At 45.9% G+C, this 72,089-nt stretch overlaps 2 protein-coding genes and 1 long non-coding RNA gene across 14 annotated transcripts in view; 2 read left to right on the forward strand and 1 right to left on the reverse strand.

The window, feature by feature from the left end:
• Positions 1–1,729, reverse strand: part of LOC109749474 (uncharacterized) — a 5,849-nt gene extending 4,120 nt beyond the window's left edge. For 4 of the 12 annotated variants that reach the window (XR_012187866.1, XR_012187862.1, XR_012187861.1 and 1 more), the window contains exons 1-3: positions 907–1,728; positions 453–634; positions 1–22 (exon numbers count right to left, since the gene is read on the reverse strand). The exon at positions 1–22 is cut by the window's left edge. This is a non-coding gene — a long non-coding RNA (uncharacterized lncRNA). Of the gene's footprint in view, positions 35–452; positions 635–906 lie in introns of all 12 variants that reach the window. The other 8 variants (XR_012187865.1, XR_012187864.1, XR_012187863.1 and 5 more) reach the window with 7 other exon arrangements.
• An 8,287-nt stretch (positions 1,730–10,016) lies between these two features.
• Positions 10,017–16,158, forward strand: LOC109749477 (wax ester synthase/diacylglycerol acyltransferase 11). The gene is made up of 7 exons (XM_040391034.3): positions 10,017–10,396; positions 14,115–14,696; positions 14,799–14,865; positions 15,017–15,108; positions 15,237–15,452; positions 15,593–15,730; positions 15,828–16,158. Exons 1-7 carry the CDS (start codon positions 10,046–10,048, stop codon positions 15,975–15,977), a joined length of 1,596 nt encoding a protein of 531 aa, XP_040246968.1. The 5' UTR covers positions 10,017–10,045; the 3' UTR covers positions 15,978–16,158.
• Positions 16,159–35,712: 19,554 nt separating this feature from the next.
• LOC109749473 (cytochrome b561 and DOMON domain-containing protein At3g61750) lies at positions 35,713–37,955 on the forward strand. The gene is made up of 4 exons (XM_020308434.4): positions 35,713–36,094; positions 36,493–36,892; positions 37,129–37,415; positions 37,512–37,955. The coding sequence occupies exons 1-4, from the start codon at positions 35,924–35,926 to the stop codon at positions 37,770–37,772; spliced, it is 1,119 nt and encodes a 372-aa protein (XP_020164023.1). The 5' UTR covers positions 35,713–35,923; the 3' UTR covers positions 37,773–37,955.
• Positions 37,956–72,089: the final 34,134 nt, after the last annotated feature.

A 72,089-nucleotide genomic window follows, 5' to 3' on the forward strand; every position in this document is an offset into this window, starting at 1 on the left:
GTTTCTTGTACTCCCTCCGTTCCTAAATAGAAGTCTTTATATAGATTTCAATATGGACTACTTACGAAGCAAAATGAGTGAATCTACTTACGCCTCATTTTTCACCATGAATGTTATTTCGTGGTGAAAAATTTGCAAGATGCTAAAACTTTTGATCTAATTTCATGTCTCAAAATTTCATATTTTTTTATTCTGTTTTTCATTTTCTTTTGAATTTACTGTTCATGGATGGTGTAGGTGCATCTGGGAGTAGAAAATCCACTCTGTTATATTTTTATATTGCATGGTTTGTTTCATGTCTTGTAAGCTGGTCCTACAGCACCATGTACCTTGTATCGTGTTTCTTTTGCCTTTTCTATTTTTCAGGGTGTCATTAATTTAATGTCGGGTCTATGCCTTCTTTCTAAAAAAATCAAGATGTTCATGTAAGCAATGTAGGAGCGATAACCCACCTCTCTTTGCTTCTCTTCTTTTCTCTTGTCCTGCTGCGCATTGAAAATATTCTCTGACTTCTTCGGAGTGACATCCGTCCATTCCCAAATTCATGCGCAGACTCATGGCGAAGCTCCACACGGCTTGTTCAGATTTGACTATGCCATGACTTCTCAATTTTCTGACAAGGATTGGTGCAGATCTAAATAGGAAAGGTAACAAAAAATAATCATCAGAGTCATGTTGCACCAAAATCAAACAATTTCTCTATATCTCCGCCACTCAGTCAAAATGTGTATGCACTAAATTAGAGAGCACATGAGAAACTGTTTAAGCAGCATAAATGGATGATTACTGCGGTTGTGAGCTCTAATTAAGCTAGGTGTTCAGGCATACAGTAATCGAAACAAATGGCACAACCGAACTAACGATGAGCAATATGATGCACATAGATTACAGGTGCCTGAATCTAACCTAGAGATAGAAGCTTGGTGATGCCTTCGGCAAGTTCAACGACCTCGCCGGCCCGCAGCACAGGGTCAACGGTGCCATGACAACAAAGGACCCTAGCTGAGGCAATCGTCCACGACGTGATCTTCCTCGTCTGCATTGTCGAAGTCTTCTCACCCCAGCCCCCGGTCGAGTTGCCGTCGATCGGGAGTTCCGAGGATTGAGTGGCTGTGCAGATCAAATCGGCGGGCATCATGACCTGCAGCGCTCAGCAAGGAGCTATGCGGGGCGGCACCATGGGAGCCACACGAGCGACATGGCGAGGTTGGGGCGCTCCTTGGCCGCGGGAGGCGAGAAGGGAGAGACAGAAGAGCGGCGGCGTGGTGGCGTGCTTCAATGACGGCGAGGTCGATGGTGGGAAGGCGTGACCAGATCGACCTGTCGCGCAGCCGGCCGCCACCGCTCGCAGACAGAGAGAGAGATGTGAGAGGGGAGGGACTTCCATGGGAGAGAAGAGAGGATGCGTTGACCTGTGGAGCTCGCCGTCGGATGCGGCATGTGTGCCGCCGCCGCCGCAAGGGAGATAGGTCATGGAGGAGACCGCGCGGGCGCGAGCGCCGTTGCGATGCGCGAGTTGTGGGAGATGACCGGAGCGATGCAGGCGTGGCGGCGCGGGATCCGGCAGGTGGTCGGACGAGTGTGGCTGGAGGTGGGGGAAGGGAAGGGAAGGAGGAGGCCGAGCCGAGCGGTGGCGGCGCAACCTCTACGAACCCTAGGCGTGAGAGGGGATCGAGCGCATAGGAGAGGGAGGAGAGGAGCGTCTCGTGGGTGCGGGCTGAATGATAAAAAAAATCGGTCGGAGACAGAGAGGCGAGACGGAAAATAACTCGACGAAAAATAACCAACGAAATTAAACCCGACGAAAAAAACCGGACGAAAGTGGTGGGACGAAAATAAACCCGGAACGGAGACTACCAACTGAGACATTAGGAGTAGAGATAAAGTCTGAACTGGTTTCTGGCGTGTTACCGCGGATGTGTTAGCTAAATATTCTTTTGATAGAAGATCCTCTGAATTCTGGGAAAGTTCCATCCCTGATTTTATTTCTCATGTTATTGTAAGTGATACTATCCATTATTTGAGGAATAAAATCTTTTGGCTGTGAAAAAAAAAGTCTGAACTGATTTTTTTTATATTGGTATAAAATCTGAACTGATACAACAACAGAGACGCGTAACCTGGCGACCGGCAACACCTGGCCCATCACGAGCCCTCGGTATTTTTGGTGCTGGCCAGCTCGGGTTTAAGGCATTTACTATACTAATACCAGAATTGAAAATTCTCTTTCTAGAAGAACAAATAATAAAGGTAAAAGACCATCCAACAGACTACCGAGGATCTCTGCCGCAAAAGGAAATTGATGCGTGGAAAATCGATCCCATCGACAGGCACAAGCCACACAACCCTAACGCGCTCCTCGTAGCCACCAGGCGCCGCCGCGATGCTGCGGTCGCTTCTCCTCCTACCCCGCCTCAGCCGCCACGGTTCTCAGCTGTGTCGCCGCGCATACCAGATCACGTCGCGCGGCTACTACACGTCGTCGGAGGACGAAACAGACTTCGAGGACATTGATCACCCGGATGCCAAGCCCGCTGACCACTACCAGTACGGCTGCGCGTGGCCGAGCGACGCGAGAAGGCACTTGTACCTGGTGCTGGATGACTGGAAGAAGGGCTTCAGCATATACAAGCTGGATCTGGACAGCGACGGCAACGACGGGCGCCGCGACCTGACCCTGCCGGCCCCGGTTCACCGCCAAGAAAACAGGCACGTTACTGGTCGTCCCTGGAACTTCGCCACCCTGGGCAGCAAGATCGTGGCCGCTGGCGCGCAAGACTCAGACTCTACACACAGCTTCGACTCTGAGGACGATGCAATCACCCTCATCTACGACACCGAGACGGCGGGAGTATCTGTCGTGCTAGTCTCCCGCAGGTGTTGCGTGGCTCCTGGACGTTAGCCGCGGCAGCCGGAAATGGCCTCAACGTGTTCGCGGTTGGCAAAAAAATGCACCGCCTAGATGAGCCGGTATATGGAGTCAGACCACACTGGACTTGGGACACCATCCCGTCACCGCTGCCCTTCCGTGTCAGCCACATCGAGTCTAGCGCAGTGCACCCGGAGGGAGCAGGGCGCATGCTGTTCGTGTCTGTGGGCCACTCGGGCTGGAAAAAAGATAGTACTTCCTCCGTAAAGAAATATAAGAGCGTTTAGATCACTAAAATAGTGATCTAAATGCTCTTATATTTGTTTACAGAGGGAGTATTATATCAAATGATTCAAAGGACGAGTACCCCTCAGACAGCAGCGACACTATTGGCCTGACGAGATCATACGAGGGCTCCTCCGGTACCCGTACCCCTGAAACATTCTCCTACATGGGGGGCGGCAAATGGAGGCGCCACGGCGAGTGGGACCTGCCATTTCATGGCTAGGGCCACTACGATGACGAGCTGGAGGCATGGGTGGGACTCCACAAGATATTTCATCATCCCCAGCAGCTGACGGATGGCTACCTCTCCTCGTGCGATGTCGCGTCTCTGGATGGGTGCCCCGCGCAACTGGCCTGGAATCTTTGCACCGAGAGGTTGTTCGACCCCGACGATGATTGGCACATCGGTGCTAGTCTTGTGTATATGGGTGACAACATCTACTGCCTCGTCGAGCTCGTGGCGCACGAGAGATTCAAGAAAAGGCGTCGTCTATGCGTCGGCCACAAGTGTGCAGTCCGTCTGACCATTTTCCGTCTCAGGTATGGCAAGAATGGCGAGCTCACAATCACCGCACGCCGACCCGATCACACATACCTCTTCCCTAGATTTGGTAACAACACCGGGGTGAGGGCATTCTGGATGTGATTGAGGTGTATGTATGCTTCCACGTGTTAATTAAGTAGCTAGCTATTCGGGGCGAAAATAAAGTTGAACATTTGCCGTAATTTCCAAGGTCGGATGGTACTTGTTAAATATTTATGTTTATTTTTCAGGGCACCACATCTCTCCTAATAGATAGATATGATTGAGTTTCAAATGTTCAATTTTTGAAAAATCAATCTTGAGGTTTATGACATCCATAAACGCTAAGGAGTTTGTGGTGTTCTATAAAATGTGGAATTTTTGTGGTGCAATCAGCAAACACAAGTAGTCTTGAGCAAAATAAGAAAACACTATGATGTTTTTCTTCTCTGCGCAACGTTATGCAACAATCTAAGTATCAATAGAAAATGATCTGTGCTTATACTAGCTAGATTGATAATTATTTTTTCACAGAAAATCTACATTGGGAATGTGTGATGTTTGATGAGTACAACGGTTTTGAAAAACCACTCACCTGAAAGAGGAGTTGTGGACTTTTTGTAATGGCTAGATTGAGGTTTAATTGTAATAGAAAATCTACACTAGGATTTTGTGGCATTTCATGACTACACCGGTTTTGAAAAAACACTCATGCGAGAGAGGTTTCGTGGCTTTTTTGCGATGGCTAGATTGAGGATTAATTATAAATAGAAAATATACATTGGGAATGTGTGGTGTTTCGTGAGCACATCGGTTTTGGAAAAGCACTCACGTGAAAGAGATGTTGTGGATTTTCTTTTGTAATGCCTAGATTGAGGTTTAATTGTAAATAGAAAATGTACATTGGGAATGTGAGGTGTTTGGTGAGCACATCGGTTTTGAAAAAACACTCATGCGAGAGAGGTTTTGTGGCTTTTTTGCGATGGCTAGATTGAGGTTTAATTGTAAATAGAAAATATACATTCAGAATGTGTGGTGCTTGGTGAGTACGTCAGTTTTGGAAAAGCACTCACGTGAAAGAGGTGTTGTGGAATTATTTTTGTACTGCGTAGATTGAGGTTTACTTGTAAATAGAAAATGTACATTGGGAATTTGTGTTGTTCATGAGTACGCCAGGTTTTGAAAAAATATCATGTGAAAGAGGTGTGGCTGTTATGATAAACTTCAAAAAAAACATGACCGTAGTACAAGCCTCATATATACAATGTTATACAAAAAAAAAGTGTTGGAAAATATGTACCATATAAATTCATAGTTTTGTCTTCTTCCGAACAGCACCACACCCTCGAGGTATAATTAGTAATGCAATGTCTAGAATTATTCTCATAATTTTTGGTATATTAAATAATCTGGAGTTATGTAGATTGTAGGTACAGTCGAGCTTGAAAAAAGAACACTCTTATATGAGAGATATTTGTATGCCGTGTTGTATTACCTTAGGGTATAAAATTTTCTTATATTTTGATACGGAGGTAGTAGTTACCAAACACAGGTAGTTTTACACACAGTGCTTCTCTATCTGCATGTGTCCCCATCATCTCTCTCGACACTCCTTCTCCCCGCTCTGCTGGAAGGAGAGGAGATATGAGCTCATCCACCGTCCTTTCTAATTTCTTTTTAGACCCATCTTGCATAGTGTAGGTCTTTTTGTCTACAGTTTTCCTTCGCCAATAACAAAAGAAAGAAAAATATCAAAAACTAAATTTAGGCATTTGAGGCCGTAAAAACACATAATTAAAATACCATAGCCAGTTGGATTCCAGTGGAACAAAAATACATATGAATTATTAGAAGAATTTTTTTATGTTGCAGATGAAAGTACATGGATTTTGATATTAGATGTTACTCCCTTCGTCCCATAATGTAAGACATTTTTTTGTAGTTTCAAAAACGTCTTACATTATGGGACGGAGGGAGTACTTGATTAGAGAGATAGAACCGAGAGAAAAATACATGTATCGAGTTTTTTCCATGAGTTTGGAGCTCATATTTAGGCTTCTCCAAACTTTGTTGGAAAAGTGAATATCATGTCTTATGAAGAAAAAAAAACCGTTGGTGCAATTCTATGATTAAAATAATAGGAATATATTTTTCTTCAAAGGGATTACACTCATATGTTTTCCCTCGAAAAATATTTTATCCCAAGGACCATGAATTGATAAAAAAATCTCAATTAATGTCAAGAATTGGTTCTTGTCCTTAATTAAGTGATGAGCAATAAAAATCGTACATCCCCACGGTGATTGAGATTTTCTAAATTCTTTTTTTATTGGAAGATATAGAACTTTATCAAGTAAGCAACCCCAGTTAGGAATGAAATGTCCACAAAACTATAGGCAATGAGATATCCATATGAGGAGGTTGTAGGAGCGAGATCTACACGCCCAACATATAGGCGAGGTAGGGATGTCGTCACTAGTGCTGACAGTACTGGTACATGCAAGCAAACAACCTTCCACATGTTGACATGCCAGTTATGTGTACTCATCGGCAGTTGAGAAACAAGGGAAACGGGGGATGATGAACGAGCATTGATCAGGTCACATGGCATCAAAACATTGTTCTTTGTATGTCGCTCCTTCGATTTTAGGGTTTGCCAAAAAACATGAAACATAGCACAGGGAATAAAAACCACACATTATTTCCTTTTTGGAGAGAGAAGCCAACATTCTTCAAAATAAAAATAGGAACTCTAGTTTGGTTTTTGTTGAAAACGTTCTTCTAGTTTTTTTTAGTGAGGCACAAAGTTTTTTTTAGGGGTTAAGCACAAAGTCTTCTAGTAAACTCGCATCCTGCAACAATTGGCCCATCACGAGCCCTCGGTTTGGTGCTGGTCAGTTCTGGTTTTTAGGCCCAGAAGCAACGTACTCATGCAGCGTTCGGTAAAAGGTTTCACCTAAAGAAAAAAAAACTAAAGAAAAAAAAAGATCTCTACGTCAAGAGGTAGATGCATATACCCTCCGGGAATATAGATCCATCGAGACGCACAGCCCTAGCTAGCTAGCTCCCGATCCTCCTCGTATCCATCAGCCGCCCCGTCGCATGCACAACAAGCCACGATGCTGCGGTCGTTTCTCCTACGCCGTCTCCGTCGCCACGGGTGCCGTTCCGTGTCTCAGCTGGGTCGCCGCGCGCCCAGCTGCGCAGCCGCGTTCTCGTCGTCGTCGCCGTGGGTGGACGACTGGGCCACCGACATGGATCATCCGGATGACAACCCCGTGCAGGCCGCTGCTCACAAGAGACGACACTTGTACCTGGTGCTGGACGACTGGAACAAGGGGTTCAGCATCTACAAGCTGGATCTGGACGACGACTACGGCTCTGATCAAGGTGCCGACATGGCCTCCTTGCCGGCTCCGGTCCACCGCCAAGAGAAGAGGCATGTCACTGATCGTCCATGGAACTTTGCCACTCTCGGCAGCAAAATCATCGCCGCTGGCGCGCTACATACCAAAGAGGACGCTGTCACCTTCATGTATGACACCGACACGACGGGGGTCTCCGTTATCCCTTGCCTGCCACCTGCTCTTCGGGGTCCTTGGATGCTGGCCGTGGCTTCAGGAGACGGGGTGAACGTGTTCGAGGCCAACTCCGAGTACGAGCGATGGAGTGGTAGGCACAACTTTGTTGGCAACGGCATGCACCGCCTCGATGCGCCATCATATACCTGTACAGAAATCACTGGACTTGGGGCAGCATCCCCTCAATGCTTCCCTTTCGTGTTGAGGACATTGAATCCAGCGCGGTGCACCCAGACAGAGGAGGGCGCACACTCTTCGTGTCCGTGGGTCACTGGGACCCGTTATGTGATGACATATATGACCAGACGAACCCAGAGGACTTCTCACGCACCTCTGAAACCTTCTCTTATCTGGGGAGCGGCAAGTGGAGGCGCCACGGCGAGTGGGACCTGCCCTTTTTTGGCCAAGGCCACTATGACGACGACCTCGACGCATGGGTCGGTCTCCATAAGATACACCGTCGTGCTGATTGGAACTACAAGTCCCACATGGTACACGACACTGATGGTTACCTCTGCTCGAGCGATGTCACGTCTCCAGAGGGGAGCCCAGAGCGACCGGATTGGAAGCTTTGCACAGAGAGGCTGTTCGACCCTAATGATGGCTGGCACGTCGGTGCTAGTCTTGTATACATGGGTGACAACACCTATTGCCTTGTGGAGGTCGAGGCATGCGAGCGGTTCAACAAGAGGAGTTGTGAGAGGGTCAACAAGGAGTGTGTGATTCGTTTGGTCATTTTCCGTCTCAAGTATGGCAAGAACGGTGAGCTCACAATTACCTCACGCCGGCCCGATCGCACATACCTCTTCTCTAGATTTGATAACAATCCTAAGGTTAGGGCGTTCTGGATGTGATTGAGATGTATGGCTCCATGTACTCTGATGGATTAAGTGGCTATTAGCGGTGAAAATGAAGTGCAATGCTGAACCGTAGATCTAGAAGCTTACACTCTCAGTAATTACCTGCGAATCCAGTTGAGTTGAGGGCTTAGAGATCGGCGGTTGCACACATAGATGCTACTAGAGCATTATGTCATTTATCTAGCTCTCTGATGTCACATCATTTCACTTAACAAGCAATCAGTCTCACCAACAATGGAAATAACTATCTCATGCAGGGCCATTCGTCTTTCTTCATGTATCTGATTTGTCAGCAGCTACAACTTCTGTGAAAATTTTGTTAGAGAATAAAGGTGAGGATCAATTCTTTGGGCCATTTTCTTGAACCGAGAATGCAAAAGCGAACCTAAATTTGTGTTATGGTATTGAAGCAAACACTCCCGATGTCAAAATCAAAGTGAAGATTCGATGTTTACGGTGGCAAATTTGTCAGACATGCATTTGGATCTCAATTCAGTTACTAAAATAAGAAGGTAGCCTCGTAGTGTGACTGTAGTAGTAGTGCAGATGGGGATGATGGAGGTACCCGGTAGATTTTGCTGCAGTACGCATGCTGTGGCAACCACGAAAAGTTCTTGCGCGGTTCACATGTATTGGTGAGTGGAAGTGAACCATTATAATTTGGACATGGTTCCCTAGACCGGAAAGTGGAGGCAGACACTTTCTGCAAGCTCTGTGCAGTGCAGATGCTACAAATGCAGCAAAGAGCTAGGATCCACAAGGACATGGTCGTGAATGCAATTGTTCCAAGAAACAAAAGGCAATTACTTGAGTCGGTGTAGCGACGGACGCAGCTTGCATGCCGCCTGGAATCCCGTCGACCCGTCGTCCTTGCGGAGCCGCTCCTCCATGGTGTGGTTCCTGGGGATGTGTTCGGTGGCAAGGCTTCCCCGCAGCGCGGACGCACCTCGGACGGCTGTGCACCTGGGAGGCTTCCCACACAAAATGGGTGGAGGTGGAGGAGGGTTGGACGAAATTAAAAAAAAAACACAATTAACATATGACGATGAAGGAAAGTACGGGGGATGCGTGGGTAAGGGAAGGAAAACAAATATTAGATTGAGTTGCGCAATGTGTTTGGTAAAATGGTAAATGTTGATTTGTTTCACTTTATTTACGTTAAAATATATTTGAACGAATAGACTGATGGGAAGGGTGGAGAGGTGAATGAATGAGACAAAAAAATGGGAGGGGGGAAGCCCACGTGGTGGGGTGATGGTGGGATGTGGGGGCGAAAATTAACTGTGCATATCGAACTAACACTCCCCTTTTAGGGTAGAGATATATGCGATTTGGTAACCCCACGCGGTGTGTGTGTGTGTGTGAGAGAGAGAGAGAGAGAGAGAGAGAGAGAGATTTGGTAGAGATATATGCAAACACGCTGGTCCAAACATTCACAGACAATTTTATTTACTCCTGATGTAGTTGGCCTTAGTTAGTTGGGGATTTGAAATCGTGGCTTTCTGATAGTGACCTGGAGCATTTGGTCCATGCATGCCGTACGGCGGCATTCGAACCTTCCAGCGAACGAACCTGCACACGCGGACACCCATCGGCGGTACAGAACGAGGGAAACGGGGAAAATGAACACTGCCGCGATCGGGTGGAATGGCATCGAATATTTTTCTCGTGTCAGACGATGAATGCTCCCCGGCCCCGCACGAGAGGCCCAGCAGGACCGCTCACTCGGCCGGCCCAACCAACCCCCGACCGACGGACCTGCCCGTTGTTGCCAACCAACCCCAACCCGGTCCCGGCGCGGACACGATAAAGTCATGACGCTAGCCGCCCGGGACCATGGACAAACAAACCAAGTCGTCGCCAACTCGCAGCCCCGCCGTCGCTCTCACCACCGGCACGCATACAGCCACGGCACCGGTCGATCGACATGGACCCTCCCGCGACGGCCGATCCAGCAGCCGGCTCCCCCTCCCCCTCCACCACCTCCTCCTCCTCCTCGCTGCGGAGGCGCGCCGCGCTCTCCGTCAACACGTCCGCGCCGGCCGGCGGCGGCAGGGGCATGGAGCGGAAGAGCAAGGGGGCGGATGAGGGGGAGAGGGACGTGGAGCGGGCGGCGGGGTCGGCGCCGGTGAGCCCTGCGGGGCGGCTGTTCCGGGAGGCGCACTTCAACTGCTACATCGTGGCCCTGCTGGGGCTGGGCGCGCCGGTGGACGTGGCGGCGGCCCGCGCCGGGCTGGAGGCCACGCTCGTCCGCCACCCACGCTTCTGCAGCGTCCAGGTACGAACGCCGGCCACCTGCTCTGCTCTGCCCCACCATCCTCTCTGTCTGTTCCCCACCCCCACCCGACGGCAACCTCCCAGCCTCCTCGCAACTTGCACAGAGAAAAGAAAAGAGTAGGGAGAAAGATTGTGGCAAGAGTTGGTTTCCTCTGTCCCGAGATCGCTGGGCGGCACATGCCGTGGACCTTCCATGATCCACGCACGTGCCCCAGGCTCCAGCTGTGGGTTGGGTGAAGCTGTCGACCGATCGTGCAGACCACGACACGCGTAGAGCACGGAGGGAGATTCGCCGTACCGCCGACGAGCAAATTCAGTAGAGTAGTACAGTCAGGTGTCGAGCAATGGAGGAGCCCGGCCCGGCGTCTGCCTGCCTGTATGGGCTCGGATTGGCTTGCCTGCGCCTGCGAGGACGATTGCGTACACGTAGACTCCATGAGAGAGGGAGTGCCATCAAACAAGCCTTGCCGTTCCTCCTCAACTTGTCAACCTGTCGATAGGTTTCTCCTTGCATCGTAGACAAGAGGAATCTGATGCTTGATGCGAGCTTTGCGGGCGGAAAAAGACGAATCTTGTCCAAAAAATTTACTATTTCATCCGTCGGCCAGTGCTAGCAGCTGTTTCTCCTTTCGTGGCCGATGATTGATTTGGTGCCGCGCTTGATTGGCGCCGTGTCGCCCGCCCAAGATGCATTTGGTTGCGCGGTGCGCGGGATGCCAATATCAGGGTGCATGTCGTGCCGTTCTGGCGGCGGCGGTGCGTAGGAGAGGTGAAACCACCGAAAGCCGGCCGCGTAGACATGAGGAGATCCTTTTTGTGCCCTTCGCCCTTGGATTTATGGTAGCACCGGCAACGGTCCAAGCACATCACGGCAACAAATTCCACTTTGCGGGGTGAGTGGTGATCGATCGCTGTCCCCAAAAAATCAATCCCGTTCCGGCGTCGACGTGCAGGAAAGGAAAACTGGAAGCTGGCCGCCTGCCTTCAACTCAGGAGTAGTAGTATCTTCTAATTATGTCGATCCTATCACCAAAACAGATCCCATTTGCTGTCGTGGTGATTGCCCAAAGTCCCGCTCAGTTTATCCCTTCCCCGTCTGCACTCTGCAGCACGTAGCCGATGTCTTGTGCACTCTCGATCTCCAACGACGGTCGCCCATTGAGGGGGAGATGCCAATCTAATCAGTTTGCGACGAACTTCAGCATGCATCAAAGCAGAGCAGAGCAGCCATTGGAGACCATGGATGGCAATTAAGCAGCCGTTTGACCGGGAAATCTATACTGTGCGCACCGGCAGACGGGCTCTGGAAATTTCAGCGAATTCATTCATTGCGACGTGACAGAGACGTGCTTACGCAGGACCATAAAGTTGTTGCACGTCCAAATCAAATTTCATTCATGCCTACGCCTTCTTTGTTACTCTTCCTTGGTTGCGCGGATCATCTGTCTGAGGTGTCTGGAAAAGGCAACTTTTTTGTTTCCATTGGGGACAAGACACCCCACGAACCGTTTACCAGCGATGGTTCAGTCACACCAAAGATTTCGTCAAACAGGGGAAACTATGCGCGGTTTAAAAAACGATGAAGAATCTTCTCTTGCTGAAGCGTGTTTCAAATCTATTGTCGATTTTGAAAGACAAGCAATTGGTTTCTATTCCAAAGTTATTGTCGATTTTAAACTATTTCTATCTTGTCTCCATTTTTTTCGACAGTACAACGAACACCAGAATAATAAAAATCACATCTAAATCCATAGACCACATTGCGGCGGCTATAAGCACTGACTCGAGCCGAAGGTGCACCGTCGTCGTCACCCTCCTTCAACGTAGCCGAGCAAAATTTATTGTTAGACAGTCGAAAATCGTCGTGCTAAGACTCCAATGGTCCATCGCACCACACAACAACCGCCGCTGATGAAGAGGAACATAGATGGGAAGGCTCCGATCTGAAGACACACTGACGTAGACGAACGAACACCGGATCCACCAAAGACAACCATTGACATAATCCTGCGAGATCCGCTGGAGACATGCCTTCACACGCCCTCTGACGATGGTAAATGCACCACCGAGATGGGGGCTAGACGGGGAGAAACTTATTACATCTTCAGAGTGCCGCCGCCATCTCGTCTTCCTTAGCAGGACATAAACCCTAGAAAAAGTCAAAGAAACATATAAAAACAAAGCCCCCCCTCCCCACCGACGACAAGGGCCGGGTGCACTGTGCCGCAGTGGCCCTAAGGCCATAGTTGACGAAGCAGATCGGTGACGCTGTCGACGGGACACATAAACTCTAGCCACCCTTTTGCTTGTAAAGTTCTTTTTGGCCGCAGATGAATTCAATATAACTCGGCCACCAATAATAAACACTCCATAGTTCTAGATTTGTTCTAAGTCAAACTTTCTCAAGTTTGTCAAAAGAACATATTTTCTATCCAGTATGAAAATGTTTTCTACGGGAACAACTTTCGATCTGCAGTATAAAGAACATCATAAATAACATAAATTACAACCGGGTTCGTAGATCATCTAACGACGACTATAAGCACTGGAGGCGCCACCGTTATTGCCACTCTCTCTCCGGAGCCGGACAAACCTTGGTGTAGTAGACAGTCGGGAAGTTGTCGTACTAAGACCCAACATGACCAATGCCCAAAACAGATATCGTCACCATGAAGAGAAGCGTAGATTGGAATAATCTAACATGTAGATAGATGAACATAGACGGACAAAAAATACCTACCGAATCCTGCGAGATCTATTGGGACACACCTCCACACGTCCTCTAACGACGCCAGTCACACCACCGGGACGGGGGCTAGACGGGAATCTTTTTCCATCTTCAGGGAGCCCGCCGCAGCCACGTCTTTCTAAGCAGGACACAAACTCTGACCAAACTAAAAAACGCCTAAAAATGAAGCAGGACAGTAGCATGTTCATGGAAGTTTTTATGACGGCAGCTTGGAACATTTGGAAGGAACGCAACCGAAAGATTTTTGAGCGGATCCCTCACTCTAAAGAATCCCTGGAGGGAGAGATTTAATTATGACTTTGAGCTTTGATCCAGAGGATTAAGCCCTCCTTGTTAGAATTTGTACCTAGGTTTGTAACCTCCCTCTAGACCAAACCCTAACTTTGTACCTCTCATAATCCTAGACCTGACACTCCTCTACCACCCCGGCTGTTTGCCAGGGTCTGCCACGTCTCCATGGCCCCAAAGGCCTCAGGAGACGAGGCAGACCATCGATAGGCGGCAAGGAACCCTAACGTCCATGTGCCTCGCGAGACGAAGGGTATGAAAATGTATTTCATGATAAATCTGATGAAACATTTTTTTTTACGGGTTGATGAAACCAATTTAGTGTTGTAGAAGTTTATTTTTTTGTTAATTTGGTCAAACTTAATTTTTGAACTTAACATAAACCTAGAATGTTCATTTTAACTTAGGAGCTGTTCGGTAATCCACCTGCTCTCAGAAATCTAAGAATCTGTGGAGCACCTGCATGCGCGCTTCACGGTTTTTAATTGAAACTCCGCTCACTCCCGAAGGAGCGGAGAATCTCTGAACGGGCCCTTAATACCAAGCTAGAACTTTAAATATTTTGAAACAGAGGAAGCACGATGTTTCAATGACTTGATCTGTTGCAAATCTTATGTCATGACTTGTTCACTCAGCTCACCACAGTGAAAAACAGAATCACAACACACACGTTGCGTTGCAGGTGTCGGACGACGTAAAGAAGAACGCAAAGCCACGGTGGGTGCGGACCACGGTGAACCTGGACGACCACGTCATCTTCCCGGACCTGGACCCTGCCGCCACGTCGGCGGACCCGGACCGGGCCCTGGAGGACTACGTGTCCTCCCTGTCCACGCGGCCCATGGACAACTCCCGCCCGCTCTGGGAGTTCCACGTCCTCGACTTCCCGACCTCCGAGGCGGCCGGCGCCGTCGCCATCCGCATGCACCACTCCCTCGGCGACGGCGTCTCGCTCATCTCGCTCCTCACCGCCTGCACCCGCAGCGCCGCCGACCCGGCCAGGCTGCCCGCGCTGCCGTCGCCCCCGCCCCCTCGCCGTTCCGGCGGCGCCGCCCTCGCGCTCGCCGCGTGGGCCTGGTCGCTCGTGGCGCTCGCGTGGAACACGCTGGTGGACGTGGCGCTCTTCGTGGCCACGTCGTGGTTCCTGCGCGACGCGCCCACGCCGTTCCTGGGGTCCCCCGGCGTCGAGTTCCGCCGCAAGCGCTTCCTCAACTGCACCCTCAGCCTCGACGACGTCAAGCTCGTCAAGAATGCCATGAAGTGTGTAAGATCCTCGTACCTTCTTTCTCTCTCTGCTGATTACCAGTCACTGGATCTCTGTTAGCTCAGTGACTTGACTGAATCTGAATGGTGTGTGCTTCTGCAGACTGTGAATGATGTGCTGGTTGGCGTGACCTCTGCGGCGCTTTCGCGCTATTATTTCCGCAAGATCGGTGAGTGGTGCGGTGTTCTTCAGTTGATCAGTTATCTACCATGGATGTCATATACATTACTTACGGAAAAGAGGTGCTAATTGCCCTGCAAAATGGAAAGAAAAAGGGTGATGATCTGATGGTTGCTTGCTCTGTTCTGAGTCTTGTTCAGGCGACACCAGCAGCGATAAGAGAAAGCCGCAGAAGAACATCCGCATGCGATCGGCGTTGCTCGTCAACATTCGGAAAACACCCGGCCTACATGTAAGCCTGAAATTGCTTATACATTTTCCTTGAGAAGATTTATTCCCTCAAAAGCTAATCTACACTTTAAGCGAGTTACCACTTACCAGGACAGTTCATGAGTGGTTCTGAACTTCTTCTTTGAGCAGACATTGGCACAGATGATGGATCCCAGCAAGGACAACACTGTCAAATGGGGGAACCATATTGGTTACATTGTGCTCCCGTTCCATATAGCGATGCACGACGATCCTCTCGAGTACATCCGGCAGGGGAAAAAGACAGCGGACAGGAAGAAGAGATCTTTGGAAGCCGTCTTCACATATTGGAGTGGGAATCTAGTGGTGAAACTCCTCGGCATTAAGGTATTGGTTTCTCCTTAGTTTTGATATGACAATGCTTGCTTAATTTATCAATGTTCTCCAAATCCATAATAAGAAAACGTCACCGAATTTTCAAAGTATTCATACATAATTGTGTTAAACATATGTGGAATTTTTGACAGGCAGCCGCGGCTCTCTGCTATGGCATGTTCACTAACACCACCATGTCATTCTCAAGCCTGGCCGGACCTACCGAGAAGGTGGAGTTCTATGGTCATCCGATCGTCTATATTGCCACAAGTGTCTACGGGCATCCACATGTAAGCACTTTCCTTTTGGTATTCATTACTAACAAGGTTACCAATTGCGCGGATTCCTTATGTTTGCAGTCTAATTGTTTTATTTGATTGTGCGTAGGCTCTTACCGTGCATTTTCAAAGTTACATGAACATCATGAAGCTTGTCCTTGCGGTGGATGACGAGCAATTCCCGGACTCTCATCAACTATTGGATGACTTTACTGAGTCCCTCAGGCTTGTTCGTCAGGCAGCTTCAGCAAGATCGTAGAATGAATTAAACATAGATTTTAGTTAGAAGGTAGAACATGATACAAAATTTGCACCAATGTACTAGTCAGCCAATTGATGTGTAGCCTAGTTGGCGAGTGTACACAATTCCACGAATCACGAAGCTGGTAACGATTGATTTGTAAACATCCTGGTCGAACATAAAAGGTCATTTCTGTCTCCGGACTAGATGTCAAGTGAGGTAGCGAAGCCCACGATTGGGATAACTGCCGTCCTCAGTCTATATGATGCCAACTTAAGAAACACTAGTGTAAATAATCATACATGATTCCACATTTTTTACAGCATTGACTTGAAATCAAAGTTCAATCCACATGGTGAGAATAATAGAAGACCAAATATGATGGAAGTAAATCCAAAGTAAAAGAAATAAGAAGATTTACACAAATTTGTTTTTTTTTGTTTATCTTGATGTATGTCTCTGTTTTGGTTTAAAATTTGTGAAGTAATTAATCATGAGACACTCTTTGTCTTACTTTTAGAAAAAAAATCAGTTATTTCCACTACTACTTTAGTTGTGTAACCTTTCAATGCAAAGATGTCATGTTATCCATCAGTTGCACCAATTCGTCGAACCCCCCAAAAAAAAATTCGTCAAAACCCCCCCAAAAAAATCCATACTTTTGTACACGTAAAACATCCACGCTTAAGAGCATCTACAGTCGGACTTTGCAAATCCGGCCCTCAAACGCCCGCGGACGTGACTGGGCGCGTCCGTGGATAGTGACCAGTCACGTCTCAAATTAGCCACTCTGCATCTGTCTCTCTCATATTTCATCCCCTAGAAAGCATACAAAAGAAATCCTACGTACTACCCTAGCTAGTCGTCGTCGTCGAAGATGTCCACGACGACAGTGCCAGGCGCCGGCTGGACGGGCGGGTAGGAGAGCTCTGGCTCAGCCTCCTCCTGCTCGAACTCAACCATGTAGGCGAGCATCTCCGCCTCCTCCGCGTCTGCTGCGCCTCCATCTCCTGCCGGCGACGGCGTCTGACCTCCGCAGTCGACTTCGACCGGAGGGAGTCGAGGATGGCTTGCTGTTCCGCCTGTACATCCGCGTCGCCAACGTCCCCCACATCCTCCTCCTCCTCCTCCTTCCCCAGCTCCCCCTCCGGATCCACTGCGTCTGGAGGTAGCCCCGCGGCGATCCGGGCTTCGCGCCTAGCCCGGATCTGCTCAAGGAGCTCGAGCCAGCGCTAAATAGCTCGCTCCTCACCCGGCGGCGTGGGGGCATGGCTAGTAGGCGGATGGGTGGAGTGGAAAGTGGCGGCGGCGACGGATAGTCGAAGGAAAATGTGGATGGATGATAGGGTTTTGGTGCTGTCGGTCGATTTAAATAGCCGGGTTAGGCAGTATGCGGTCCGCCGGAGCGGCGCCACCGGTCCGACGAAGGAGACAGCTTCGAACCGCTGGGTTTCCTGGCGTTTCCGCGTGGGACCCCGCCGTCAGTCCGACGTGGCGCCCCTCCGTATTTGGGCTAGATATGAGTGGTGCCGGTCTGCCCGGGTGTTTGAGACGTCCGTCTGGATCGACAAATCGTGACTGGTCAGTGATCGACCGCTCTCACACGCGTTTGAGGCTGGTTTTGGGAGCCCGGCTGTAGATGCTCTAACTAATAATAATTTGCCTGTCTAAAAAAATAAATATTATTATTTAATAAGTAAATAAGAGGTGGGCCGGTTACAAAACTGTTAAAAAAACCCAAAGATGGGATGAAAAAAATTCAAGAAAGGACAGCGAGAGGAGAAGGAAATGCATGTAAAATTGGACCAAGGAGTGAACTATAGAAGAGAGAAGAAAATATAAAAATGTGAAAACATCAAGCTTAGCAAATTTCGGAAGTGTTCTTCTAATCCCGAGCTCAAATGCTTTTGTGTGAACAGTAAAATCCCCAAAAAAATCAAGACAAAATATGTTTCTTTTACAACGAGCATTGCCTACACTAGTAGAAAAAGAGGCTTCCATACGCCCCCATTAGTCCCCAAAATAATCGAACCGCGACCAAAGGGGTCTTTAGTCGCGGTTCGGGAGGAGACCCGCGACCAACTATCTGGGCCCAGCGCGCTCGGTCGACAGCTGGCGGACGGGAGAGGCTTTAGTCCCGGTTGGCCTGGCCAACCGGGACTAAAGGTCCTCAGGCTGGCCCGAAGGCCTTTAGTCGCGGTTGGCCAGACCAACCGGGACTAAAGGTTAGTCCTTTAGTCGCGGTTGGCCAGACCAACCGGTACTAAAGGACCCATCAAACTCCCCCCCCCCCCCCCCCCCGTGGACCGCCTTTTCAGTTTTAGAAAAACCAAAAGAAAATTAACAAATATGAATTTCTCATGTGATATGTGGTCTAGTTGTTGGGAAAATTAACAAATATGAATTTCGACTTTATTTGCAAAATCTCTCTGGAATTTCTTAAAATGGGCATAACTTTTGCATACGAACTCGGATGAAAAAGTTTTTTATATGAAAAATCATCTACTCGAAAAGTTACATCCGAATTTAATCGGGGAAACCCCGTTAAACATTTTCAAAATCCTCAAAAACCTAACAGAAAAAAATATACGGGGCTTTTAAGATCTGGAGAGGCAAAAAAATTCAAAAAAATTCAAATTGTGGTCAAACAATGGGGCAAACTAATTATTCTAGAATATTAGTGTTACTAAATAATTATTCCAAAATGCTTTTAAAAATAGTCGTTTTGGAGCATCAATTTTGTTACTTTTTCCCATACCTCCACAAATGTGATTTCATTACAAATATTTGCACGCAAGAAGACAATTGAACAATGTTTGTTGCAAAAAAAATTTCTTTCAATGTTTTTACTTTTTCTTTCTTTCGATTTTACTCCCTCCGTTTCCAAATATTTGTCTTTCTAGAGATTTCAACAAATGACTACATACGAAGCGAAATGAGTGAATCTACACTTTAAAATATGTATACATTCATCCGTATGTTGTAACCATTTGAAATGTCTAGAAAGACAAATATTTGGGAACAGATGGAGTACTACTTATTACGAGGATGCATTTGAGCTCGACTGTAGAAACTCCATGTTCAGCAAAATTGGGCAATTCCGGTATCTGCCACGATTATAGGCTAGTGTGGGAGCGTAGTGCTGGGCCTTACATGAAGTACGAGGCCGTCGCTTCTTTATCAGGAACCGAGCTGGGCAGTTCATTCCATAAAGAAAACTGGACATGTTCTTCTCGCGAGGTAAAGGATTTAAATCGGGGCACGTCTATATCCTGCATGACGCGAGATCGAGCATATTAGCCTCGCCTCAAGTGACGAGCTAATGAGTAGGCCTGCTAGTGCGTTTCTTATTTCGCTCGTTCGTTGGTTCATTTTTTCTGTCTTCCAACTTTTATTTATATTTTAGAATATTCTAGATATATTTCTTGAATTAATTTATTTAATTACCAAAAACATTCGCCCAACATTTTAGAAATGTAAATGCAGTGTGAAAAATGTGTTCCCAGATTTTGAAGAAATGTTCGCGCCATTCCAAAAAATTGTTCATGACAGTAAATAGAAGATTCACACATTTAAGAAATTTGTTCATGACATTTTTTGAAATGTTCATAAAATATAAAAATGTGTCTGTGTAATTTTCGTTTTTTTTGTATATTTCAAAAAACTGTTCATGATATTCCAAAATGTTCACATGTTTAATTATATGTTTCCTAACATTTCATATAAAAATCATGAAATATAAAAAATTTGTTTGTGCAGTATAATAAAAACTGTTCATAACATATATTAAATGTCATGAAATTCAAAAAAATGTTTGTAAATTTTTAATAAAATGCTCATGAACATTTGTTGGAAATGTTGAACATGTGTTTAAAAATATTCATTTCGCATTTATAAAATGTTCAATGTTCATTTTGTAAATGATCAATATGCATTTATTTAAATATTCAGCCTGTATCTAAAATGTTCAAAGTGTGTTTTGAAAAGTAAACATGTATTTTGAAAAACGAACAAGAAAACCAAAAGAAAAATCGATGAAAACCTATGGAGAAAAACAGAGAGAGAGAAAAAGGCGACAAAACCTACCCAAACCCTACCAAAACCATGCGGAAGCATCCACATTCCAAAACAGTCGTCAGAAACTTCCCAATATTGCGTGCTACCACTTTATTGGGGGACCCACTTTGAAGGATCTTTGTACGCAAGCGCGAGTTGCGTCTCGTAGTAAGCTGTGTATACCATAAGTGTTTACGTCGGGCGATGATTGTAGGCTTCAATCAGTCGCTTTGGCATGATGGCACGCATGCACCACCTTCTTCCCCGCGTCCCTCATCCACTGTGGCGTTGACACAGACGCTCCCAAACGTTCATTTTCTCCGCTCGTACGCAGCTTCACAGGGTGCTGCGCCCGTTGCCGTGGGTTCTTCTGGACGTGTGAGGGAGCAGGCAGGGACAGAACCAACGCTTACCGCACGAGGAAGAAGCAATCGGACGGCTCGCGAGGGAACAAATCGATCGATCTCACGCTGAGATCGGACGAGCGTCGGTCCTTCTCGTTATCGATCGGTCCTTCTTGGAGCCAAGGAGACGAGGGATGCTTGTGTACGCATCACTGGCATGGAGGCTGGAGTGTTCAAGGCCATGCTCCATTTCATTTACACAGACTCACTGCTGCCAGACATGGAGGCGAGGGTGACGCGGCAGTGATGGCTCAACGTCTGCTTGTAGCGGCGAACAAGTATAACCTCGAGAGGTTAAAGTTGCTTTGCACGCAGAAGCTCTGCAGATACATGGACAAAGGCTCACCCCAACCATGTGTCGGAGCCTCATCAACCGTTAGTGAGGGTTGTTTGATGAGTGTTCTTCTTCTGTTCTTTAGCATTTCCTTCGTTGCATTCCGTCCACGTCGAGCTATGTAAAGCAGGAGTAGCAAAGATCGCCATAATAATACGGCATGCGATCGCTCATTAATTTAAGATCATGGTAAGCGGTTAGCGAGAGCAGGAATATGATAAAATGTTCGGTCCAACTCATCCTATACCAGTAATTTTTTGGTGAAAGGCGATTTGCTCGAGATGCACAACCACCGCCAATATGTAACTGGTATCCACAATCCATGTCGTACTAAATTCTAATATGAATAATCATGCACGCACGTCTTTACTGTTTATACTTGATAAAAATACATTACGAATATATGAATGGTAAACTCAAGGATGCATCAACACATATTTGCCATTCATGCCCTTGAATGGGTTGCTCAACAACTCATCGAAAGAAGACAACTCACTAGTCCAGATCCGTCCTATTAAGGCACATTCAAACGCCAAACTGTGTGTGATGATGACATAACACACCTTAAACAAATCGTGTCCCAAAAAATAAATCATGTGTGATGGTCAATACACCGGGCACTAGGGAAGGAAAAGTGTGCCAGATTCTTTGCACACAGTTCTACTGAGAGAAGCGTATGTGATGAATTGAACTATCGCACACATTTCGGCCAAATGAAACACATGTGCTACATAGCACATAGTTGTATTCAAAAAATTGTATGTGATGATGCGAACCATCTCACACAAAACTTTTGGATGTACCATATGCGATTTATAACAAACAGTTCATTTTGACAAACCGTGTGAGATATGTTTACCATCACAGTCAGTTACACCTAAGAAGTCATGTGTAATGATGTTCACACGGTCTCAATAATAGAAAGCTTTCCTGGCTGCACGAAATATTTAACATGGACAATACAATATAAGATGATAAAGGAACAGTGGTTCATAGGTAAAACCAACAAGCAAATCTTTTTTTTTTAAACGTCGATGGGGCTGAATTCCATCCCCATGCTCAGTGTAGAGGTTCCCAATCACGCCACAAACTGCCCACCAATCATTCATACGCTCATATTTTGCAAAAAGAATTTGTCGTTTGCAACCCTAGACAATTGAAACAGTGTTTTTTGGAGGTTTTTTCACATCTAGAATAACCCTAGCGTGACAAAAAATAATTGGAGAAGTGACTCGAGTGTGTTTCAGCTACATCAAGCTCTCCAACCATCGATGCTAGGGACTTAACCAGCGAGCTATACCCATCCGGAGAATCATGTATCTGGATCCATATCTTACACTTGTTAGCTCAACGGCGGCTTAGAGAATCCGTCATCTGGAGCTAGAAGAATAGGGTTCTCCAGAATATGTTCAAGGCCCTCCCTCAATCACCTTATCCGAGTCATCAAGGCATGCAACTACACCGTGAACTAGTTATTTCCTAGTGATTTAAATTTAACATCCCACGCGAGGTCCCATGCAGTTCTCATGTTCTTGAAAAACCGTAATTCCTAAAATTCTTTATCCATATGGACTCCGACCATGGTTAGCTAGCCATCGAGTTGCTTCCGCTGGTGGTGGTTCCTCCTCAAAGACTACATCATCTAGGTCTTCCTCATGAAGGCCTAGCCTTTTCATCATCTCCTTAAATCACCCTTGGTGCGATCGCCAGACCCAACAGATCCAGAAGCCAAGCCACAAAAACATAACAAAAGATCAAGCACGAAGCTCAAAACCCTAGCCACCATAAACCAACCACTAGCACACCAAGGATGAGCATGACGCAAGGTCACCCCCTTGACAATCCCTAGTGTGTTCTACCGGTGGGAGATATTGGATCGGGGAAAGACGGGCTTCACTCCGTTAGGGTCAGCGCGAGAAGAAAAAAACCTAGCAAGAGAGGACAATTAATGTACTATATGTTTTAATTTCCCCTCGTACGTTTTAATTGTTTCTTTCTAGAAAGATAGCTTAGGAATAACTATACGGTTATCTCGATGGACCCTAGACTTTCTCTTGAGCAAACTTTGGGACAATATAACTATGCTTTTCATAAGAAATAAAGCATGCCTTGATGCAGTTTTCCTGGTCGACGCGTATGTCGCTAGTCGCTACTTAGCTACATAACACACACTCTTCCACACACGCATGCATGTATAGGGTTGGCCTAGTAGGGCACGTTTTTTTCCTTTTGTTTTGGGAAGGTTCTAGAATGTTCTTTTTTTTTCTTGTTCTCTTTTGTATCTATACTTTCAGTTTTCTTTCATTTTTGTTGTTAGTTTTTCTATTTTTATACTTACTCTTTACATTTCCTATTTTCAAATTAATGAATATTTCTTAAGGTTGTGAACATTTTTAAAATTCTAAAATAGTTTCAGAAATTCATGAAGAATTTTTAAAGTTCATGAATATATATTTGAGAATTTGAAACATGTTTTAGGTTAGTAGAAATTTTATGAAATCACTAAAATTAAAATTTCAGTAGACCTATAAAATAATTTGAAAAAAATAATTTTAATAAACGTTTGGCCTAGCATCTTGTAGGTAGCTCTTGTTCGGCATTCTCAGCACCGCTTAGGCTAGTTGGTGCTCGAAGGCGAGCAGTAGTGGGCTGGCCCAGCATCACTCGCGTCCAGCAAGAAAAAATAAATCATCAACACTATTATTCTTCGAGATGTGGGGACTGAACAAGCATGCCATCGTCGACGCACTTAGCGCCATAACAACTGCACCGCGATCACTTTTATGTCCTATATCGGGAAACAATGCTATTTGAACCTTGCTTCAGTCCAATTATAAATTATTTGAAAAAAGAAATGTTTTTTCGCAAAAGAATTCAGAGATTTTAGAAAAGTTCATTGAGTTTGGAAAACAATTCACGGATTTTCGGAAAAAAATTCAAAAAATCGAAAAAAGTTCACCATTTTTGAAAAATGTTCACCATTTTTGAAAAATGTTCATGAATTTGTAAAAAGTTCACCAGGTTCTGAAAAGAACTAAAATCAATGGATTTTGAAAAAAGTTCATCAATTTTGATAGAAAGTTCATGAATTTAAAAAAACTACATCAATTTCGATTTTTCACAAATTGGGAAAAAAATTCACCAGATTAAAAACTGTTCATCAATTTCAATAAATAAAAAGTTCACGAATTTTGAAAAAATAGAAAGAAAAGGGAACAAGAAAAAAGAAAAGAAAAAGGAAAGTCAGAAAAGAGGAAAGAGGATGTAACAAATCATTTTAGGTTAGTTGTCTGGTTGGCTACTATCGCGAACTCTTAACATGTAGGTCGCAGGTTCGAGTCGGGCGTGGGTAGTTTTCTGCCGTTTAATATACAAAAAAAAGAAGGCTACTGCTAGGTGCCGGTGCGCCGGCCGATTTTTTCGACCAGTTTGCCCGTAGCCGTTTGATCTGCACGTACAACCGTCAGATTTGTCCTCACAAAAAAAATCAGATCTGTTCCTGTCCTCATCGTTAACCTCTGCACGGGAAAAACGAACGGAAAAGGAGCACCGCCCCCTCGGCGCCGGTCGCCGCCTACACTTCTCGCCGGCTCCACACATGTAGCCGCGTCCACCCGCGGTGGCAGCTTCGGTGTCGACGGCAACAACTCGCCGGTGAGCTCCACGATTTGCAGCACCTTGATGCGCCGTCACCGCCCCCTCGCTGTCGAAGCTCGCTGCCTGGGGTTGCGCCAGCAACGGCCAAGATTCAACGCCCTTCATGGATGTAGCAGAAAAAACGCCGGTTGTAGCAAACAAAAACGCCAGTTGAAGCAAATTCATCGTTGCCGCCGTCGTGGGTCGCGACTCCGCCATGATGGATGTAGCAAAATCCCTCGCCGATAATAGCAAAATCAAAAGACGGTTGCAGCAAAATAATCTTGCCGCCGTCACCGGTCGTAGCTCCGCCATGATGGATACAGCAAAATCACATGCCGGTTCCAGCTCTTGATTTTGCCGGTTGTAGCAAAACCAGAAGCCGGTTCAGCTTAGAGCTTCCTATCGAAACAACTCGCTTGTTTGCAAACCACCTCGTGGTCACTGCTTTCGCCAGTCGTTGTGGTAGCAAACAAGCTCAGCGGTAGAAGCTTTTTCCTTGTCCGTTGCAACAAATGAGGACGGGTGCCGTCGTCGCCGCAGAAAACAAACCAAATGATGCAGCAAAACCAATTATTGGTTCCAGCTATGGCTTTGCTGGTTGCAGCAAAACACGACAGAGGTACCACCTTTGCTCTATGGGGCTGTAGGAAAAAAGTGCCGGCGTAGTCTTCTTTTCCAGCACCGGCGACCATAGTTAGTAGCAATAATGTGCCGCCGGTTGCAGCTCCGGCACTCTCTGAGCCCTGTACGGAGAGGTGGAGAAACTTGCCGTAGCAAGTTCGCTAGAGCCCCAGCACCTCGCGGCGCACCGTAGTATGGGCAGCAGGATGGTCCTAGCACGGGGAAGGAGGTGGAGGAAGAAAGGTAGAAGAGGATGTGTGATAGACTGTGGCGTAGAAAAGAATCCTTGGGGTCTGAAAGACGCGTGAAGAGATGAGGTCGGAAAAAAATGAATCGTCGGTGGGCCAGCTGCCTACGTGGTTGCCTACGGGTGAGTGCGCATGCGAACGAATGGGTGGGACCGGCCAAAGCGCACCGTACACAAACGTTTTTCAAAAAAGAAAGGGTAAATGGACCGGCACGGAGGGGGTGTGCGCCCATTTGCAAAAAGGTTATAAGGGGCACTTTTAGGGTTTGCCCATCTTGTGGCTATAAATAAAACTGACCTATAAAAAAAAGACTGTTAAATCGGTAACTAGACCGGCTAGAGCGCCCGTGCGGGTGCGCGTCTTGATGGCCGGCCTTTCCTACAAAAATACCTTGACGGCTGACCTGGAGTGGGTTTGAGTTCGACAAGGCTTCTACGACGGTGGATTCCCCTCGTAGGAGATCGTCGACTCCCCATGTCCCCCGCTCGTCGGCACACAGGCTCTCTACGATTCCTTTCCCGATTCGCCGCGATCCACAATGCATTGCATAGGGCACGGCGTCGGCATCGGCACCGTCGTCGGCGGCGGAAACTCCGTACTCCTGCAAAAATACATACGTCTGTTTTATCAAACCAAAATCTATCTCACTGCGCCCCAGTCGTCGGTTCAGCTTGGAAATCCTACATACTGCAAACACAACTTGGCTAGTACTTGTGCTCCTCCAATGTGTTCTTTTTCTTCAAAAAATCCTAGATAAACAATTGCAGCAAATCGCGGATTGTTTGAGTTACTGTCTATTTCAGCTTATGTGCATCATGTTTTTACCTTTCCTTGTTCAAGCATCTCTGGTTCGTGACCATTCATAATTCTCTCTTGCGAAATTTGAGTTGCATGAGCAAAATTGAGACATACTCCACGGTGTTGCAGCTGGTAGTGGGTCAAAGGTTCCATCAGCTGAAACAGATGGTGCAACCTGCCAACAAGGTCAAGGTGCCGAAAATATGGCACGCCAACTTGGTTTTGAGGAACTCCCAGAGGTATACATGTGTGTAGTGTAGCCGGCGACCAAGTATCCTAGTTACAAGTAACTTTTTATCGCAACTGCTAGCACATGATTATGATGCACATGGGCATCATATAGGAGTTTCGGCGATGAATCCGCGGCCGACAGTGTTATTTATTGCAGTCTGATACTGGCTACGATCTAATTGTTCAACTTTTCAAAATTGGTTCTGCAGGACATCTTGCATCGTATACATTCTCTCCTACCAATAGAAGACGCTGCTCGTGTTGCCTGCGTGTCCCGTGGATTTTTGCACTCCTGGAGACACTATTCCAACCTCACACTCTATGACAATACACTTGGTTTTGATGACAAAAATTTTGAGGAAAGAAAAACCGATCTTATTCTCAAAATTGACAAAATCCTTAGAAACCATTATGCCAATGGGGTGATGGTGAAGACACTTAAACTTGAGCTTATCAATTGCAGCAATATCAAGGCCTCATACCTGAACAGGTGGCTCCGAATCACCATGAAGCCTGGGATCCAAGAACTTTGCTTGGTGACGCCTTCAGTCATGAAAAAAAGTTACAACTTTCCCTGTTCGGTATTATCTGATGAGGCAGCTGCAACTTCAATTCAGTCTCTTAGCCTCTTGGCTTGCGCATTTCATCCCACATCAACACTTGGTTGCTTGACAAGATTGAAAAGTTTGCGTCTGTCTTTAGTCCATATTACCGAGGAAGAATTAGGGCATTTGCTCTCGAAATCATCCGCCCTCGAGCAGTTTGAGCTCTTTTATTGCAGTGGGATAACTTGCTTGAAAATACCCTATACGCTGCAACAGCTCAAGTTCCTCAGTGTTAAATATTGTAAGATGGTGCAGGTGGTACAGATAGATGCTCCACAGCTCTGCTCTTTTCACTATAACGGGACCCCAGTTATCTATGTCAGAAATTCTTCGCAACTTAAGAATGTTAACATTTCGGCTGTAGGCCTATCTGGTATTCTCTCTCATGCTCGCTTTAGCCTTCCGTCCATCGCACAAAATGTTGAGAGCCTCACCCTGTGCAGTTATAGTGAGGTACATGTTGGTTTTAAAGTCTCAACGATCAAATTATAAGGGCCGTTCAAGTACGTATATATATGTAAGACTTGTATTGTTGCAATAAGACATGATTAATCTTAGGATTCGTTTTTCAGGATGCCAACACTCCCATGCTGTCATCCAAGCTCCCCCACCTCAAGAACTTGGAAATTATACTCAGGCACTACTTCTCCCCAAACTATGATGTCTTCTCTCTGGTTTCTTTTCTTGACGCTTCTCCTGCCTTGGAATCTTTCATCCTACGTGTAAGTCACAATCTACATCTCTCATAGCTATCTATGCTATTAATGTATTACACTTGGTTATCAGAAGAATGGTAACTGATCCTAGATATGTATCTTCAGCTAGAGCAGGTTCCTGGTGTTGGAGATGATGATGAATACCGACGTCAAAATCCAGAGTGCCGGCATAACAACCTTAGGAAGGTGACGATCACAAGATTCTGTTCAGCCAAGAGCCTGGTTGAGCTCACAGTTCACATCCTCGACAGAACACATTCACTCGAGCGCCTGACGCTGGACACAACAAATGGCTACGATAGATGTACTTGTAACAGTGGCAAATTCCCGACAACAAGAACAATTGGCCGATTCTGGCCAATGAGCAAGAGAGCTCTCGAGGAAGCTCATAGAGCCATGGAGACTGCAGGTAGATACATCAAGGAAAGAGTTCCCTCATCTGTTCAATTCGAGGTTCTAGGGCCCTGCAGTCGATGCCATATCGGGAAGTTGGTACCGGTAGATCAGTGAGATACTCTCTCTGTTCCTAAATATAAGTCTTTTTAGAGATTTTAATATGAACTACATACGGAGCAAAATAAGTGAACGTACACTCGTCTATATACATCTGTATGTAGTCTATATAGAAATCTCTAATAAAAAGACTTCTATTTAGGAACGACGGGAGTAGTGGCTTATGTTTCTCCTTTCGGGTAAATCCTTGGAATGTTGAGCCTGATTTTTACCAAAAAATTGACTAATAAATTATGAGTTATGTGATTCGAGAGTCATGACATGTTTATGTTTATTACTTTCCTTGGTGATAAATGATTGTTCATCTTTATGGTTCCATACGGATTCATATGTTAAAGTTCTTTCTGGCTCGACTGTCACCTTTTTCCGGTTTTTTGTCATCGTGGTGTTGCTGTTGTCATGTGCAAGGTTAGTATATCATTCCTAATGTTAGTTCCTTTTCAAGATATGAGCCAAAATCATGAATACTAGAGCAACACCATTATCTGATGAAATTCTTTGCTACAATACTAACAAAAATAATTGTACGTGCTCCGGTAAAGTATAGAGGCTATGACGAAGCATACCCCTCCTCATCCCAAACAACCCTTGAGCACATGTCCACGGAGATGATCTTCTATGCCGAGAGGTTGTGTTAGCAAACGACTTGCAAAGTTCCTTTATGCAACTTGTATGATTCTTGTGAACTTTCTATGTTGCTTGTTATGTCGACAAAGATTTTTGGACCAATTACATTTTAGTCCCTAACTGGAACCCACTACTCAGATATACCCCTAATTTCAAAGACTGCTCAAATTTGTGCTTCCGCGGTTAGGTGCCTTTATAGAGACTAGATGACCCGCTGCAGCAATTGGCGTAGGGACCAACTGCAGCCTGAAAGTTAAGCGAACTGTTTGAAGAATTTTTTTCTTCAACTATTTGCAAATGACTATGTTCATACTGTGTTTCAATTTGTCTTGACAATGATAATTTCCAATAGCTTTCTTTGGCGACTTGTTTTTGATAACATGAGGATATGTTCGCGATGGGTCATTTTTGGCGTATATGCTTCACATGCTTGCTGGTCACAGTCTTTCCTAGACCCTCGATTGCCTCATCGGTTCGCCGTGTTTCCTTCTGGTCATGTGATCCTGGGTGGGGTTCTCAGTCCGAATGTTTCAGGTCATTTGCCTTGGAAAATGCGTTCGGGTTTTCTTTTAACTCGACTAGAGCATGAAAGAATAAAATGTGCAATCAATTCACCTTCTCGATCACCCTTTCAGAGCGATTTATTGAAGGAGCATCTGCTATAAGTGCTGCACATAGCTTGCTTACATTATGGGTGTAGTTGGTCTTTGCGCACTTGCAGATAGTTGGAAGAAATAATCCATCACGAAGAGAGTCTCATGTCACGTAAAAACCCGCCAAAGAAAACTATAGGCAATTGAGAAGGTGGCTTAGAGTCCAACTGCAGCCCAGAAGCTAACGGAACTATTTGACTGCAGCCTAGAAGCTAACGGAACTATTTGAAGGATTTTCTTTCTGAAATGTCTGCAAATGATTATGTTTGCACTTTGTTCATATTTTCCTTGACGATGATCACTCCATAACTCCATTTGCTTGAGCAGGTGAATATCTTGTCTACACACTGTACGACTCTAAGTACAACTGTAACATATCTTGTATAAATAATATTCGACACAACTCAAACAAATTGCACCTCGGCGAATATTCTTCACCACCTTGGATTCATCCATGCATCGAACCTCCATGTACATTAGACTTGTGATATGCCATGAGCACCGCTGCTACTACTGTTGGGAAACGTAGCATGCAATTTCAAAAAAATCCTACGCTCACGCAAGATCTATAGCAACGAGAGGGGGAGAGTGTGTCCACGTACCCTCGTAGACCGAAAGCGGAAGCGTTAGGTTAACGCGGTTGATGTAGTCGAACGTCTTCGCGATCCAACTGATCAAGTACCGAACGTACGACACCTCCGAGTTCTGCACACGTTCAGCTCGATGACGTCCCTCGAACTCTTGATCCAGCAAAGTGTCGAGGGAGAGTTCCGTCAGCACGACGGTGTGGTGACGGTTATGGTGATGTGATCCGCGCAGGGCTTTGCCTAAGCACTACGTGAATATGACCAGGGGAGTAAACCGTGGAGGGAGACGCCGCACACGGCTTGAAACAATTGGTGTGTCTCCAAGGGGTGCCCTGCCCATGTATATAAAGGAGGGAGAGGGAGGAGGCCGGCCCTAGGGGGCGCGCCATAAGGGGGGGGGGTCCTACTAGGACTCCTAGTCCTAGTAGGATTCGTTCCTTCTCATGGAGGAGGAAAGGTGGAAAGGAGAGGGAGTAGGAGAAGGAAAGGGGGGTGGCGCCCCCTTCCCTAATCCAATTCGGCCTCCTCCCTTGTGGGGGGCGCACCAGCCCTTGTGGGCTGGTTAGCCTCCCTCCTATGGCCCATATGGCCCATATCTTTCTCCGGGGGGTTCCGGTAACCTCTCCGGTACTCCGGTATGTACCCGATACACTCCGGAACCCTTCCGGTGTCAGAATACTACCTTCCAATATATCAATCTTTACCCCTCGACCATTTCGAGACTCCTCATCATGTCCGTGATCTCATCCGGGACTCTGAACAAACTTAGGTCACCAAAACACATAACTCATAATACAAATCGTCATCGAACGTTAAGCGTGCGGACCCTACGGGTTCGAGAACTATGTAGACATGACCGAGAAACATCTCCGGTCAATAACCAATAGCGGAACCTGGATGCTCATATTGGTTCCTACATATTCTACGAAGATCTTTATCGGTCAAACCGCAATAACAACATATGTTATTCCCTTTGTCATCGGTATGTTACTTGCCTGAGATTCGATCGTCGGTATCATCATACCTAGTTCAATCTCGTTACCGGCAGGTCTCTTTACTCGTTCCGTAATGCATCATCCCGCAACTAACTCATTAGTCACATTGCTTGCAAGGCTTATAGTGATGTGCATTACCGAGAGGGCCCAGAGATACCTCTCCGATACTCGAATTGACAAATCCTAATCTCGATCTATGTCAACCCAACAAACACCTTCAGAGACACCTGTAGAGCATCTTTATAATCATCCAGTTACATTGTGACGTTTGATAGCACACAAGGTGTTCCTCCGGTATTCGGCAGTTGCATAATCTCATAGTCAGAGGAATATGTATAAGTCATGAAGAAATCAATAGCAATAAAACTTAACGATCATTATGCTAAGCTAACGGATGGGTCTTGTCCATCACATCATTCTCTAATGATGTGATCCCGTTCATCAAATGACAACACATGTCTATGGTTATGAAACTTAACCATCTTTGATTAACGAGCTAGTCAAGTAGAGGCATACTAGGGACACTCTGTTTTGTCTATGTATTCACACATGTATTAAGTTTTCGGTTAATACAATTCTAGCATGAATAATAAACATTTATCATGATATAAGGAAATATAAATAACAACTTTATTATTGCCTCTAGGGCATATTTCCTTCAACTACCAGACTCCACCTGCAACTGTACTTCTTCACAGTCAACACTCGAGCAAAATTAAGTTCCTCTTTACTCTACTTTGTGCTCCCAACTTCCGGAGTATCTGCTCAATGCCATCACACACCGATCATTGACTTGCGTGAAAGTGAACAACTCACATATTGGACGCCACATATAAGAGTTACCTGAACTCAACATCTGCCCTTTCTTGACCGTCGGCCTGAAACTTGAAGGAATTTCACCACCGCCCCATGTCAGCATGAGTCAAATTCACAGTTGTCTCATCCTTTTCCACCCGGATAGTCTCTGACATGTCCCACTGCTATAGCACTCCACCTTCTTCTGTACTTGTCATCAACACTTTGCCATGTGCACTGAACATCATAGAATATACGACCATGTACTCTCAGCTTCTGACATTAAGACTTTCCGCCACTTTCGCAGATTCTACATGGTCAACTCCTGTCCATCAACTAGCACTGATAGACCCCGTCACCAACTTGAATCTGGTACTCGTCAACACTGCTTCAGCATCGCTGCACACTTTGTCTGACCACATGTCTGATCACCAGTGCCTTGGCCTGTCACTGTGTCCCGTGCTTACCACATGCCTCGCCGCTATCACCGCGCCGAGCCTCTGGTGTCCTGAGTCGAATCTCTAGGACCGCGGACCCACAGTACTCAAACCCTACTGCAGAGAACCACCGATCATCACCGACCGATGTCGAGTATCGTGTCTCGCATCTCCGTGCATTGCTTAACGCCTTGTGTATGCATGATCCCTACCACGACGCGCTCCAGACTCCTCCATGCCTTATACGCACGCCGCCATCCGCCGCAGATCGTTCATCTTTATGGACAGGGGCGAAGCCAGGCTTTGAGTATAGAGGGGGCAAGTCAACTATAGCTAAAGAAGTATCCAATGCGAAAAAAAAACCGTATAGAAAAAGGTTCGCTTCAGCGATAGTATTAGTTTAAATTTACCTTTAAGATTAAGTTTCTCTTCAATTGCTGAACTGCAATCTCGAATTAGTTTTCTTTTTGCGGGTAAAATTTTAACTTAGGTACAATTTGCATCAAAAATAGGAACATTACAAGATAATTTGCATCACAATCATGATAATTTCTATGACAACCAATAGATATCAACTCTTCATAAAATCACAGCGTCACAAGTCACACAACCAGAACAAGAAGAAACTGATGTATAAATTCGACACAGATACAATGAGAATTTAGAGTTGGAAAGTTTAGTAGATAGTGTTGAACCTTGGCTAGTTCGTTGATTGGAGCCGTAAGAATTGACAAGTCGAGCAGGATGATGCGTCGCGCCGCCGCCCTATACGAATCAGATCGGGTCAAGGAGAGCAGAGGCGATTGATAGCAAGGGCACAGAACGGCGGCGACCAATTTTATGCGCACTAATCCCCCGTACGAGCTAATTACGGGAGAACACAGCGCACCGGCCTGGAGATTAGAGCCAATCGCCCAATCTGGCCACTAGTGGGCTCCATATGGACCTTTTTTCTTTTCCCAAAATTAACGTTCAAAATACCATCTGCGTCCTGATGCAACAGTTGATTACACGTAGCTGATCGAAGCAGTCGATCTCCATCTGGACCTGCGACTCCGCGTCTTTATCAATTGCAGCATACAACCGCTGGCATCCCGTACATAATCTGTGCGTGTACCAAACAAAGAGAGCCAGTGTGGAAATCCATCTAGCAGCCTTTCCATATGCACGAGGCCATAGAGATCCAAAACTCCACCATGTCTCCATGTATGCTTGACTTTGCCTCTCCCTCTCCTTGCTCACGATGAATAGCACCAACCAATGCTAGCAATAACTCGTCCAGACGCTAGCAATATCAGGAAGACTAGAGCCTAACCATCGGGCTGATAACTTCCACTTGTTTGCAAGCAGCCTGAGAGCTTAAAGGACCGAACAACCTCTTTTTTTTTTTCGAACAATTCAACAAATCAAGAACAAAAAAAAACTAGAACATTCTGAACAAAATTTAACAAACGCGAAGCCCTTTTTAAAGCCATCAATTTTTTTTGAAAATCGAACAAACTTTTCAATCATGAACAATTATTGAAAAGTTGAACACAAATTTCGAAATTCCAAAAAGATGAACAATTTTTAAAGTATAAAAATTGAACAATTTTGTAATATATGCTGAACAATTCTAAATACATACTAAGCATTCTTGTGATATACGCTGGACTAATTTAAAATATACATTTAACATTTCTGTAATGTACGCTGAACAAATTCTGAATTGTGAACAAAATTTAAAAACAGTGAATGTTTTCTGAAATCATGGAGAAAAATACGGAATTTCAAACTTTTTTTCAAAACAAATGATGAAAATAAGAACGAAAAAGGATAAAATAAAAATAGAAGGAAAAATAAAACGAAACAAAAACAAAAAATGAATAAAGGAACAGGAAAAAAAATCAGAAAATGGGCAAAAAACCCGGTTTAGAGAACCTTCTAGAAGGTTTAACTCGCGAAGTGGGCCGGCCCGTCGCGCGCAGCTGCACCCGCACTTCGGCAAAGCCGCCTCTTCTCGACGCACGCGCGCGTCAAATAGGATTCACCCCCCTCCCCCCCCACGAGGCATGTGTCTTGCGCCGTCGCATCTAAGTACATCAGCCGCCTCTCGTTTTCGATCGGTGGACGGATCCATCCGTACGCATCTGCCGTCGTACGCACGATCTTCCGCCACTGGCCTTCGGCTGCACGCGTGATTTGGTGCAACATGATCCAATCTCGTCGAGTGCCTCACGAAGCCGCCGCCTGCTTCTTCCGATTACTTTTGACACGAGCAGAACTCCTGCCGTTCCATCGATCTTTCCTGGTCGCACTACTCGACCACCGATCAATTTGACGAATTCTGCTCCACCTCTAGATCAATAGCCGCAACCTCAAATCGAACCTTGCTCATGATACCACTTGGTAGAATAATCCGAGACGCATAGTTGATCTACCAAGGACCAAGCAATCACACAAGCATGACATCGATATTTCTTAACGAGGTTCACCATCATGGCTACATCCTCGGGACCCGAGGCGCTCCTCCCATGACGCCGCTATAATACCGCACATCGGCCGCCCGGGCACCGGCACATACCTCCATCTCCCCCGCGTGCTTGTGTCATTATGTTGGCGTAGGTTACATAATGTGTCTACCCCCTATTATATAAGAGGCCTAGGATACAAGTTTCCTACTTGAACACGACTCCAAATCCAACTGTAACCCACCTTGTACAAACCTCTAGCAAACTCCTATTCTAGAAATTTTAGGGCCTCATTATGCACGCATTAGGCCCAGAATCTCTGAAGACAGTCTTGAATAAAAACAGTGAACATACATCTTCCACAGAAGGATCTCATGTTACAGTCTTGCTAAGTTTTAATCGACTAAGACTTCATTAAGTCTCAAACAATACTGTATCCGTGAGATTTTACCTTAAAATCTATGCAAAATAATAATAAATAAATAAAGTAGTTTTTTTTCTTTCTCTCCTACATGTTATGTCACTTAACTAAGACTTAGCTAAATCTCTCCCACACCCTTGATGTTATCCGGTTAGGTTCCTTCGGCAACAACCGCGCCACAGTACGTCCCGCCGTACTCCTACATCCGCATCGGCCATTTTCGTCTTCGTCACAGCTCACAGGACCGTCCGAGTCCGAGCTTGACCGACACTCATACGAGCATCATCCACACGGCAAAGGTCAAAGCCACACGCACTCCACTACCCACCACCGCTCCCAGAAAGCTCCGCCGGCACACCGCTCTCACATCACGGTGGTACGGTGACACGAGCGCCTGTTGCCACCTTCGCACTCCACCACCCTCCCTCCCTCCCCGTCCGGCCCCCGAACCTCCATCCAGATCTGAGCGGCGAGGACACCACACACGCGCGCGCGCGCGCCGATCGAGCGAGAGGGACTCCCAAACCGGCGCCGCCACCAACCACGCTTCCCCCCGACACCCCCCCGATCAATCATAGGCCGCAGTGACACTGTGTGGTGCACTGACGCGCCACCGGCAACAACCTCAACAGCAGAGATTAAAAAGATCGGCACTACCAACCGACGGCAACCTCCCAACCCCCTCCCCGCCTCCGCCTCCGCCTCCTAAACTCCTCTCCCCCCGCACCGCAGCCGCGCAAATAATACGTTCTTGCGGCCGTCGTTGTGTGGCATTGCTGTGCGGCCACCACTGTCACTCTGCCACCGACGGAGAAGAGATCGAGTGAGATAAGTATGGCGCGTGCGGTGGTCGCCGCGGCGGCGCTGGCCGCCGTGCTGGTGTCCGTGCTGGCGCCGGCGGCGATGGCGCAGATGGACAGCTGCAGCGGCGACCTGCCGTTCGCGCTCGTCGGCAACTACTCTGGCCTCGCCTGCCAGCCCGTCTGGAACAACTTCGTGCTCCGGGTATGTCGCCATTGTTCTGCTCCTGATGGTAGATGGTTGAGATCTAGCTGTAGAATGTAGGCTTCTTGAGTTCCTGTTCAAGTTATGGCTAGCTTACCTGTGGTACAGAACTAGTGATAAGAAAGTTCATGCGAGGAAACAATAGTAGTACTGGTAAAGCTGCAGATATCCATGAATCATTACTCATTTTCTCGATGATTCAATGGGCTAGAGTTGGCATGGTAGTGTCAGAGCAGAGCAATTCGGTACGGTGAAAAGCAGGGGACCAAGCTGTAATGGGATAATAAGCGTCTGCCCTCATACCTCGACTGCCATGTGCACTTGTCAGAACTCAGATGATCTAGCTATCAGCTCAGCTCCGCAATAGCAATGACAATTCATTTGCATGCGATTTGCAGTACCACCAGGACAAGAACAACGTGCTGCGGGTGGTGCTGTCGACCATGTACAGCACGGGGTGGGTGGGGATGGGCTTCTCGCGGGACGGCCTCATGATCGGCTCCAGCGCCATGGTGGGCTGGATGGGCAAGAAGGGCCTCCCCCACATCCGCCAGTTCTCCCTCCGCTCCAAGTCCGGCTCCAAGGCCGCCGTCGTCGACCGCGGCTTCCTCGTCTCCAACAACCACGACCACACCGTCGTCGTCCAGCAGGCCAAGATCTACGTCGCGTTTCAGCTGAAATTCTCATACCGCCTCTCCCACCAGCACATCATCCTCGCCTTCGGCCCTGGCGTCCCCGTCAAGAACAAGCTCTCCAAGCACCAGGACAAGACCTCCTTCACCTTCGACTTCACAACAGGTAATGTAGATACCAACTGTTTCTGTGGAATTTCTTAATCATTTGTCGATCGGTTGCACTGAAAGTTGATCATGTGTCGGTTACCAGAAAAGGTTTTCAATTTTTTGAGGAAAAGTTTGTTGTTTCTTTAAGCATCGGTTGCACCACCTTTACATAGCTGGCAGATCAACATCATACCGTACAACAGAATGCCTTTTCTCACCATTATGTGTATGTGTTGGCCGATGTGCATGCAGGGAAAGGATTCGCCGACGGGCCCTTCCCCTACGGCCTTCGGCGGGCGCACGGAGGGCTCAACCTCTTCGCCTGGGGCATCCTCATGCCCATCGGCGCCATCCTCGCGCGCTACTTCCGGCGCATGGACCCGCTCTGGTTCTACCTCCACGTCGGCATCCAGTTCGCCGCCTTCATCATCGGCCTCGCCGGCGTCGTCGCCGGCGTGGCGCTGTACAGCAAGATCCAGGCCGACATCCCCGCGCACCGTGGCCTCGGCATCTTCATCCTTTTCCTCGGCATCCTACAGGTCGATCACTCACTCATTGTCCTCTACTATGCTTTGATGCTCTGGAGCATGTCTAGACTGATGGATTCTGAATGTTGTGCAAAAAACTGTTGACAGGTCCTGGCCTTCTTCCTGAGGCCCAACACGGACTCCAAGTACCGCAAGTACTGGAACTGGTACCACCACTGGTCGGGCAGGCTGGTGCTCTTCTTCGCCGCCGTCAACATCGTGCTCGGGATCCACGTCGGCGGCGGCCACGACTCGTGGAAGATCGGCTACGGTTTCAATCTCGCCATCCTCCTCGTCGCTGTCATCGGGCTCGAGTTCATGTTGTGGACCAGGTGGTCTAAGAACAGCGCTTCCACGCCGACGTACTGAGCTCTGTCACCACAGGGGGCCTCTGTTGATCCGGCGATGGCTATGCGCCTATTTTTTAGTTCTTTTGTTCCTTTTCTTTTTCTTTTCTGGTCTGATTGTGTGATATTTTGTTTTTGGTTCTCTTGTGATGTTCTTTTTTCTGTAATGTGATTACTGGAATTTAAGCGTAGTAGATCCTGCTAAGCATGCTTCACCTACAGAAGTATGATGAAGACCCAAATATTACAACGGTATAAATGCACCAAAAAGAATGTTGAACAACACACGAATGCAGCTCGTGAGCCTATACGACCGTTAAGACAATTTTGATGGTTTCATCTTTCAGGAAGCCAGGGCTTCGGTACTCCTTGACTTTGTCCGCTTGGACGGAGTCGATAGAGCTCCGGCATAGATTTCTATCATCTTCTTGGGGCAACGTGTTTAGAGTTTCTCGTCGTGTGCGTGCGACAGCGAGATCTGGTGTCAGACAATTCAGATCGATTATGGGGTTCAACGACGCCGACTGCGGCTCCCGGACACTGGTCCTTAGGGCAATGTGCACGAAGAGTTCCTAACTGTCACAAAGACTTTAGATTCCCATTGCCTTGGGACCGTAGAGGAAAAGATAGAAGTTGTCATTGTGTGATTGCGTTGTGAAGCAAAGTGGGCATGTTATCATCAAGGTTATTGTTGTAGAATCGTCAAGAAACACCTACATTATGCACGTATCTTTTTTAGATGGATGCAGTCCTTGAAGGAAAACAATCGCATAGCTTAGAGCAACTCTAGTAGAGTCGTCGTATTGGCAGGCTTCATATAGTAAAAAACAAATTGTTGGTTGGTTCCATATAGTATATGGTACATGGATATGAAGGTTGCTGAGGGAACACCCAAACATAGATTCACCATAAATTCATGCTCCATAATTATTTTTCATGTGACACCCATGTACGAGTGGCCACCAATTTGAAAAATGTTCATGAATTTTAAAAATAGTCAAGAATTTATAAAATGATCATGCATATGGAAAACAAAATCCATGGGTTTGTTTTTTTTTTGTGATTTTAAAAATGTTCACAGGTTTTAAAAAGTTTATGTATTTTAAAAATATATAAAAAACAAAAAAAACTGAACAAAGACTAGGTAAAAAATAAGTAGAAAAATACAGAGAAAAAACCAGACCAGAAGCAGCTAGAAGCTTTCGAAAACCGGTGAAAAAACGGTAGAGTGCTGCAACCCTAATTTTCATTTTTTCCCCATCTCCACTCTTATATTCGGTGCCTACAGGCAAGCAAGCCGAGGGATGCAGGCAACACAGCCTCTGCCCATATTATTTCTGCTCCTCGATGATTCACCACTTCCCACTCTCATCTCGTCTCATCCTTCCCAGCTGGGCTCGTGTAGAGAACGGGTCGACGACGGCAAGACTATGGAGTGCGGCCACAAGGGGTTGATGTTGGGTCTAGGCCCCGGAAATAGCATCCATTGGACAGTCTTTCACGCCCGGCGTGACATGTTGTCCTAGTCTATCAATCGCCGCATCTCATTGCTTAACTATACGTCATCACAGGCACCGGTAGACATCTGCTATGGCATGCAGGAGATCCACCCACCCAACGTGAAGGTTAGCAACTGGAATGTTAATCATCTGGTCGACATTTTCAGGTATTATGTTGTATAACTTTTACATTTTTGCGGAAAAATTCTGCTATACATTTTTGGTCTGATTTATGTCAAAATTTTGGGCAAATTTCCTTTAAAGTATTGATCAATTTTCACACCCAGTTTGAAATTTTGGTCTATGTTTTTCGTCCGAGATTTTCTAAAATGAATTTTCGCCATTTCATTCAGACAGGTAAAAACTGTAAATCGAAATTTAAAACCTTAATGAACACACAAATTGGAGATTCATATTCCAACTGACACCTGTGTGAGTTCAACCGGCGGAGAACGGCCTGACTTAGTGTTCTGTTAATCTGCTAACTATCTGATATTTATTAGTTCAGAAAATAAAAAATTTAAAGTGACCATAAAAAATAAAAAAAATCATGATATCCTTACATCTCCATTTATTTATACTAATTCTTTACCTCATCATGCCTTAGTGAGTCACTAATATTTTTCTGTTTTTATTGTCCCATTGCTTACATATATTTTATAATTACTCCTATTTATTTGGTATATAGCAGTAGTAACAACTAATACATCTCATTATATTAAGGTACAAATTAGCATACACTTTGTGCTAAACTAAAATGACACTTTGTTGCAGGAATTATTTTATTGTTTTGTTTTGGGTGTTTAAGAACAAAATTAATGTATGTAATATTCCACAATTAATTGATGTATTATATTATTTTCCATGCCATCTTAAAATTATATATAATTGGTAGAGTGCTTGTAAAATATATGGATATAGCAAACTTGCAAAGGATATCTGGAGTTCCGTGATACAAAGTTTAGACATAACTAAATAAATATCTCTAGAATGTATAAAGTGGATGATTCATATCTGAAAGTAAAAGAGTTGACAAATAGCAGCAGTTTTTCCTAGGTTCCACTATTGCCATTTTCGCATGGTGCCGGCTCTACTGACCCACTATATCATTTAAGTCCAAGCCAGTTGGCCCATGGGCCTCGACTTTTTGGGTGGATCAGTGATTCAGGGGGCCGACACGCCCCATTCCCATCTTGATTCATAATTCAATGAAAGTTTAATCTAACTTGACACAACTGATTGACAAAAACTAATTTTTCATTTTGCACATTATTTTCGTTTATGTAAAACTCAAGACTTTTTTGAAAAAGGTGGAAATTCCTTAAATTTCACTTTATTTATACTGAACTTATTTAGCTCGTCAGAGTTTAGGAAGCCATTAATATTTGTTGTTTCTATTATTGCATTGTTTGGATATATTTACTAGATTACATTTTTGGTAGATTGCTATAGTAACAACTAAAAATCTCTTTTATATTAAAGTACACATTGTAATACACTGTCCATGTATATCATAAATACATTTGTAGTGCTAACTAAAAGTGTGATTTGTTGCAACAATTATTTTACTTATTCTGTTGAGTTGTTTAAGAATAATCCTTTGTTATGGTAGTTTTTACTATAAGTATGAGCAAACTAATATTTTGACATTATTCCAAAATTAATATATGAATTATATTATTTGTATATTTATTTTCCCTGACATCTTCGAATATCTATATATTTGGTAGAAAGCCTTTAGACTATATGGATGTAGCAAACTTACAAGGGTGTCTGGAGTTCAAGGCGACAAAGTTTAGGTGTATCAAAATAGGTATTTCTAGATTTGCCAAAAAAGAGATATTTCTAGAATGTATAAAGTGTAAACCCTCATATCCCAAATTATGAAGAGTTGAAAAATAGTATTTTCTTCTAGGTTTCACTCTTCCATTCTGCCCTCAGTTCATTCATTAAAGAAACACCATCCATTTTTGAAGAAATTACACCTTCTTGCCATCCTGTGTAAACTGACCCCAACCGAAGTTCACATGGTGGTTCACTCCTCCGTGTCAAAGTTCTCTCTCTCTCTCTCTCATGCGACAAGCAGCTAGGGTTTCACTAGTGCCACCTCTCATTCTCGCCTTGTGGCACCCCGGTTCAGAGCGACCGGTTTGCCTTGCATTGCCAGCCTAGAGATCAAGTCTTCTGGCAACACACAACAACTTGGTACAGAAATACAACCGCTTTATTGGTACTAGCGAAACATAGAGTTTGATATTACATCAAGTAGTGAGGCCAAGCGGCACACTCGGTGTTGCTGAACATATGTACATTATTTAGTAGACATGAGCAGGGGCCTCGACATCACGATAAGACTACGCGGCAGCGGAACTACGACGTAGAAGAACTCCATCTCACAGGGACACTGATGTGGACACGGTCTAGACTGCGATGCAATATGCAACTCCAACTCCGGTATGACTTCTCCTGAAACTGGCATGACACGCCAGGTAAGTACTTTGAATGTACTCGCAAGCTCACACAAATACAACAACACTGATATTTAAGCAGGTTTAATGCACGAATTAACATGCTACTCATGAAGTGATAGTGCTCATAACAGGGCCTTTCAGACCCGCTTACCATCTCGGTTACCTTGTAACCACGAACCTCATCATATCAAGGTGATCACTTCCGGATCACAAACGAAACCACCTCGGTGGTCTTCACAACTTCACCAACATAACCAGTGCCACAAGTATTCATTTAGTGTGCAAGTTTAATATTTTTGTTGACCCACGATGTGACCTACTACGAAGTTGTGTCCATGACCGAGAACGCGGCTATCGATAGATTAAGTACACTCTACAGAGGTTAGCACACTGTACCCACACCATGGAACCCATGGCCTCGGACTCCCATTCAGGTTGGCCAACGGCGTTCCTACAGAACCAGTCTATTGCCATGACACTCTCCCGGCCACTCCGACGAACTCCCCTTTTGGGCTAAGTCATGGGTGGCCCCGATGCGACTCCGGACATACAACTGCCACCGTCGTGGCAAAACAATCATCCCAAACAGGGACATGGTACCAAAATAGCTATGGGCACACAAGGTTATACCTGCCTACCGGGTCAGGGTAGCGCCAGCGCATAACCTTCCCTAGTTGGAGGCACCTGCGAGAGGTATAACAATAGACCGAGAAAGGCCCCGGCCCCCTCATAAAGGCAAATGTGGTTGCACTTTGAGAAGCTCGATTTGGTGGCACCATGACTTGATCAACAACATGTTCAAGTTGGTTTATTATCAGGTTTCAACTTGCAAAAAATTTCACCGAGTCATAGTATGCCATGAAAATGCAATGACAACTTATGCATCATTTTCAACATAATCTGGATATGAACTAAATCAAGCATAACGTCACATTATTCTACTGCATAAACTTAACCATCCAACAACAATGCTACTGATAACAGAATAATCACAGCAAGAACATGCAACTAGCATCAAATGAATTTATATGAAGTTTCTATATGCATTTGAAATAATCATATTCAAGTGAAAATCATAGTTATTGAAATGACATTCTTGCAAATATTTGTGATGGCTTGCCTTAGTGCAGAGGAGGGTCACACTACTTCTAGTTATCTGCAAGGCAACAATTTCCTTCTAAAAAGAATTAAAATGTCAAAAAGAAAATGTCACATAACATTGTTTAATTCACCATAAAATAACCACAGCAAGCAAAAATCTCATCTTCTGCATGCTGATAGAGAATTTCAACACAAAACCAATGCAAAAAGAATCATGTCATTTCGACTTATAGAATAGAAATTAGAGCTAGTCAAAGTTTAGTCAAATTTCTGAATTTAAATTGATTTTTCAGAAAATCACAGAGGGGTGACGTCGAAGGCGTAAACCAGCGGGGCGTCTCCACTCATACCGCTTCAGGAGGCGGCTGAGTGGCTGACAGTGGGCCCCCGCGGTCAGGTTTAGAGAGAGAGAGAGAAACAGGGGTAGGAGCGGCTCGTCGCCGGTGGTTCTCCGGCGAGGAGGGCTTGGAGGCCGCCATGGAAAGGAGGGATGGACGCGCAAGACTACAGCGAACCTGCACGTACACGTAGCTCGGCGAGAGGTGGACGGAGGGCGTCGCGGTGGTCGTCTCCAGAGGCGCCGGGGGACGGGCCTCGTCGGAGTTGTCGAATCCAGCGAGGCAGGGCCGGTCCAGCAGCTCCAGCAGCACCAGTCGTGACCAGCGGAGCACCACGAGCACTCCGGAGAGGTTGGAGGAAGACGAGGGGTGCCGGAGGAAGGAGAACGCCGAGGCGGGTTTGGCGGCGAGCTCCGGAGCAGAATGGCGGCCAGAGGCCCGCCCGGCCTGGCCGCGGCTATCTAGAGGAAGTGTGAGTGCCAGAGGAGGAGGGTGGTGAGGAGAAACGAGCTCGGGGGGGGGGGGGGGTGTTGGGGAACGCAGTATTTCAATTTTTTTTACCTATGATCACGCAAGATCTATCTATGTGATGCATAGCAACGAGCGGGAGAGTGTGTCCACGTACCCTTGTAGACCGAAAGCGGAAGCGTTAAGTAACGCGGTTGATGTAGTCGAACGTCTTCGCGATCCAATCGATCAAGTACCGAACGCACGGCACCTCCGCGATCTGCACACGTTCAGCTCGGTGATGTCCCTCGAACTCTTGATCCAGCTGAGGACGAGGGAGAGTTCCATCAGCACGACACCGTGGTGACGGTGTTGATGGAGTTACCGATGCAGGGCTTCGCCTAAGCACTACAACGATATGACCGAGGTGGAAATATGTGGAGGGGGGCACCGCACATGGCTAAACAATCAACTTGTGTGTCTATGGGGTGACCCCCTCCCCCGTATATAAAGGAGTGGAGGAGGGGGAGGGCCGGCCTCATGGGGTGCGCCCAAGGGGGGGATTCCTACTCCTAGTAGGAGTAGGTTTTCCCCCTTCCCTACTTGGAGTAGGAGAAGAAGGAAGAGGAAGAGGGAGAGAAGGAAAGGGGGGCGGCCCCCCCAATTCCTACCCCAATTCGGACTGGGCCTAGGGGGGCGTGCGCCACACCTGGCCGCTTCCTCCTCTCTTCCACCATGGCCCATGTAGGCCCATTAACTCCCCGGGGGGTTCCGGTAACCCTCCGATACTCCGGAAAATGCCCGAACCTATCCAAAACCTTTCCGGTGTCCAAACATAGCCTTCCAATATATCAATCTTTATGTATCGACCATTTCGAGACTCCTCGTCATGTCCGTGATCACATCCGGGACTCCGAACAACCTTCGGTACATCAAAACACAAAAACTAATAATACCGATCGTCATTGAACGTTAAGCGTGCGGACCCTACGGGTTCGAGAACTATGTAGACATGACCGAGACTCATCTCCGGTCAATAACCAATAGCGAACCTGGATGCTCATATTGGCTCCCACATATTTTACGAAGATCTTTATCGGTCAAACCGCATAACAACATACGTTGTCACCTTTGTCATCGGTATGTTACTTGCCCGAGATTCGATCGTCGATATCTCAATACCTAGTTCAATCTCGTTACCGGCAAATCTCTTTAGTCGTTCCATAATGCATCATCCCTTAACTAACTCATTAGTCACATTGCTTGCAAGGCTTATAGTGATGTGCATTACCGAGAGGGCCCAGAGATACCTCTCCGAAAATCGGAGTGACAAATCCTAATCTCGATGTATGCCAACTCAACAAACACCATCGGAGACACATGTAGAGCATCTTTATAATCATCCAGTTACGTTGTGACGTTTGACAACACACTAAGTGATCCTCCTGTATTCGGGAATTGCATAATCTCATAGTCATAGGAACATGTATAAGTCATGAAGAAAGCAATAGCAACAAACTAAACGATCATAGTGCTAAGCTAACAGATGGGTCAAGTCAATCACATCATTCTCTAATGTTGTGATCCCGTTCATCAAATGACAACTCATGTCTATGGCTAGGAAAGTTAACCATCTTTGATTAACGAGCTAGTCAAGTAGAGGCATACTAGTGACACTCTGTTTGTCTATGTATTCACACATGTACTAAGTTTCCGGTTAATACAATTCTAGCATGAATAATAAACAATTATCATGATATAAGGAAATATAAATAACAACTTTATTATTGCCTCTAGGGCATATTTCCTTTAGTCTCCCACTTGCACTAGAGTCAATAATCTAGATTACATAGTAATGATTCTAACACCCATGGAGTCTTGGTGTTGATCATGTTTTGCTCGTGAGAGAGGCTTAGTCAACGGGTCTGCAACATTCAGATCCGTATGTATTTTGCAAATCTCTATGTCTCCCTCCTTGACTTGATCGCGGATGGAATTGAAGCGTCTTTTGATGTGTTTGGTTCTCTTGTGAAATCTGAATTCCTTCGCCAAGGAAATTGCTCCAGTATTGTCACAAAAGATTTTTATTGGACCCGATGCACTAGGTATGGCACTTAGATCGGATATGAACTCCTTCATCCAGAATCCTTCATTTGCTGCTTCCGAGGCAGCTATGTACCCCGCTTCACACGTAGATCCCGCCACGACGCTTTGCTTAGAACTGCACCAACTGACAGCTCCACCGTTCAATATAAATACGTATCCGGTCTGTGACTTATAGTCATCCGGATCAGTGTCAAAGCTTGCATTGACGTAACCATTTACGACGAGCTCTTTGTCACCTCCATAAATGAGAAACATATCCTTAGTCCTTTTCAGGTATTTCAGGATGTTCTTGACCGCTGTCCAGTGATCCACTCCTGGATTACTTTGATACCTCCCTGCTAAAATGGATCGCTCGAGCTTGCACACTTTGTTAGCATCCTTTGGATTGATAAAACCTTCTGGTTGCATCATATACATCACTTTTTCCAGAAATCCATTCAGGAATGCAGTTTTTACATCCATTTGCCAAATTTCATAATCATAAAATGCGGCAATTGCTATCATGATTCGGAAGGACTTAAGCATCGCTACGGGTGAGAAGGTCTTGAAGGAAGTATGCCCTAGAGGCAATAATAAAGTTATTATTTATTTCCTTATATCATGATAAATGTTTATTATTCATGCTAGAATTGTATTAACCGGAAACATAATACTTGTGTGAATACATAGACAAACAGAGTGTCACTAGTATGCCTCTACTTGACAAGCTCGTTGATCAAAGATGGTTATGTTTCCTAGCCATAGACATGAGTTGTCATTTGATTAACGGGATCACATCATTAGGTGAATGATGTGATTGACTTGACCCATTCCGTTAGCTTAGCACTCGATCGTTTAGTATGTTGCTATTGCTTTCTTCATGACTTATACATGTTCCTATGACTATGAGATTATGCAACTCCCGTTTACCGGAGGAACACTTTGTGTGCTACCAAACGTCACATAGTAACTGGGTGATTATAAAGGTGCTCTACAGGTGTCTCCGAAGGTACTTGTTGGGTTGGTGTATTTCGAGATTAGGATTTGTCACTCCGATTGTTGGAGAGGTATCTCTGGGCCCTCTCGGTAATGCACATCACTTAAGCCTTGCAAGCATTGCAACTAATGAGTTAGTTGTGGGATGATGTATTACGGAACAAGTAAAGAGACTTGTCAGTAACGATATTGAACTAGGTATTGAGATACCGACGATCGAATCTCGGGCAAGTAACATACCGATGACAAAGGGAACAACGTATGTTGTTATGCGGTCTGACCGATAAAGTTCTTCGTAGAATATGTGGGAGCCAATATGAGCATCCAGGTTCCGCTATTGGTTATTGACCGGAGACGTGTCTCGGTCATGTCTACATAGTTCTCGAACCCGTAGGGTCCGCACGCTTAAAGTTTCGATGACAGTTATATTATGAGTTTATATATTTTGATGTACCGAAGGTTGTTCGAAGTCCCGGATGTGATCACGGACATGACGAGGAGTCTCAAAATGGTCGAGACATGAAGATTGATATATTGGAAGCCTATATTTGGATATCGGAAGTGTTCCGGGTGAAATCGGGATTTTACCGGAGTACCGGAGGGATTACCGGAACCCCCCGGGGGTTAATGGGCCATAGTGGGCCTTAGTGGAGATGAGGAGAGGCGGCCAGGGCAAGGGCCACGCGCCCCTCCCCCCTAGTCCGAATAGGACAAGGAGAGGGGGGCGGCGCCCCCCCTTTCCTTCCTCTCCTCCACCTCTTTCCCCCTTCTCCTATTCCAACAAGGAAGGGAGGGAGTCCTACTCCCGGTGGGAGTAGGACTCCTCCTGGCGCGCCTCCTCCCTGGCCGGCCGCACTTCTCCCCCTTGTTCCTTTATATACGGGGGCAGGGGGCACCCCATAGAGACTCAACAATTGATCGTTTGATCTTTTAGCCGTGTGCGGTGCCCCCCTCCACCATAGTCCACCTCCATAATACTGTAGCGGTGCTTAGGCGAAGCCCTGCGTCAGTAGAACATCATCATCGTCACCACGCCGTCGTGCTGACAAAACTCTCCCTCAACACTCGGCTGGATCGGAGTTCGAGGGACGTCATCGGGCTGAACGTGTGCTGAACTCAGAGGTGCCGTGCGTTCGGTACTTGATCGGTCGGATCGTGAAGACGTACGACTACATTAACCGCGTTGTGCTAACGCTTCCGCTTTTGGTCTACGAGGGTACGTGGACAACACTCTCCCCTCTCGTTGCTATGCATCACCATGATCTTGCGTGTGCGTAGGAATTTTTTTGAAATTACTACATTCCCCAACAGTGGTATCAGAGCCTGGTTTTATGCGTTGATGTTATATGCATGAGTAGAACACAAGTGAGTTGTGGGCGATATAAGTCATACTGCTTACCGGCATGAAATACTTTGGTTCGGCGGTATTGTTGGATGAAGCGGCCCGGACCGACATTACGCGTACGCTTACGCGAGACTGGTTCTACCGACGTGCTTTGCACACAAGTGGCTGGCGGGTGTCAGTTTCTCCAACTTTAGTTGAACCGAGTGTGGCTACGCCCGGTCCTTGCAAAGCTTAAAACAGCACCAACTTGACAAACTATCGTTGTGGTTTTGATGCGTAGGTAAGAACGGTTCTTGCTAAGCCCGTAGCAGCCACGTAAAATTTGCAACAACAAAGTAGAGGACGTCTAACTTGTTTTTGCAGGGCATGTTGTGATGTGATATGGTCAAGACATGATGCTAAATTTTATTGTATGAGATGATCATGTTTTGTAACCGAGTTGTCGGCAACTGGCAGGAGCCATATGGTTGTCGCTTTATTGTATGCAATGCAATCGCCCTGTAATGCTTTACTTTATCACTAAGCGGTAGCGATAGTCGTAGAAGCATAAGATTGGCGAGACGACAACGATGCTACGATGAAGATGAAGGTGTCGCACCGGTGACGATGGTGATCATGACGGTGCTTCGGAGATGGAGATCACAAGCACAAGATGATGATGGCCATATCATATCACTTATATTGATTGCATGTGATGTTTATCTTTTATGCATCTTACCTTGCTTTGATTGACGGTAGCATTATAAGATGATCCCTCACTAAATTATCAAAGTATAAGTGTTCTCCCTGAGTATGCACTATTGCGAAAGTTCTTCGTGCTGAGACACCACGTGATGATCGGGTTTGATAGGCTCTACGTTCAAATACAACGGGTGCAAAACAGTTGCACACGCGGAATACTCAGGTTAAGCTTGACGAGCCTAGCATATAACAGATATGGCCTCTGAACACGGAGACCGAAAGGTCGAGCGGGAATCATATAGTAGATATGATCAACATAGTGATGTTCACCGTTGAAACTACTCCATCTCACGTGATGATTGGACATGGTTTAGTTGATATGGATCATGTGATCACTTAGAGGATTAGAGGGATGTCTATCTAAGTGGGAGTTCCACTAGTAGAAAAAGAGGCTTCCATACGCCCCCATTAGTCCCCAAAACAATCGAACCGCGACAAAAGGGGCCTTTAGTCGTGGTTCGGGAGGAGACCCGCGACCAACTATCTGGGCCCAGCGCGCTCGGTCGACAGCTGGCGGACGGGAGGGGCTTTAGTCCCGGTTGGCCTGGCCAACCGGGACTAAAGGTCCCCGAAGGCCTTTAGTCGCGGTTGGCCAGGCCAACCGGGACTAAAGGCCCATCCCTATATATAGGACTCAGCTCACTTCACTTCACTCAGCTCACTTCACAATTTTCAGAAGGGGGTGGTGGGTTTGCTTTTGGTTCCTCCTATGCACACAAGGTGTTCGATGAAATGCCCGAGAGCCTGAAACAAACATGATATGAAGTGTCCGAGCCACACTTGAGCTTTCTCATTTATTTTTCCTCCGCGATCGCGGTTAGCAACTTGAACCTTTCATGTGTCATTGATAAAATACGCATGTGTGTAGTTCATTGTTTAATTTGTATTATTTCTAGCTAGTTAGTTTAACAAATGCATGAAGGTTAATTATATACTTTATATAATAATAATGCAGATGAATCGGCAATGGATGTACGGTCCCCGACTCTCCGGCGAGTGCACTACGGGTTTGAAAGATTTCCTCGTAGTGGCAAATGCGAACAAGCAGCAAGGTTTTATTATCTGTCCATGTGCTGTCTGTAAGAATCAGAAGGGTTACTCCTCCTCAAGAGACGTTCACATGCACATGCTTCGGCACGGTTTCATGCCAAGCTATAATTGCTGGACCAAGCATGGAGAAACAGGGGTTAGAATGGAAGAAGATGAAGAAGGGGATGATATCGATGACAACTATCATGATCATTTCGGTGATACTTTCATGGAGGATGATGCTGAAGGTGGGGAAGGGTTAGGTGAAGGTGAAGAAGAGGCACATGATGAGCCCGCTGATGATCTTAGTCGGACCATTGCTGATGCACGGAGACGCTGCGAAACTGACAAGGATAGGGAGAATTTGGATCGCATGTTAGAGGATCACAAAAAGTCATTGTATCCAGGATACGATAATAGTCTGAAAAAGCTGGGCTGCACACTGGATTTGCTAAAATGGAAGGCACAGGAAGGTGTAGGTGACTCATCATTTGAAAATTTGCTGAAAATGTTGAAGAATATGTTTCCGAAGAATAACGAGTTGCCCGCCAGTACGTACGAAGCAAAGAAGGTTGTCTGCCCTCTAGGTTTAGAGGTTCTGAAGATACATGCATGCATTAACGACTGCATCCTCTACCGCGGTGAATACGAGAATTTGAATGAATGCCCTGTATGCACTGCATTGCGTTATAAGATCAGAGGCGATGACCTTGGTGACGATGTTGAGGGCGAGAAACCCAGGAAGAGGGTTCCCGCCAAGGTGATGTGGTATGCTCCTATAATACCACGGTTGAAACGTCTGTTCATGAACAAAAAGCATGCCAAGTCGTTGCGATGGCACAAAGAGGACCGTAAGTCCGACGGGGAGTTGAGACACCCCGCTGATGGAACACAATGGAGAAAGATCGACAGAGTGTTCAAAGATTTTGCAGCTGACGCAAGGAACATAAGATTTGGTCTAAGTACTGATGGCATGAATCCTTTTGGCGATCAGAGCTCCAGCCATAGCACCTGGCCCGTGACTCTATGCATCTACAACCTTCCTCCTTGGTTGTGCATGAAGCGGAAGTTCATTATGATGCCAGTGCTCATCCAAGGTCCAAAGCAACCCGGGAACGACATCGATGTGTACCTAAGGCCATTAGTTGATGAACTTTTACAGTTGTGGGCCAGACCTGGTGTACGTGTCTGGGATGAGCACAAAGGAGAGGAATTTGACCTACGAGCGTTGCTTTTTGTAACCATCAACGATTGGCCTGCTCTCAGTAACCTTTCGGGACAGACAAATAAGGGATACAATGCATGCACGCACTGCTTACATGAGACTGAAAGTGTACGTTTGGTTAATTGTAAGAAGAACGTGTACCTGGGTCATCGTCGATTTCTTCCCCGAAATCATAACGTAAGAAAGAAAGGCAGGCATTTCAACGGCAAGGCAGATCACCGGCTGAAGCCTGCGGAACGTACTGGTGCTGAGATATTTGATATGGTCAAGGATTTGAAAGTCATCTTTGGAAAGGGTCCTGGCGGACAATCAGTTCCACGGGGAGTTGACGGGCACGCACCCATGTGGAAGAAGAAATCTATATTTTGGGAGCTAGAATATTGGAAAGTCCTAGATGTCCGCTCTGCAATCGACGTGATGCATGTTACGAAGAATATTTGCGTGAACCTGCTAAGCTTCTTGGGCGTGTATGGGAAGACAAATGATACAAAGGAAGCACGGCAGGACCAGCAACTTTTGAAAGACCCAGATGACCGGCATCCGGAATGGTTTCAAGGTCGTGCCAGCTACGCTCTTACCAAAGAAGAGAAGGTCATTTTTTTTGAATGCCTGAGCAGTATGAAGGTCCCGTCTGGCTTCTCGTCGAATATAAAGGGAATAATAAACATGGCGGAGAAAAAGTTCCAAAACCTGAAGTCTCACGACTGCCACGTGATTATGACGCAATTGCTTCCGATTGCTTTGAGGGGGCTCCTACCGGAAAATGTTCGAGTAGCCATTGTGAAGCTATGTGCATTCCTCAATGCAATCTCTCAGAAGGTAATCAATCCAAAAGATCTACCACGGTTACAGAACGATGTGGTCCAATGCCTTGTCAGTTTCGAGTTGGTGTTCCCACCATCCTTCTTCGATATTATGACGCACCTCCTGCTCCACCTAGTCGAAGAGATTTCCATTCTCGGTCCTGTATTTCTACACAATATGTTCCCCTTTGAGAGGTTCATGGGAGTATTAAAGAAATATGTTCGTAACCGTGCTAGGCCAGAAGGAAGCATCGTCAAGGGCTATGGAAATGAGGAGGTAATTGAGTTCTGTATTGACTATGTTCCTGACCTTAAGCCGATTGGTATTCCTCAATCGCGGCACGAGGGGAGACTAAGTGGAAAAGGCAAGATCGGAAGGAAATCCACGATATGTATGGACGGTCATTCTATGACTGAAGCACACCACACAGTTCTGCAACATTCCAGCTTTGTGGCTCCGTACTTCGAGCAACACAAGAATATTTTACGCTCGGACAACCCGGGGAAGCCTGAATCCTGGATTAGAAAGGCCCACATGGAGACTTTCGGCAGTTGGTTGCGAAAACATTTAATGAATGACAATGATGTTGGAGATCAGCTGTACATGTTGGCCAAGAAACCATCTTCGACTATAACGATTTTCCAAGGGCACGAGATAAATGAGAATACATTTTACACCATCGCCCAAGATAAAAAGAGCACCAACCAAAACAGTGGTGTCCGCTTTGATGCAGCAACCGAGAATGGGCGAAAGGTCACATATTATGGTTACATAGAGGAGATATGGGAACTTGACTATGGACCCTCCTTTAAGGTCCCTTTGTTCCGGTGCAAATGGTTCAAGCTAACAGGAGGTGGGGTAAAGGTGGACGAGCAATACGGAATGACAATGGTGGATTTCAACAATCTTGGTTACCTTGACGAACCATTCGTCCTTGCCAAAGATGTCGCTCAGGTTTTTTATTCGAAGGACATGAGTAACAAACCGAGGAAACGGAAAGATAAGAAAACGATCAGTACATCATGCGATGATCCAAAGCGCCACATTGTTCTTTCAGGGAAAAGAAACATCGTGGGAGTGGAGGACAAGACAGACATGTCAGAAGATTATAATATGTTTGGTGAAATTCCGCCCTTCAAAGTGAACACTGACCCAAGCATTAAGTTAAATGATGAGGATGCTCCATGGATACGGCACAATCGTAAGCAAGCAGGGACACAAGGGAAGAATTGATGTGTAATAATTTATTGTACCAAACTTTGTATTTGGTCGATGAACTGAATGATGTATCAAACCTTTTGTCAAACCTTCAAGGGACTTTAAAATGAATTAGTTTTATTTTTCTGATTTTTTTGATATATAATTGTATTTTTAAGACTTTAAAATGAATTAGTTTTATTTTTCTGATTTTTTTGATATATTATTTGTATTTTTAAGATTTTAAAATGAATTAGTTTTATTTTCTGATTTTTTTGATATATAATTGTATTTTTAAGATTTTAAAATGAATTAGAAACAAAATAATATAAACTTTAATAAAATATATAAGTACAAACAAAATAAAATAAATTTTAATAACATAAATAAAATTTATGAAACTAAAATTATCAAAGTATTTTCTGTTCAAAACATTATAAGCAACCTCTAGTATTTTTGAAACTAAAATTATATAAAATTGATTCAACTAAAATTATCGAAGTATTTTTTGTTCAAAATCATTGAAAGCTAAAAGAATTTTCATAAAGAACTTTTTTTGTTAGAAACTTTAATAGCAAAAATAATTATCATAAAGTAAAATAAATAAGTAATTAGAAACAAAATAAAATAAAATAAATAAGTTTTTTGTTGTAAGTAGAAACAAAAAAAAATAAAGCAAAAAAGAAAACAAAAAACAGGCAAAAAATAAAAAATATGCCACCTACTGGGCGACCACGGCCTGAATACGACTAGAAACCCATCGACGGGCAAGGATTCAGGCCCGCAGAAGGCCTAGTAGGCCCATCAGGCATAGCAGTGACAATTAGGCCCGTAAGCCCGCAATGGAGAGGAGCTCAAGAGGGGAGCGGCAGTGGGGCTTATAAACCACTGCGCGCCCCTCTCAACTAGCGAGGTGGGACTAAACTTTCGACGCGGGCGTAGCAGCACAATGCCTTTAGTCCCGGTTGGGGAGGCGGACCGGGACTAAAGGGTACCCTTTAGTCGCGGTTGTTGTCCCCAACCACGACTAAAGGCTCTTTCTGCGCGGGAACGAAAGCGGCGCCAAAACCCTTTAGTCCCGGTTGGGGAGGCGGACCGCGACTAAAGGTACCCTTTAGTCGCGGTTGGTGTGGCCAACCGCGACTAAAGGGTACCTTTAGTCGCGGTCCGCCTCCCCAACCGGGACTAAAGGTATGTGTATATATACTGCACTTAGCAGTTTCCGCCACTTCCCATTCTCCTCTCTCGACGCCGAAGCCCTGCCCCGACGCCGATCGACGCCGAAGCCCTGCCCCGACGCCGACGCCCTGCGCGCCGCCGCCCCCGTCCCCAGTGAGCGCCGCCGCCGCCCGTGCCCTGCCCTTAGCGCTCCGCCGCCGCCGCAGCGTGCCCCTGCCCTTGCCCGCCGCCCGACGCCCTGCGCGCCGCCGCCCCCGTCCCCAGTGAGCGCCGCCGCCGCCCATGCCCTGCCGCCCGCCGCCGCCCGCCCGTTGCCCCTGCCCGCCGCCCGCTGCCCTGCCAAAAGAAACCAAAAAGAAAGAAGAAAGAAAGAAGAAAGAAAAAGGAAGAAGAAAAAAGGAAGAAGAAAGAAAAAGGAAGAAGAAAAAAAAGAAAACAAAACAAAACCAAAAGAAAGAAGAAGAAAAAGGAAGAAGAAAAAAATGAAAACAAAACAAAACCAAAAGAAAGAAGAAAAAAAAAGGAAGAAGAAAAAAAAGGAAGAAGAAAAAAGGAAGAAGAAAAAAAGGAAGAAGAAAAAAAGAAAGAAGAAAGAAAGAAGAAAGAAAAAGGAAGAAGAAAAAAAGAAGAAAGAAAAAGGAAGAAGAAAAAAATGAAAACCAAATGAAAACCAAAAGAAAGAAGAAAGAAAAAGGAAGAAGAAAAAAAGAAGAAGAAAGGAAGAAGAAAGGAAGAAGAAGAAAGAAAGAAGAAAGAAACCAAATGAAAAAAGAAGAAAAGAAAGAAGAAAGAAAGAAGAAAGAAAAAGGAAGAAGAAAAAAGGAAGAAGAAAGAAAAAGGAAGAAGAAGAAAAAACAAAACAAAACAAAAGAAACCAAATGAAAACCAAAAAGAAAGAAGAAAGAAAACCAAATGAAAACCAAAAGAAAGAAGAAAAAAAAGGAAGAAGAAAAAAAAGGAAGAAGAAAAAAGGAAGAAGAAAAAAAGGAAGAAAAAAGGAAGAAGAAAGGAAGAAGAAGAAAGAAAGAAGAAAGAGGAAGAAGAAAGGAAGAAGAAGAAAAAAAGAAGAAAAAAGGAAGAAGAAAGAAACCAAATGAAAACCAAAAAGAAAAACAAAGAAAACAAAACAAAATACTTGGCAGTGCTCAATAATCTTATTTTTTAATTCCTCCTCCTCTATGTCCCCTTAATCTTATTTTTTAATTCCTTTATACTTAAAGAATTTTTACTACATGCAGGAGTGACATATGGCGGACGATAGAGCCGAGCCGCTTAGGGATCCGGAGGCTGAATGTTATTTAATGGGCATCATCAACAACGAGATTCCTTATGTGCCGGGCTCAGAATATGAGCAAGAAGAGGATGTAGTCTCTTCTTTTCTGAACCTTGACGGTGGAACAGAGATTGTCGATGATCAAGAAGGTGAAGGAACGGACATTGTCGACGGAGGTCAACCGTCAACAAACGACGATCTCGAATTGCAAGTAGCAACCACCTCCGGCGAGGTATATATATACATTGAGCCTCTCGTGATACAAACTTACTGAAATGTGAATACATATGTATTAACGCGCGCGACTCTCTTTCTTTTTTTAGCCCTCCGGATCGAGTACGACAAAGCGTGGCAAATCCAAGGCGATGAAAACAGGAGAAACATATGCCATTGAGTTTGTCAGTGAAACCGGCAAGCCCCTACAGCACACCTCAAAGTTTATCAACCAATGCGGAGTCATTGTTAGAGACAACGTCCCGATCACCGTCCAGGAATGGAAGGAGCCAAAGAAGGCACGTCTTGGTTTCAGTTTTGTCGACAAGAGAACGAAAAAGGATTGCTGGAGAAAGCTTATGGAACATTTCATTCTACCTCCGGAATACAACAAAGTCGATGAATTCGGTAACGAGGTTCCGGGTGGACGTCAGAGGAGGAGGCTAGTTAAAGAGTTCGCTCTTCAGAAGATGGGCGAAGCATTCCGGAACTTCAAGAAAAATTTAACCCGTGACTATGTCAACAAGGGCAAGACTCCGGATTTCAATGGACAACATGAGAAACTGAAAGATGATTGGCCAGAATTTGTGAGGCAAAAGCAATCGGAGCATTTCAAGGAAATATCGAAAAAAATAAGGATAATGCGAGTAAGAAAAAGTTCCATCATATTATGGGGCCAGGAGGATACCGCCTTTCGGAGCCTAGGTGGCAGAAGATGGAGGAGGACCTGAGGGTGCGAGGAATCCCTCTAGGTACGGAGGGATGGGACCCAAGGGCCAAAAGCTGGTGGTACGGGCATGGGGGATCCCTAGACCCGGAGACAGGGGTGTGTGTTCACCGGCAGAGACAGTTTGCTCCCACCCAAGCCCTTATTGACGCAATGACCCAAGCTCAAGAGGGCTTGATCAAGTTCAACAGAGAGAAAGATGCACTGACAACAGCCCTCGGGAATGATGAACACGGAGGACGTGTACGAGGCAAAGGCAAAGTTCCGTGGAAAGTAGGGTTTTCCCAGGACAATGACCCGTACTGTTACAGAAGCCGTAAGAGAAAGACGGACCGGGATGCAGATCTTATGACGAAGTTTGCATCGGAACTCCATGAGTTGAAGCAGACCGTGCATGAACTAGTAAAAGAAAAATCGGCTGCAGGTCCGCATGAAGATCATGAAGCGGATCGCGGAAGCCAGCAGCGGAGAAGCAGCGTGGCTTCCACGGATGCCCCGCCTGGTGCTAGTGCACCGATGATCGAGATTCGTGCACCGGAGCCTCACTACCCCGTGGATGATGTAAAGGAGATGAAAGAATGTGATCTGCATTATCCCGTGGGGAACGTTTCCACGAAGGTAGCTAGCGGCAGTGCTTTACCCTGTACGCCTAGAGCACTCCACCACAACAACCCCATTGCATATGGCTATGCTCGTGTCACGGTGGAAGACATAGTCCAAGGGTTTGAGGACCTGGAGATTGACAAACCTACACCCGAAGGGGAGAGAAGACTTGGAGATGTCAAGCGCCAGATCATTCTATGGAAAAAGAAGTACATAGTGTTTCCAGGCGAGGCGCCAAGGCTAGCAAGTCCACCCCCCTCCGATGGTGGTGGTGGTGGTGGTGGTGGCGGTGGTCGTGGTGGTTCACCTACACCTCCTTCACGCCATTCGACGCCGTCCCCCGATCCACAACCTCCGGCGGGTACGACGCCCCCCAATCCTCCTCCGGCGGGTACGACGCCCCCCAATCCTCCTCCGGGGGGTACGACGCCCCCCAATCCACCTCCGGCTAAGAAGCAGAAGCAGGCGGACAACAAGGAAACCCGCTCCTGGACTATTAACCCGGACCCTTATGTACCTAAGACCACAAGGGTACCGGAGCCATCACTGAAGCCTCTCCTCCCAAGGCCTGGGGAACTTAGTGAAGCTGAAACCAAATTGGCCGCGTCTGCTGATTATGAGAAATGGAAGGCGGATATGAAGGCGATAAAAGAGCCTGAGCCCAAGCAAGTATTCACTGAGAAGCAAAAGAAGTGGGCTAAGGATTTTTTGACGACACCGTCCCAAGCCGAGCTGAATATGCCTGGCGACTATGGACATGAACTTCGTAGGCAAGCAAAAATATTGAAGGAGGAGAAAGAAAAAAGTAAAAAAAGCGGGAAACAAGTTGACCAGCTCGGGATGCAGAAGAAACAATCGATCCCCCCACTCATAGTGAAAGCTGGTCCGGAAGAGGACCCCGAGATCATAGCAGCTGCGGCAGCACTTGGATTGACTGTAGCGAGTGCCATGAAACAAGCGTCCGAGATGGGTTTGACTCTTCGTGCCTTCTTAGGCCTTGAGGATGCGCCAGTATGTGAGATAGCATTACAATATGTGCGGAATGGGCCTCTCGTCGAGCCTGCGCGGGAAAAGAGTCTACCACCACAAATGCGAAATCTGCTACGTTGGTACAAGCAATTCATAACATGGGCCGACAAAGAATATGTTTATGCGGATGTTACAGATGAGCATCACACCAAACGGTACTCTGTACAAGTTCATATGAGTGAATTGTTCCAGCTGTTCAATCTGCGCGACCTCGACAAATCTATGCTGAGTTGCTACGTTCTGTAAGTGATTTATTTCTACCTCATCTCGCTCTTCATTGCCTGCACTATATATATATATATATATATTGTCCTAACTATATTGTTGCGTACGCTATTATGCAGATTGAAGATTTGGGAATGCAAAATAAGAAACATCCATGATGTTGGGTTCATTGACCCACATATCGTTAATGGACATGTGTTACAACATCACCCCGAAGACGTGGAGAAAGACTTGTACAAGTTTCTTAGAAAGCATCAACTCAAAAGTCATATTCTATTTCCTTACCATTTTGGGTGAGTGTTTCTCTCTTGTGCCCATTCTCTTTTGTTTACTCCATGCATGGTATGTCTAATCGATGAGTTATGCATGACTGTGCATGTAACGTGTCCGCAGGTTCCACTGGATTCTGCTAAATATTGAACTTCACACCTCCAGAGTTCTAATCATGGACTCTATGGATTCGGATCCAAAGCGTTGGGCCGACATGAGAAAAATGCTGCAAAAGTAATTATTTTCAATCATTTGAGCTCTATATCGATCGGTCTCTTTCGTTCATTTCCTAATATCAAGTAACTAATAACTCCCTTGTTCATTTAATTTTCTTTGCCCTGTAGGGTTTGGAGACGGTTCTCAGAAGAAATTGTCGGTGAATTCAAACATGAGCTAGATTTCAGAAGGTTAGTTAATGTGGATAAGCAGCCACCGGGGACCAATCTATGTGGATACTATGTTTGTGAGAACATCCGGAGACACACCTCTGAGCGGAAGGCATCGGATAGCGTGCGGAACGCGACGGATAACTTGCGGAGGAGGCTTAGTCCAGAAGCTCGCTTCCGACCAATTCAAGAAGAATTAGCAGGATTTTTCATGAGGGAAGTCATCAATCCTAAAGGAGAACACTATACCGAGGACGAAGAAATTTATATGCATACCCGAGATTGAAACTTGTTCGAAGTTGTATATGGTCATCCATCCTAATTGTGTATGGAAACTTGTTCGAAGTTGTATATGGTCACCCGAGATTGAATATATATTATATATTCCTCTTGAATTCTTCTTGTTTGAAATTTCATATGCATGTATATAGTAGCGTAGAATATGTGTACTGAAACTTCATCAAAATTAAAATAAAACACAAAATAAAATATAAAAGAAATAAAACACTCCAAACTAAAAAGAAACCAGGTTTAGGGGGGCTAAAACCCTAAACCTGCGGAGGAGGCCTTTAGTCCCGGTTGGCCACGAGAACCGGGACTAAAGGTCCTCCGCCCCGACGGACCACTGGCGCCCACGTGGACGGGCCTTTAGTCCCGGTCAGCCACAAGAACCGGGACTAAAGCCTTTAGTCGCGGTCCGTAAGAGGCGCGACTAAAGGGGGGGGGTCTTTAGTCGCGCATATTTAGTCCCGGTTGCACAGCCGGGACTAAAGGCTGTTGCGAACCGGGACTAAAGGGCTTTTTTCTACCAGTGTTCTTAAGTAATATGATTAATTGAACTTAAATTTATCATGAACTTAGTACCTGATAGTATCTTGCTTGTCTATGTTGATTGTAGATAGATGGCCCGTGCTGTTGTTCCGTTGAATTTTAATGCGTTCCTTGAGAAAGCAAAGTTGAAAGATGATGGTAGCAATTACACGGACTGGGTCCGTAACTTGAGGATTATCCTCATTGCTGCACAGAAGAATTACGTCCTGGAAGCACCGCTGGGTGCCAGGCCTGCTGCCGATGCAACTGACGACGTTAAGAACGTCTGGCAGAGCAAAGCTGATGACTACTCGATAGTTCAATGTGCCATGCTTTACGGCTTAGAACCGGGACTTCAACGACGTTTTGAACGTTATGGAGCATATGAGATGTTCCAGGAGTTGAAGTTAATATTTGAAGCAAATGCCCGAATTGAGAGATATGAAGTCTCCAATAAGTTCTACAACTGCAAGATGGAGGAGAATAGTTCTGTCAGTGAGCATATACTCAAAATGTCTGGGTATAATAATCACTTGATTCAACTGGGAGTTAATCTTCCGGATGATAGCGTCATTGACAGAATTCTCCAATCACAACCACCAAGCTACAAGAGCTTCGTGATGAACTATAACATGCAAGGGATGGATAAGACGATTCCCGAGCTCTTCGCAATGCTAAAGGCTGCGGAGGTAGAAATCAAAAAGGAGCATCAAGTATTGATGGTCAATAAGACCACCAGTTTCAAGAAAAAGGGCAAAGGGAAGAAGAAGGGGAACTTCAAGAAGAACAGCAAGCAAGTTGCTGTTCAGGAGAAGAAACCCAAGTCTGGACCTAAGCCTGAGACTGAGTGCTTCTACTGCAAGCAGACTGGTCACTGGAAGCGGAACTGCCCCAAGTATTTGGCGGATAAGAAGGATGGCAAGGTGAACAAAGGTATATGTGATATACATGTTATTGATGTGTACCTTACTAATGCTCGCAGTAGAAAATGGGTATTTGATACTGGTTCTGTTGCTAATATTTGCAACTCGAAACAAGGGCTACGGATTAAGCGAAGATTGGCTAAGGACGAGGTGACGATGCGCATGGGAAATGGTTCCAAAGTCGATGTGATCGCGGTCGGCACGCTACCTCTACATCTACCTTCGGGATTAGTTTTAGACCTAAATAATTGTCATTTGGTGCCAGCGTTAAGCATGAACATTATATCTGGATCTTGTTTGATGCGAGACGGTTATTCATTTAAATCAGAGAATAATGGTTGTTCTATTTATATGAATAATATCTTTTATGGTCATGCAGCCTTGAAGAGTGGTCTATTTTTATTGAATCTCGATAGTAGTGATACACATATTCATAATATTGAAGCCAAAAGATGCAGAGTTGATAATGATAGTGCAACTTATTTGTGGCACTACCGTTTAGGTCATATCGATGTAAAGTGCATGAAGAAACTCCATACTGATGGACTTTTGGAACCACTTGATTATGAATCACTTGGTACTTGCGAACCGTGCCTGATGGGCAAGATGACTAAAACGCCGTTCTCCGGAACTATGGAGAGAGCAACAGATTTGTTGGAAATCATACATACAGATGTATGTGGTCCGATGAATGTTGAGGCTCGTGGCGGATATCGTTATTTTCTCACCTTCACAGATGATTTAAGCAGATATGGGTATATCTACTTAATGAAACATAAGTCTGTAACATTTGAAAAGTTCAAAGAATTTCAGAGTGAAGTTGAAAATCATCGTAACAAGAAAATGAAGTTTCTACGATCTGATCATGGAGAATATTTGAGTTATGAGTTTGTCTTCATTTGAAACAATGCGGAATAGTTTCGCAACTCACGCCACCCGGAACACCACAGCGCAATGGTGTGTCCGAACGTCGTAATCGTACTCTACTAGATATGGTGCGATCTATGATGTCTCTTACTGATTTACCGCTATCGTTTTTGGGGTTATGCTTTAGAGACGGCCGCATTCACGTTAAATAGGGCACCATCAAAATCCGTTGAGACGACGCCTTATGAACTGTGGTTTGGCAAAAACCAAAGTTGTCGTTTCTTAAAGTTTGGGGCTGCGATGCTGATGTGAAAAAGCTTCAACCTGATAAGCTCGAACCCAAATCGGAGAAATGTGTCTTCATAGGATACCCAAAGGAGACTGTTGGGTACACCTTCTATCACAGATCCGAAGGCAAGATTTTTGTTGCTAAATTCGGAATCTTTCTGGAGAAGGAGTTTCTCTCAAAAGAAGTGAGTGGGAGGAAAGTAGAACTTGATGAGGTAATTGTACCTGCTCCCTTATTGGAAAGTAGTTCATCACAGAAACCGGTTTCTGCGACGTCTACACCAATTAGTGAGGAAGTCAATGATGATGATCATGGAACTTCAGATCAAGTTGTTACTGAACCTCATAGGTCAACCAGAGTAAGATCCGCACCAGAGTGGTACGGTAATCCTGTTTTGGAGGTTATGCTACTAGACCATGACGAACCTATGAACTATGAAGAAGCGATGGTGAGCCCAGATTCCGCGAAATGGCTTGAGGCCACGAAATCTGAGATGGGATCCATGTATGAGAACAAAGTGTGGACTTTGGTTGACTTGCCCGATGATCGGCAAGCAATTGAGAATAAATGGATCTTCAAGAAGAAGACTGACGCTGACGGTAATGTTACTGTCTATAAAGCTCGACTTGTTGCAAAAGGTTTTTGACAAGTTCAAGGGATTGACTACGATGAGACCTTCTCACCCGTAGCGATGCTTAAGTCTGTCCGAATCATGTTAGCAATTGCCGCATTTTATGATTATGAAATTTGGCAAATGGATGTCAAAACTGCATTCCTGAATGGATTTCTGGAAGAAGAGTTGTATATGATGCAACCGAAAGGTTTTGTCGATCCAAAGGGAGCTAACAAAGTGTGCAAGCTCCAGCGATTTATTTATGGACTGGTGCAAGCCTCTCGGAGTTGGAATAAATGCTTTGATAGTGTGATCAAAGCATTTGGTTTTGTACAGACTTTTGGAGAAGCCTGTATTTACAAGAAAGTGAGTGGGAGCTCTGTAGAATTTCTAATATTATATGTGGATGACATATTGCTGATTGGAAATGATACAGAATTTCTGAATAGCATAAAGGGATACTTGAATAAGAGTTTTTCAATGAAAGACCTCGATGAAGCTGCGTATATATTGGGCATCAAGATCTATAGAGATAGATCAAGACGCTTAATTGGACTTTCACAAAGCACATACCTTGACAAAGTTTTGAAGAAGTTCAAAATGGATCAAGCAAAGAAAGGGTTCTTGCCTGTGTTACAAGGTGTGAAGTTGAGTAAGACTCAATGCCCGACCACTGCAGAAGATAGAGAGAAGATGAAAGATGTTCCCTATGCTTCAGCCATAGGCTCTACCATGTATGCAATGCTGTGTAACAGACCTGATGTGTGCCTTGCTATAAGTTTAGCAGGGAGGTACCAAAGTAATCCAGGAGTGGATCACTGGACAGCGGTCAAGAACATCCTGAGATACCTGAAAAGGACTAAGGATATGTTTCTCCTTTATGGAGGTGACAAAGAGCTCATCGTAAATGGTCACGTTGATGCAAGCTTTGACACTGATCCGGACGATTCTAAATCACAAACCGGATACGTGTTTACATTGAACGGTGGAGCTGTCAGTTGGTGCAGTTCTAAACAAAGCGTCGTGGCGGGATCTACATGTGAAGCGGAGTACATAGCTGCTTCGGAAGCAGCAAATGAAGGAGTCTGGATGAAGGAGTTCATATCCGATCTAGGTGTCATACCTAGTGCATCGGGTCCAATGAAAATCTTGTGTGACAATACTGGTGCAATTGCCTTGGCGAAGGAATCCAGATTTCACAAGAGAACCAAGCACATCAAGAGACTCTTCAATTCCATCCGGGATTTAGTCCAGGTGGGAGACATAGAAATTTGCAAGATACATACGGATCTGAATGTTGCAGACCCGTTGACTAAGCCTCTTCCACGAGCAAAACATGATCAGCACCAAGGCTCCATGGGTGTTAGAATCATTACTGTGTAATCTAGATTATTGACTCTAGTGCAAGTGGGAGACTGAAGGAAATATGCCCTAGAGGCAATAATAAAGTTATTATTTATTTCCTTATATCATGATAAATGTTTATTATTCATGCTAGAGTTGTATTAACCGGAAACATAATACTTGTGTGAATACATAGACAAACCGAGTGTCACTAGTATGCCTCTACTTGACTAGCTCGTTGATCAAAGATGGTTATGTTTCGTAGCCATAGACATGAGTTGTCATTTGATTAACGGGATCACATCATTAGGAGAATGATGTGATTGACTTGACCCATTCCGTTAGCTTAGCACTCGATCATTTAGTATGTTGCTATTGCTTTCTTCATGACTTATACAAGTTCCTATGACTATGAGATTATGCAACTCCCGTTTACCAGAGGAACACTTTGTGTGCTACCAAACGTCACAACGTAACTCGGTAATTATAAGGGTGCTCTACAGGTGTCTCCGAAGGTACTTGTTGGGATGGCGTATTTCGAGATTAGGATTTGTCACTCCGATTGTCGGAGAGGTATCTCTGGGCCCTCTCGGTAATGCACATCACTTAAGCCTTGCAAGCATTGCAACTAATGAGTTAGTTGTGGGATGATGTATTACGGAACGAGTAAAGAGACTTTCCGGTAACGAGATTGAACTAGGTATTGAGATACCGACGATCGAATCTCGGGAAAGTAACATACCGATGACAAAGGGAACAACGTATGTTGTTATGCGGTCTGACCGATAAAGATCTTCGTAGAATATGTGGGAGGCAATATGAGCATCCAGGTTCCGCTATTGGTTATTGACCAGAGACGTGTCTCGATCATGTCTACATAGTTCTCGAACCCGTAGGGTCCGCACGCTTAAAGTTTCGATGACAGTTATATTATGAGTTTATATGTTTTGATGTACCGAAGGTTGTTCGGAGTCCCGGATGTGATCACGGACATGACGAGGAGTCTCGAAATGGTCGAGACATGAAGATTGATGTATTGGAAGCCTATATTTGGATATCAGAAGTGTTGCGGGTGAAATCGGGATTTTACCGGAGTACCGGAGGGGTTACCGGAACCCCCTGGGGGTTAATGGGCCATAGTGGGCCTTAGTGGAGATGAGGAGAGGCGGCCAGGGCAAGGGCCGCGCGCCCCTCCCCCTAGTCCGAATAGGACAAGGAGAGGGGGGCGGCGCCCCCCCTTTCCTTCCTCTCCTCCACCTCTTTCCCCCTTCTCCTATTCCAACAAGGAAGGGAGGGAGTCCTACTCCCGGTGGGAGTAGGACTCCTCCTGGCGTGCCTCCTCCCTGGCTGGCCGCACTCCCCCCCTTGCTCCTTTATATATGGGGGCAGGGAGGCACCCCATAGAGACACAACAATTGATCGTTTGATCTTTTAGCACTAGTAGAAAAAGGGTCTTTTGTCCCGGTTTTTGAACCGGGACTAAAGGGTCGTTACTAATGCCCTAGCCCTTTAGTCCCGGTTCTTACACGAACCGGGACAGATGGGCCTCCACGTGGCCGCTGCGGCGAGCCCAGGCAGGAGGGCCTTTGGTCCCGGTTGGTGGCATTAACCGGGACCAATAGGCATCCACGCGTCAGCATTTCAGGGGCTGGGTTTTTTTGTTTTTTTTGAAAGGGAGGGGGGTTGGGGGTTTTGGGGGGTTAATTTAGGTGTTTCATATATTGTGTTAGCTAGCTAATTAATAGAGAGGAGTGTCCTCTCTTATCTCCGTGCTTGGTCGACGCTACGTACTATACGTATAGAGAGGACTAGACACGCTAGCTAGTAAGAAAATGAAGGAAACAGAAGATCGTCATGAACATATGCATACAGAGAGAAGTGATATCGACCACCTCTCCTTCTCCGAGAGATTGGTCGAACAACAAGTTCTCGTATATCTATCCGACACTACTGGCTGCATATATACAATAATTATCTCTTACAATATAATCTCCTAATTATATACAAAGTCAAGGTCCACATGGTATTCTCCGTCTTCAGCGATCACGTGGTCAAGGAAGAATGCCGCCAATTCCTCTTGAATTGCTCGCATACGATCTGGTGCTAGGAGTTCATCCTGCATCCGAAAGATCCAATTTGAAGAAGGGGGTCAATACATATATATATGAATAAATGAAACTCAACACAAATGATGGTAATAAAATAAAATTGTTAATATTATTGCTTACGCACTTCATATTGTTCGTCAGAGTAGCCCCGCTCACAGGTCGTGTGGCGGATGGACACGCAAACGTAGTATCCACAGAAATCATTCCCTTGTTCCTGCCACAACCACTTTACAAGAAATAGAGGTCAATCAAACTGATAAGCAAGCATGCTAAATGGTATTGATGAAACTAGCACTTGAATCACTAGGAGATGCGCGGAACATGCTACTATAGTACTTACTTTCGGGTGTCTAAATTGCAGCTTCATCGGCAGTCCCAGAGCTTTTTGGGTGAATTTTCTCCAAACCCTGCCAGACAAGGAAAACAATTACTTGATATCAGGAAATGAACAAAGTTGCTGATATGGTGGATAATGATCGATTTAACTTACTTCTCGAGCATTTGAGTCATGTCCGCATAGTCCTGGGGATCTTTTCGTCTCGAGTCTAAGACGGTTACTACTCCCTGCTCAAGCTTAATCTCTAGGAGAATATAGTGGAAGCTGCACACGCATGCATAAGTCATCAATTACATTACTATAACCTGGACTAATAAGGGAAACCGAATATGCACAAGACAGTAACACTCACTTGAAGTTGTAAGGAAAGAGTATTATATCTTTGTTTTCATTTATTACCAACGATCGTAGCAAGTTGGCCTCGGTATTTTCGGCATGATATTTAACCTCAGTTGCATCTATGAGATTTGTGTTAATGAATCCAATATCATCGACTTGTCTTTTCTTCAATTCGGCGATCTTCAATCTGCATAATATAGTGAGGATAATTATAAATACATGCAATGAAAGAGCTGACCTATATAGAGAGACTTAATGACAGAAGTAGTACTACTTACAGACAGTAGCAAGTGACCGTTGATTTATCGAGGGCCTTTTGATTGAAAAACTGGAAGAACTCCTCAAATGGAACATTCAACAGTTCAATTCCAACGAGGTCATGCTGCTCTTTAACTCTCAGCATCAAAGTATCCCTCCCCCCAGACGCTCTGCAGGTTTTCATGTACCAATCATGTAATCTTCGCATCATCGTTGTTAGAGATCTTTCATCTTTGACGAGAGGCTTCCCGTAATGGTATTTGTGTTCGTCCACCTCCAAGAAATCATAATGTACATCGTCGGGCAGGTAATCTCCAAGATTGCTATAACCGGCCACCATCCTCGGATCATTAGCGACGATGTCTTTAGACACCTTGAGCGGGGGGTACGATTGGTTCGCTTGTTCGCCGAGCTGGGCAATTTTTTTCCCAGCTCGTCGTTCTTTTAACCTTTGATCACTGACAGTACTTCCCGACCGCTCCGCTTCGGCAAATGTCTTTCCAATAATGCGCTCATAGTTGCCTTTCGGCGGAGACTTCGGTGGTTTTGTCAGGGCAGCCAGAGTGCGCTTCGCTTTCACCGGATCTACCTTCTCCTCCGGAGGTGGATGTTTCTTTGCTTTCACCCCTTCAAAGAAGTTCTTCACTTCGGCTCGCACGATCTTCGTGGTTTCCTCCTCGGTCCTCTCGTATGGTAACTTATCTGGAGTCTTCAGAGAAGGAGTGAATCTGTATTGCCTCCCGCCTCTGGCTGTACTGCTAGACGCCGGCAGAGCAGACAGAGCGGCTGCGGCTGTATTCTTACCTTGCTTACGAGGCGGAGGAGAAGGACTACGATGCGCCGGAGCAGCCGGAGCGGCGGCAGGTCTCTTCCGCCCTTGCTGACGAGGCGGAGAAGGAGGAGGCTGGCTGCTCCGGCGCGTCGGCGCAGGCGGAGAAGGAGGCGGAGTGCCGCCACGCGCCGGAGAAGGAGGCTGAGTGCCCTGATCACTCGCCGGAGGAGGAGGCGGAGGAGGAGGCGGAGTGCCGCCACGCGCCGGAGAAGGAGGCTGAGTGCCCTGATCACTCGCCGGAGGAGGACGCGGAGTGCCCTTACTCGCCGGAGGCGTCCAGTTCGGAAGGTTGATGAGCTCCTTCCGCCATAGGCATGGAGTCTTCAGAGTAGAACCCAGCCGAGTCTCCCCTTCACCGGTAGGGTGGTCAAGCTGGAGGTCCTCAAATCCCTCCGTTATTTCGTCCACCGTCACCCTAGCATATCCTTCTGGAATCGGACGACAGTGAAAAGTTGCGCCGGGTTCAGGAGGTCGAACAGAGGCGACAGCCGCCTTGACTTTGAAGTTCTCCCATCGCGTCATAAGGTGGCAATGTTGAGACTCCGTGATAGCATCCACGGGGTAGCTAGCAGAAGCCGTCAAGACATGCTCCGGCTGAAGCAGCTCGGTGGAAGCCACGCTGATTCTCCGCTGAGATGGCGGGGTAGCTTCGGGGGTAGTTTCGGCAGGTCGATTGCTGCGAGCTACGTCTCGTTCCTCTAGCGTTTGAACCCTTTCGTGCAGCTTCTGAATTTGGGTCTGCTCCACTTTTTTCCTCCTCTCCTGGCTTTTGTAACCGTCTGCGTCCGGAAAACCAGCCTTCCATGGAACGGAGCCTGGCGTGCCTCGTGTCCGTCCAGGGTGCTCAGGATTCCCGAGGGCCATTGTGAGCTCGTCGTTCTCTCTGTCTGGAACGAACGTCCCTTGGTGCACTGCATCGATATAGTGCTGAAGCCACTTGACTGGTATTCTCATTTGCTCGTTCGTCCAAACGCACTTCCCTGATACAGGGTCCAAGGTTCCGCCAGCCCCGAAGAACCAAGTCCGGCAACGGTCTGGCCAGTTCATTGTCTCTGGTTCGATCCCTTTATCAAGCAGATCATTCTCAGCCGTGGCCCACTTAGGCCGGGCTTTGAGGTAGCCACCTGACCCCGTGCGATGGTGAAGCTTCTTCTTCGCAGCATTTTTCTTGTTTGTCGCTGATAACTTCTTACTCTTTTCCGATGTCTTGTGGGCCACAAATGCGGGCCAGTGATCTCTGATCTTCTCATATTTGCCGATGAATTCTGGTGTCTCTTCTTTGTCGACAAACGTTTTCAGCTCATTCTTCCACCTCCTGAATAGGTCTGCCATCTTCTTAAGAGCATGAGACTTGATTAATTTCTCTTTAACTGGCTTCTCCGGATCCTCCTCTGGCGGTAGGGTGAAATTTTCCTTCAGCTCAGTCCAAAGATCATCTTTCTGCATATCATTGACATAAGACACCTCAGGGTCTTCCTTCTTAGGCTTATACCATTGGTGGATGCTGATCGGGATCTTGTCCCTAACAAGAACCCCACACTGAGCAGCAAATGCTTCCTTTGTCCGGATGGGTTCAATCGGTTGGCCGTCGCGCGCGATTGCTGTGATCTCAAACCTTTCATCCGAGCGCAACTTATTCTTCGGGCCTCGTCCCTTTACCGAAGTTGTGCTCGATCCGGAGGGCTAGAAAAAAGAAGAAAGACGAGTTAATTAATATGTGTACATACCAAAACAATGAATGCATCAATTAGCTAGTCAGCACAGGCTTAACTAATATATTTACCTGGCCGGACTCTGTTCGGTCACCGGAGCCGTCACCACGGGCTCCTTCTTGCACCAGCATTGGGTCACCGGAGCCATCATAATCATGTCTTTCCTCCTCCACTCTTCGATCACCGTAGCCTTCTTCTTCACCCTATTCTTCCAGACCATCACTGTCGTTAAGATACGACAAGACATCACCTCCGGCTAAGATTATATCCCCCAACACCTCTTCTGCTTCCTCGTCTCGTCCGTGCTCCATTATTTCTGCAAATATTACAACATGGCAATTATTACACAAACATGACAGCAGGTGGATATATTAGTGCAAACGTAGACCTAGCTTATTCTGGGTTTGGGGTGGCCTCGGCAACGCTTGAAGGGTCGGGGCGCGGCGGGAGGGGGTAGGAGACCGACATCTTTTTTTCTAGGGTTTGGGTGTCCTCGAGAGTTTTGGTCGAGCGAGAGGGCCGGGGGGGTGCTCCCGTGGTATAAGTTATCACGGTCGAAGTTATCCGGGAGGGGGTTATATCGACAACGATGACATACATACATGGGAAAATAATGTTATCGGGGAGGGGGTAGGTCGACCCCCCCCCCCTCGTGCTGAAGTCATCGGGACACGGGGTATATCGACAACGCATATCCGATAAAAAATAAGAAGACGAAGAAGAAATAAAAAGAGGAGAAGAAGATATTAATAGAGGAGAAGATTGAAGAAAAAAAGATTCTGTTTTCTCTTCTTCTCCTCTATTCCTTTCTTCTTCTCCTCTTCTTTTTCTTCTTTTTTCTTCTTCTTATTTATTTCTCCTCTTCTTCCTCTCCTCTTCTTCTCCTTTCTTCCTCTTCTTATTTTCCTTTTTCCTCTCATTCTTTTTCTTCTTCTTCCTTTCCTAGCTAGATATATAAAACTTTTCTAAAAATATAACTGTTGCATATATACATGGAAAAAATGTTATCGGGGAGGGGGTATATCGACCCCCCCCTCGACCCTCTTTTCCTTCTTCTTCCTTCTTCCTTCTTCCTCTTTTCTTCTCCAACACAAAAGACATCTCATCTCATCTCATTTCATCCAAAAATAATTCTTTGCATATGAACATACATACATTTACTTTTTTTCTTAAATGTTACATATGAACATTTTCTTAAATGAGCATATACAACATATACAGAGCATTATACAGTGAACATACACACATACATACATACATCGTAACAAAAAAAATGAAAAATAGGCCGGTGGTCGGCGACGGCGAAGATGGTTGGCGGTGGCGCGCGCTTACGGATGGCGTGCGGGGACGGCAATGAGAAGGAAAGGGGAGGAGGCAGGGGCTCACAGCGCGGGGAGGGGTCGAGGTCGCCGGCCGGAATCAGTGCGGCGGCGGACGAACGGCCTCGGGGATGAACGGGTCGCGGGAGCCGGCGTGGTGCTTCCCCGCAGCGACGGCGACGACGGGCGCGGGCGACGGCGACGGCGACGACGGGCGCGGGCGACGACGATGGCGTCGGCGGGGGCGGCGGGCAGCGTCGGGGCAGCCTGGCGGCGACGGGGCAGGGGCGACGACGGGGGCGCGCGAACGGCGTCGGGGCGGCGCGCTGATGGCGTTGGTGCGGCGCGCGGACGGCGTCTAGGCGGCGGGCGGCGTCGGGGCAGCGGACGGCGCCGATCTGGACAGCCTGGCGGCGTCGATGAGCTCGGCGTCGTCGGGGCAACTGGCGATGAGTTCGTCAAATTTTCCTAAGTGCTACTTATATACCCAGGCCTTTGGTCCTGGTTCATAGCAGCAACCGGGACCAAAGACACCCTTTAGTCCCGGTTGGTGCCACCAACCGGGACCAAAGGCCTCTTTTCAGCAGCCCAAAGGGCGGGAAGCGGCGGCCTTTGGGCTGCTGAAAAGAGGCCTTTGGTCCCGGTTGGTGCCACCAACCGGGACCAAAGGCCGCCGCTTCCCGCCCTTTGGGCTGCTGAAAAGAGGCCTTTGGTCCCGGTTGGTGGCACCAACCGGGACTAAAGGGGGGGCATTGGTCCCGGTTGGTGCCACCAACCGGGACCAAAGGCCCCCTTTAGTGCCGGTTGGTGCCACCAACCGGGACGGAAAGCCTTGCACAGCGGCGTGGTGGTGGGACTTTAGTCCACCTCGCTAGCTGAGAGAGAGCCGCACCTGTTTATAAGGTACGGTGCGCCTGAGCTGTCGAGCTCCTCTCTAAAGCAGGCTTACGGGTCTAACCTCTCTGTACATGCCGGTGGGCCTACTGGGCCTTCTGCGGGCTTGAATCCTGGCCCATGGATGGGTTTCTAGTCGTATTCAGGCCGTGGTGGCCCACTAGGTGGCATAATTTTTATTTTTTGCCTGTTTTTTTGTTTTCTTTTTTGCTTTATTTATTTTGTTTTGTTTCTACTTACAACAAAAAACTTATTTATTTTATTTTATTTTGTTTCTAATTACTTATTTATTTTACTTTATGATAATTCTTTTTGCTATTAAAGTTTCTAACAAAAAAAGTTCTTTATGAAAATTCTTTTTGCTTTCAATGATTTTGAACAGAAAATACTTCGATAATTTTAGTTGCATCAATTTTATATAATTTTAGTTTCAGTAATACTAGAGGTTGCTTATAATGTTTTGAAGAGAAAATACTTTGATAATTTTAGTTTCATAAATTTTATTTATGTT

Source organism: Aegilops tauschii, chromosome 1, assembly GCF_002575655.3.
Source record: "Aegilops tauschii subsp. strangulata cultivar AL8/78 chromosome 1, Aet v6.0, whole genome shotgun sequence".
Lineage (NCBI taxonomy): Eukaryota > Viridiplantae > Streptophyta > Magnoliopsida > Poales > Poaceae > Aegilops > Aegilops tauschii.

Bases quoted from the DNA above. Each gene is read 5' to 3' on its own strand.
- LOC109749477 (XM_040391034.3), top strand. From the start codon at position 10,046: ATGGACCCTCCCGCGACGGCCGATCCAGCAGCCGGCTCCCCCTCCCCC. The intron at 14,866-15,016 runs GTGAGTGGTGCG...AGTCTTGTTCAG, and splicing joins CTATTATTTCCGCAAGATCG to GCGACACCAGCAGCGATAAG. The intron at 15,453-15,592 runs GTATTGGTTTCT...AATTTTTGACAG, and splicing joins TGAAACTCCTCGGCATTAAG to GCAGCCGCGGCTCTCTGCTA.
- LOC109749473 (XM_020308434.4), top strand. From the start codon at position 35,924: ATGGCGCGTGCGGTGGTCGCCGCGGCGGCGCTGGCCGCCGTGCTGGTG. The intron at 36,095-36,492 runs GTATGTCGCCAT...TGCGATTTGCAG, and splicing joins GGAACAACTTCGTGCTCCGG to TACCACCAGGACAAGAACAA. The intron at 37,416-37,511 runs GTCGATCACTCA...AACTGTTGACAG, and splicing joins TTTTCCTCGGCATCCTACAG to GTCCTGGCCTTCTTCCTGAG.